The sequence below is a fragment of the Cinclus cinclus genome, chromosome 17, assembly GCF_963662255.1.
Source record: "Cinclus cinclus chromosome 17, bCinCin1.1, whole genome shotgun sequence".
NCBI lineage: Eukaryota > Metazoa > Chordata > Aves > Passeriformes > Cinclidae > Cinclus > Cinclus cinclus.
The window spans coordinates 5443103-5494731 of NC_085062.1; the positions used below are offsets into that span (position 1 = coordinate 5443103).

Below are 51629 nucleotides of genomic sequence, written 5' to 3' on the forward strand. Positions count from 1 at the left end.
TTCTGACCAGTGAAGAATGCTGGAGACCTCTCCCTCAAGCAGATGCTCAAAGTGCTTAGAAAGGGTATTACCTTTGTAGGTAATGAACTTTTCCTTCCATAGGAAGTTTTTCAGGCACCTGTAGCCCCTGTTACAGCTGTAAGGAATGCTGGCATGTGCAGGAAAAAATAGCTGGCAGTGTGCTCGCAGCTTTGCTGGTTGATTTTGGAAACAGGGTTTCTTGTTTCTTTACAGGCTGCAAGCATGCTTAAGGGAAGAAGTGCGTGTCACCTTTGGTGTGTATGGGAAAGTGAGGGACTTGGTTTAATCATTGCTTTCTTCTTTGCTGTGGTTGATGTAGCTTCCATAGATTGATCTGTTTTAGAGGTTTCTTGGGCCCAGCTGGTTGTGCTTCATTTTTGTCTTGTGTACAGAGTTGCTCTCTGTACCCCATTAGCCTGGGCACATACTTTTGTTCTTGTTCTTGTCCTACTGGGGATGTTTGTTATCATGAGATACTTTATGTCGTCACTTCTGATAGCAATTGTTTCCTGTGGAAACAGCAGCTTCTGAGTAAGAGGCTACCATAGCATGGGTTAAATTGCCTGTCATGCTGCATGTGCCTGAGGACACAGTGTCATCCTGTGGTGTATTCACAGCAGGAATTCTTTGAAAGGGAAACGAAGTATTTAATGCCCACAGTGCCAGTCTTCTGAAAAGATTTGTCATAAGTTCAGTACACTTTGGAGATACTTCAAAGACATGAAATAGATGTACACTTCATATTCTGCCAAAACAATGTCCTTGACAGCACCGGGCTGGTGGAGACCCAGCAAAGCTAACTTGTATTCTCTGTAGTCCCAAGTGAACTATTTTAAAAGAAAGAAACATCTAAGAAATAACAAATTTATTCACCTATTTCCTTTTGCTTTCATACTCAGTAAGTTAGGAAAAAAGTTCCATCTAAAGGAATCGTATTACATCTTTTCAATCAACAAGCACCAAAATTCAGCTGTTCAGGGAATTATTACAAGGCAGTATCTGGGTATAAGATTAAAAGAAAAAATTCAATAAACACATTTTCTGTGTATAAAGCTTATTAAAAACTTATTCATTCTCTGAATGACTGAAGTAAATGGTATGTGTTGGGAGAACAAACTTCAAAGGTTTATGATTTTTGGATTTTTTTTTTTTTTTTAATTTTTAAGTCTTACCCTCTCCTTCCTCCATTGAAAAAGAAATGCATTGTAGAAGCTATGGTACTAGCTTGGTTATTCTGCTTGGTGTTCTGTGAGGCACTGTAAAGGCCACCTAAGATACATTGTACTTTGTAACTAAAACAGTGTATTATGGAAAATGTGGTTCTTCAAAAGATTTGAATGTTCTGGCTCTTGGTGATCCCAGATGTACTTGTTCCACACATTGTGGAAATCTCTGCTGGTACAAGTCTCTGCAGGCCATGCCACAGACACCCTACACCTGCCTTCTGTGCTGGCTCTGGCATTTAATATAAAACTCTATGTTCAGTGCAGACTTACAGGCTAGCTGGCCATGATAGATGGTTTTTATAACAAAATGCCTTTCTACTACTTACATGAACAGTTGTCATTGTGTTTGGCTCATGAGGCACTATTTAAAATGTTTTTAATTAAAATTGTCTTATAGCACTTAAAATTGTTTTGTATAAAATTTGCTGTAAAGATTTGTAATATGGTCAAAGGGCTCTTTCTCCTTCATTACCATTTTTAAAAATGTTTTAAAAGCTAGAAAGCATCTTGTATATATTCTGTATATGTATAGCAGCACATTTCATGTATGGAAATATGTTCTCAGAATATTTATTTACTAATATATTTATCTTAAGCCATGTCTTATGTTGAGAGTGTGTGACATTATTGTAATAATCATTGAAAATCACTAACACGAGGCCCTGTAAATACATGGTAATTGCACACAAAGATTTTACAGTACTTGCCGACCAAAAATGATTTAAGAGAAGTGTAGTTACTTGCAGTTTTGTAAGAAAGTGTACAAATGTCTGTATTAAAAGAAAAAAAAAAGGCAAAACCACACAAAAAAATACAGTTTTATTGCATATACATGTCGGAGTTGTCCTTCTTGTTTTGGGGAAAAGGACATAGCTGTTCTCAAAGTTCAGTCCTAGATCTACTGAGATGAGCTCTAATAAACAACATTTTTTCCCTTTTTAAAAAATATAAGAGGTGGATATGTATATACCTTTACACAGCACACCAGTTATTGGGGGGCAGTGTGGGGTAGGTGTCACACCAGCCCCTGAAACCCCAGGCACATGAGAAGTACCACACCTGCTAAAAGAAATCCTCCTTTATGTTTGGAACCTGCCTGTTCCTTGTTGCAGGGGAACTTAACTCTGTAGTAATTTTAGGTAAAAGTGATTCATTGTCCTGAAATAAGATTGTTTTGAGGCAGCATGATACAGGTGGACACAGCTGGTTAAATCATAGCTTGACTAGTCAAGATAGATCCAGGTCCTTGCCCTGGATCATGGAATTGCTGCTTAAGTGAAAATCAATACTGTGGTACTGGTTTTGTCAGCAGAGAGCACAATTTCATCAGAGATGTTTATGCAGACACCAGAAGAGGGGAGCCTGAGGTGTGTGGCTCTGTGTATGTACATGTGTCTTTATGTATGTTATTGTGTAAACAGTTCACCTTCATGTATTACTCACTTCCCATCCAGTGCTACGCTCACAGAGCCTTTTCCAGGATCCTCCAGCTTCTTCGTGCTCCCAGAGATTTTTAACTGGTAATCCCCTGCACTTTCCCCATCTCACATCCATGTTCAAATGCACTGTAATTCAATCACCTCAGGATTCAACCAAGAAATGCCTTACTTCTCTCCAGCCCTCCTTGTTTCATATGTGGTAACTCCATTTGGGATGACAGACTGTTCAAGAGTTTTATTTTGTAGGGGACCCTTCACAGCATGAGGAGCAGTTCCTATCCTGATCTCAGGTACAATGGAAAAGTCTGGTCTGTGTGGGAAGGCAGGCACAATAATGGAAGAGCAACAGGAGCCAAGTGCTTCCCAGTTAAAGTATGTGTCCCTTTTTCACTCAGTGAACAGAATCTTGGCAATTGCCAGTGATTACAGATTTGCCTTTTATATGCAAATGAGTTCATGAAACACGGGTTTTTGCAAATAGCATAAAACCCCTGTATGGGGGTGGCTGGTAACTCAGATGTTGACGGGTCACATCTGAATCTCCATTCTCTTCCTTCCCTCTACCCCCCCTGTTTGCTGTTGCTGCTGGTATTCTGTTTTCTTGTTCCCTGTTCTGAAGAAAACTATCAGGTGATTGTGCTTTTAAGAACAGGACATAGCACCACCCTCAGTGACCCCAGAATAAACAGTGAGCCCATGTTCTGTCTCAATGAAAGGTAGCAGTGGGCTGCTGGCTGAACTTGTGCGTGGTGCTTAGTTCTGTGGGATATTCTGTCTAGTCTTTGTGGTGTTTTTTTAAAAATTACTACATGTAAATATTTTCTGTCCCAAATGAACATTTTGATACTTGGCAAGGGGTGGGGGGAAGGTTCTTTTTACTTTTCAGGTTTGATGTCTAAGGAACAAATTTGTGATAAAAATGAGAGTCCTATGGGGTACCACAAACCTCCACAGAACCTCGATATAGTAGAAAAAGACAAACAGGAGCAGATTATTCTTAATGGATTGTACATTGTGGTAACGCTTGGTGTTTCTGTAACACTATCTGCAGTATCATGTGCATCTGTCAAATCCTGCAACAGCTGTTAGGTAACGTTTGTTGTTACTTGGGTAGCGTGAAGAGAAAAATGCCCTTAAAGGATGGCCATGTTCATACCCTGTGGAGCCAGCTTGGCCTAGTTCTCTGTCTAGAGAGACAATAGCATACCTGAAATCAGATATTTTATCTTGCAGTGAAAGCACTTGGTTCCTGTGACTTAAATGTTTCATAGAAAAGTGTCTCTTTCTGAATAAAGAACATGTTTCCCTTGTGGGGAATGAAAACTGCTGCTTAGGAAACAGCCAAGAAAAAAGAAAGGAACAGTTCTTACAAAGAATCAAAGTGCCAGAGTCTCATAACCAGAATGGCAAGAAAGGAGAGCAGAGTAACCTCCCCTGTGGAAGGGGAGTCCAGTCCCCTGTGAAAATTGTGTTTCTAAAAGAAAAATGAGTCTTCATGAAAAGCTTTTAGTTATTTGTCACTGGTTTTCTGGTGTTTGCATAAAAGGTTGCTGAAGGTTTCTTAAACTGTAGCATTATTTTGGCCAGGAGGAATTAATTAGAGGAAAGATGAATCTTGCAAGAAAGTGGAAACAGCATTACACTTTGCTGCAATTGGCAAAACAAACACTGACCGAATTGTTACAGTTCTTTTGAAAAGTTTGAAAACACATAAACTAAAACTTTCAATATGCTGTTACCTCAGAAATTGTCTTAGAGTGGTATCATACGTTGTATATCAAGTAGTCATTCTCAGCTCTAATACTCTGCAGCAGCAGCAGTTCCTGCCTCCTTTATTTCACGTTTGTATGCACTTTATTCATCCTAATTGAACTCCTCCTGCACAAATGCACTATATTTATTTTTCATAATTATTATTTACAACCATTTGCTGAATGCAGGGTGAACAGTTATAAACACAGCACATACTTCAGCAGCGAGTCATCTCCAGTTTGATTTTATCTGGTTTCTTGACAGCCTTATGTGGTTCATGTGATAGCTTTTGGATTTGTAGCAAAATGTCTTGAGACTGAAGTTCACAATGCCAAATTTCATCCCAAAGCACAGATGCTCAGTAAATTTGAGAAAGTCTGAGTGGTGTGAAATGTGTGTGTCGTGGGGATGTGTTCTTGCAAAAAAACTGGTATGGTCTGAAGGCAATTGTATTTTTCACTCTCAAGGCAGCAGAACTGTTCATAAATGTCCAGAACAATATTCAGGTGAAACTGTCAGTGAACTGTATTTCAGTGGAAGATTGTGACATACTGCTGTAAGGCAGTAAGAACTCGTTGGACAAGTTTTTGTCAAGAGTTGTTTTTGTAGTTCACCCTTCCTTTAGGCAAAGTGGTGCACTAGAAAAATCTGTTCCTTCCCACTGCCTGAGAAGGCTTATTAAGCAGAGGATGAAAGTGGAACAGCTACTTACGCTCACTCAATGGCAGCCATGTGTCTGCTGATGTGTTTGGCCTGTAGTCATCCAGGCTCCAGATTCAGTGCAGTTTCCAGGACTATCCATAGAAATCTCCTGTTTATGCTATTGCCAGGGGGATTGGAATACATAGAATTTAATTCTGTCGTCCCACTGGATTGTCTGTATGAGCAATGTGATAAACTTCTCAGCATTGTCCTGGCTATGGAAAATCTGGCAGAAACAGGTCCTAAAGAAGATTATGTTAATGCTTGATTGAAAAAGCTGATTACATGTTTGATACGGTAAAAATCATCCAGAGTATGTGCACGTGAATTTGCAGAATCTGATGAACAGTCTAATACAATTACAGGCTAGAAATGAGATTCAAAGGAGAAAAGTGTTTCTTACAGCAATTGTTTTATCAGCATCTATTCTGTCACAAAACTGAGGCTGAGTTCCCCTATTCTCAATGTCTTTCTATCATATATACCAAAGAAGTATATTTGATTTTTTTCCCTATGGTTACAGTGTACAGAAAGTTTATTTTTCCCAGAGTGTTAAGTAACATCTTTTCTTCCTATAAAATGTTAGCAAGATACAAGCATAATACGCTGTATTAAATAACGCATTTCCTATACATATACAAATATATATATTACTATAACACATCACACATTTTTACATAACAAAGTCTCTATTTTCCCACAACATAACAATATTAAGATAAAAATACATATAAAATCATGTAGTCAACAAACTAAACTAGTTTTAAATGTAGATTTAGAATGAGGGAAGGCACTTGTCCAGCTGGCCCCTTTCCACCTGAGGTCCACACACAGTGTAGGCTGCTGGAACTGGGGTGCTGTGTGAAGGCTGCAGGCTCACAAATCCCTGCTGTGGCAGTTCCAGCAGAAGTTGCCCCAGCTCCTGGGGCAGACATCTGTCCTTGTCCTATGGCTTCTTGGCTGCTTAGCTGTGGACTCAGGGAGCTCTTAGCTTATCTCCCTGTGCAACCACACCGTGAGCAAGGTCAGAGAGCTCAGCTCTGTAAAAACTCAGGGAAGAAAAAGCCATGGCAATTTTTGACCTGGTCAGTTTATTGCACCACTATACAGCTGGTCACACCAACACAAGAATGAGCAGGGGGCCAGAGCAGGAGCTGAAATCCATGTGAATGAGGAGGCAGCTCCTCATGATGATTTGGTTGTCAAAACAGTTGCTTTTGATATTTTAGCCAGTGTCACATTTGCAGCCTGTCCAGCCTCTTGAGGGGATTGTAGGCAGGAGCTCAGAAGGCTGTTCAGATACAATTCCAAACAAATTCTTCTGGAGTTATTTTCAATTTGTTGAAGAAAATGGTGTAAACACCAACATCCTGAGGTGTCCCTGCTCTCCAGCTTCCATTTCTCAGCTGGCTGTGTAGTAGGGACATTTCTTTTGTGGGATTACAACAGTTGTGCATGGTCACACTTCTTGCTTCTTTCTCCCCCAAACCCTTACAGCAAAGATCAATACATGCTACATTAACAGATAGAACATGTCTTGGCCATAAATGACCTGAAGTGTCTGCACTAGGAGTGTGAGTGACCCCATCACATTTTGAAAAAGCCCACACTGGGGATCTACCAGCTCTTCATGGTCTGAACCCTGTAAAGTAATAAGTGCTATTTAAGGAATCCTGTAGATGAATTTCCATCCATTGCTGTGTTTGCTAGCACTAGAATTATCTAGAATCGGCCACTCTGAAAACTTGGGTGGAGGGAACATAATTTCTTCTATGCTTTTATCAGTGTATTACATGTGCACTGTCTAATACAGTCGTGTTTATTGTTGCCATGAACAGTTAATCTGCTGTAAGTGCTGGTTTTATGGGACTTTTGTACATTAATGTTCCCCATGAAAGTCCCATGAAATACAATTTTATATAAAAAATATTTGAGGTGCTAAGGGAGCAATGCAAAAATCTTACTTCCTGAATACCCTGGATTTTGCATTAGCATCAGTCTTTGTTGCTGTTTGTAATGATATTTAATATTATAGTGAAATTAAATTCTTCACTAAGAAAGAGAAGTGTAACATTCTGTATTTTTTCTTTTTGCAGTAGGTGTAAGTCAGCCACTGGATATTCCTGATGTTTTTTCAGTTTATCACCATTAGGTAACTGCTTTATGAATGTCTCTCTGACAAAATGTTTAACTTGCATTTGATAAGGCAGGCAAAGTTTCATCACTTTGTGATAAGCACTATGTGCTCATAACAGCTCCTGAGGATCTGGCACCACACTTGATTCTCTCTGCCTGCTTTCCTATTAGTGCACCAAAGTAAAGATGCTTAGAAACCAACCTACTTTGTTTTGCTGTGAATCTCTGAGGTGAACTCTTTCTCCACACAGCATGATGCAAAACCTTACTTTTAAAAACGGCAGTTTCAGAACTTTTGTTGGACCTGAAACAGACAATGGTTTTTGGTCCAACATAATGACACATAAGAGAGAACCAGCATATTTTTTACAATTTGTCCTGTCTTCATTTTAGCTAATACTGTAGTTATATTTTCCTGTATTCTTTCCAGCAGCTCATGCAAGAAAGTACTAGATGTTCCCATGCTATTCCATTTTTTATATAAACAGTTCCATAATTGCTGGCTTAGTCTGGTTTCTTTTAAGCCTGCATTGTGATATTGTTCAGCTGTCTCTAGCACTCATCTGTGGTACATAAATTGAGTTGGACTGAATTCAGTTCAGGTAAAAGACCAGATCTGCAGTGGTAAGGCACAACATTCCACTGCTTAATTCTTGGATGCCCTGTTTTTTCAATGAATTCTGTAGTTCTCACAAAAAGGAGGGAGTTATATGTTAAAAAATGTAAGGGCAGATAGAATGAATTTAAACTCTGTGCCAATTTTCTTACTTTTCTTAACTACCTTTTGCAGATGCAGTTAATAGATGTTCTTTGACTGCATGTCTGGTATATGCAGACCATTGGTGTATGTTCAGACTTCACCAGAATCATTGTAGTTTACTGGTTCTCAGTGAACCTCCTCCAGCTGAGTTTGAGAAGCTGCCCACTGTAAACTTGGCCAGTCAATTTATCTGACATTTGCATTGGTATTTTTTCCTAAATATCTTGCTGGTCTGAACTTGCTGAGGCTGAGACTCACCGCTGATCCTTTGGAATCACTTGTTTCCCACTTGTGGTGGTGGGATGAGAAATCTGAGTATTGTGGATGGACAGTCAGTCTACCAAAGAGAAGTAGTTAATGCTGTCTGTTGCAATCAAAGAGAAAATATAGTTCACAGATCAGAACCCCACTGATGTTTTAGTTCTTTGATAATTAAAGTAATTATCTTAAAAATTCAGTTCAGTTTTAGTGTTGCAGGCAAGGAGACACTTCTCACAGCTGTTCCATGCATGTTCAGCTGCACAGCCTGGCCCAGGTGAGTTGGTGATAGCAGCCTACAACTTTGTAAATAGTTTGGGCTGCTGAGATTAATATATGTGACTTCTTCAGAGTAAAAATTTGTTTGTCAGCCTCACTGATAAAAATTTAGTGGATTATGGTATCTTTGGACAATCCTTTAAGAAGCTTTAAAGTTACACCCAGGATAAATGCTGGCTGTCAGGCTGGAGTAAAATATTTTTTAAAGGATCACTGTGAATATGAACAAAAGTACCATAAACATCAGTGAATGATGGGTCAGACAGAGTCATTTAAAAGGCTTCAGTGCTCATGCGGGTTTTGACCTGGTGAGCACTAGTCAAGCAAAATGCATATTTGTAGCTGAATCTTGTTTTAGAGGCATCCTGAATGTGATTTTTGATGTTTGCATCTCTGCTTGTAGACACAAGAAACAGAAAATGCAGAAAGAGCACAGCACTGAGCAACCAAGCTGATAATTTTTCCAGTCTTTGATTCACATTGTGCTGTATAGTACCACTTATTTGTGGAGACAAATAAGCTCTGTTTGCTGTGGTGGTTGAACATCTTATCAGTACCCACCTCTGTCTTCAGCCTTGAGAATAAAAGGACTAAAGTAGCCTGATATAATACAGTGGGACACAAGAAATCCTCAGCCTGTAGATACCCCTCCAGTTACCTTTGGCAGGGGTACAGGACATTTTGAATTTTATGAGTTTTTATATCTATTTTAAGTGCAATGGTTTAAAGGCAGTAATTAACAGCACTACAGACTTGAGGAGCACCAGGTATTTCAAAATTATTGCTGCAATTCAATCCGTTGTCACTGGTACAGCCAAGAGAACAGCAGATAGGCAAAGTCACTCAAAGGCCTTTGGAAATGGATTTTAGAAAACAGGTATGAGATTGGGACGAAAAAAAAAAGGAACGTTAATCTCAAGTCACCTGGATTTTAAGAAGATCCATTCTTGCAAAATAAAAGACACTTCAGTTTCCCACCAGCGGGTTGCAATCGTCTTGTTGATTTCGAAGCTTTTTCTTGAAGATGGATATTGATGTGGATGGTTGGTAAAATATACTCCAGATCTCACCAGCAGTAGTGACATCACTGCAATCTTCTGTTTCAACTGCAGCTGGAATCTGGTGGGACCTAGGAGACAAGAGTTAATTCACTCTTGTGTTAATGTGCTTGGGTAGCCATGGGTATTAATATGTCTGCAGTACTTCTACACTGGGAATGCTCACAGCTTCCACTACATCTATGACACTTCTTTCACCTGCTGTGCAAAATGTAGGTTTTTGGAGTGTTTCTTGGTTGGCTTGATCAAATGAAAAGTTAGGTATCCTTTTGCCACTCTAATGACAGCAGAGACATTAAGCTAAGAGGGTTCTACAGACTTGTTATTATAGTTGCTATTAATATAAATTAATTTCCTTGTATATTTAAGCATGTTTGTACTATATAGATGCAATATTCAGTATTTTGATTTGCTGATGACTCACCCATCATTTCATTCAGTGCGTGTCCATCTAGAGGACACAAAATTTACTTGGTATGAGTGCAGAGGTTTTAATTTTTTCCCTGTGAAGTTATTATCATAATTTGACCTCTTCTCACCAAATTTGGATGTCTGATAACATTTTCCTTCTTCCTCCTAAATCTTGCCAAATCAAGAGCAGAAGAGATAGTCTAGAAGCAGATGTTATCATACCAGTTAAACTTAACAAATGTGCTTATTTAGGGTCTTCTATGAGGATACAAATGTGTAATAACTAACTTGGTTTGGAATTTGGCCAATCTGATAATCAGAGAGCAGAGAAGAGCCCCAGGTTTGGTTCAGAGCTGAGATCTTGGTTCTCTGGTTGGTTTTGCTCCACACTTACCTCATGGTAATGTGCAGAAGTATCTTTGCTATTATGGCTGTAACACTTAAGATGAGCAGTGCTGTGAGACTGTATATTGTCCATTCTACAAAAGAGAGGAGGGGAGCTCTCAGTACAGTCATTTATTTATAGTTTTACAGTAAGAATACTGCATGAAAGAAACAAGCAGCCTTGTGATGCTTTATTCAAATCTGTAATTTGAGAATGCCTTAAACCTACAAGTGTTTTCTGCAGACTGGCACAAACTGTAGAACTTTCAGTCAGAACTGGTTTTTTCCCTTGCAGAACTCGTCCCAGTAAAATCAAAAGCTGGCAAAATTCAAAGCACATACTAGTAAAATCATCTAGGAAAGCAAGCAGAAGTTCCCTTCTACCCACTGCCCCTTCCTCAAAGCATTGCCTGTACATGATGATTTGAACACTATTTCTGGAACTGCAAAAAATCCAAGGGTGCAGTTTCTGTTGGTGTTCCTGAGGCAGTTTAACCCTAGGAAGTTTAGGTTTAACTGTGGTAAGTCAGGCATTAGGCTGGGCCTAGTCTCTAATAGTCTAGACTATTCCTAGGCACGTTCTGCACCTTGGGCTGGTCTGGGTGTGTGCAGTTCTGTTTCAGGTTTGGGATGCAGACAGCTTCAGGACTGTGGGAGTGTCCACAGTGGGACTGAGGCCCAGCTTCAGTGATACATAAAAGCAGATGCCCAGGGTGGATTAAAAACAGGAGAGAATAATAGTGATATTCACCAGGGGTGAACTTCTAGCCTTCAATTATTTACAACTCAGCAATTTCCTGATGTCCTGAAGGTGAGTTCTAAACACAGTGACACCTCCCCTACACCCACTAACTTGTCTAGTCCTCTTTGTGTTACTGATGAGGCTTTTGTTAATTGGGGTAACAGGGATGCAACCAGCATTCAAGCTATTCTAGACTTCACAAAAGTTTGCTCTTTTTGCAGCAACTCGTGCCCTTCTGTGGCGTGCAGTGGTCCCTAAAGCTGATTTCAGAAAGGAAGCTGCTCCAACTCACATATTTTGATGTGCTTCCATTCTTAAGAACCCACCATCTTCACATTATTTCTGACTTAGGCTGACAAATGTTTTGAAATTGAATGAGATAATTCCAGTTAGTGCTAATTAGACTGAATGAAAATTCATCTGTTAGTAAGATGCACAGTGGATCTGCTAACATCGAGGAGGCAGCAAAGGAAATAGTGACTCTGGATTTTGCTTTGGCCAAATGTATTTTCCCGTTTCCACATTTTATTGTAGCATTACCAGGCATGGAGCTAGTTGGATGGCTTGGGCTGGTTGTGATGACATAGAGTATCTTTGATGACCGGGCTGCATTGATGCTGAGATTTGTTTGTTCATTTATCCTCTCTGAAAGGGTGTGATTCACTGGGATCTTGTTTTGATGCACATTGTCCTTCACAGCTGAAAACACAAGAGTATGATGACAATAACAATTTATTAACAGGTGTAATTGGACTTTATTTTGTGCTTATAAACAGACATGCTGCTCTCTAGTTTGCTTAAGAGAACTGAAATAAACAAATTACATCTTAATCCTATAAAACCCTGTACTTCACCAGGTTGGGGTTCTCGGAATTTTTCTGGAAGCTGATTGTTCACAACAGTAGGTACAACTTGAAGACCACAACATTTTCTCCTGGTGACTTTGAGCTGGAGAAGAAGAGACTGTTGGAAGGAGCCAAGATGAGCCAATGTGCAGATAGATTAGTATTTTCTTTTGTATTGCTTCCCCTTGTCATTTTCCAATCTGTTTTAAAAGGAAGGTATAGAACTGATTTTTTGAAAACTGTATTTATGATGTAGCTGACTGGAATGTTCTAACCTGAGAGAAATTTTGGCAAAGTTTTCACCCACTGAGCAGTGGCAACAAGAGAGATGAAACACCTGTTAGAGCTAAAATGTTTGTTCTTTAATTGCCACTTCAGAAATCTCCTCTGTGAATTAAATGATTCACTGAAAGTAGAAACGGCAAAGGCAGCCTCTTACCTCTATACCTGATAGCAAATCCCTGGGCTTGATTGATGTCATCTGAGAAAAAGTACAAAATGACAAAATCCAAAGAGATGTTAAAGGTGTGGGGAGGCCGGTTCTTGCCATTGAAACGAGCTAGAACGTGATAGGTATAACCATCCAGCAATTCCACCATATCTGTAGCATCTTTGATTTCAAAAAGGACAAAGCTGAAGTGGATTTGAGATGCTCCTGGAACTTGTATGGTCCAATAACAGACTTTGCCTGTGCCATATGTGTCAGGAAAATCCGGTGAATAGATCACAGCTGTAGCAGAAGTGTAATTCCCTCCACAGGCACCAATAAGGGCTATGAAAACAAGAGGAAAGGGGATAACATGGGGAGAAAGAAAGAAAAAAAAAGGTAATACATTAATTTTGCAACGTTTTGTCACCCTGAAGATTCTAATACTTAAGTGTGACTTGGAGGTACAGACTTGCTAGGCCAGCAGGATGCACTCTCTGCACCTCTTTCCCTCCCACAGCACTGGGAGCACAGCCTTTGTTGCCTCTGCTTGGAACACTCTCCTTTTGCCTCATTACTCTGACCTGTGCATCAGTCTTGAATACTGCAACTATCCCTTGTCCTTGGGTGTAACCATGTACCCTTTGCTCCATCCCTGCTGAAATGGGGTAAAAGATAAATCACTGATTCAGGGGCTTCTGGTCCATCCCAATCGGGCAGGCAGGAAAGTGGATTAGTGACTATTAACTCTCACTGCTTAACAACTGACATTCCTTCAGCTGTATGAAATTGAAAACTTAAACACTCGTGATTTCAGAGAGCAACTCCGATGCCACCAGCTGACAGTGTATATCCATTCATGCACATGCAATTTTTTACTCTCTAGTAAGATCAGTTAGGGAATTTCTGATAACTGACTTAGTACCACTTGTGAGGAAAGTGAGAGAACCTCTGGAGCATGAGCAAGCATCATTTCTTTACATCACATTACTGAGGGATGAGAATTCTAGTCAAAAATGGAAAGCAGGTTTCTTTTATACCGAATGGAGGTGTTTTGCTGTTTGGTGTGCAACAGTTCTCATTGATTTTGAGCCTTTTGCCTAATTTGCTGAACATGTTGGGAAAAACTGAGCCTGCTTCAATACTTACTGTCAAATAGAATGACTCTGCCATCCCCACCACAGGGCTGAGTGTGGTCTCCAAAGCAAACACTGTTGCATTCCGTACTGGCTGCCTCCCCGTATCTCCAGTAGTCAGGATTGTTTCCACAGAAACAAGCATAACCTGATTCCATGCCTGCAAACTTTGACAACAAAGATGCATGAGGAAGGGAGGAATAGTATTTGAAGGAGTGACAGGAAGAGGTTGTTTGAGCAAGAAGGCTGACAGCAGAATATGTGTGTTTTGAAGAAGTAGGATTAGTCAGAGGAACACCACAGGCTGTTTTTGTTTGGGATGCTACTTAAGACTAGGGGGAAAGATGGCCTGGAGGGCACCCTGACACTCACAACTGCAGTAAGCAACCATATTTTCTCCTGACATTATTCATTAGTCATTTGTCCAGATTCCTCTGGATGCAGAGAGAGGGCCTGATCTCTGGGGTGGAAGTGCAACCTTAGACCTCCCAAAGCTTAAAAAAAATGGGGAAGAGGAGACATATGACAGAGAGCTGTAGGCACGTTGCCATTTTTGTCTTTGAAAACGTTTTGTAAATGTATGTCAAAGAAATCACCTTAAACTGTTGACTTCGGCAGGAGCTGATGCACGTTTGGATTGTGAGTTTATTGGAAGTCTCGCTGGTGCCAGTCAAAGGTGGTGGCTCTCCATGGTCCTTGTAACAGCCCAGATTTCCTGGCACTGGCAGGAGTAACACACAACAGTCATCCTAAAGGTGTGCCTGTCAACATCCCAGACCACTTCATGCACTGCCTGGTTACTGAGCAGCTCTCTCTAAGTTCTGGGCTTGATTTTGCACTGTGGGAAACATTACTCTTTGTTACTCATACTCTCTATGATCCTTGTCATATTTTCCAAACACGCCCAGGGATGAGTGATGGGACAAAAGAGTACTGTAGCTTCTCAGCAACATACCTGTAAGACTCTCTAGCTGGTTTCAGTAAGCTGCAGGAAAATAGACAAGATAAACACCTTGCTCATTTCTCCTGAAAGAGGCAACTACAAAATAAACCCAAGGCATTAAGTGGGTTCAGGTGTTTGTTTTTGTGTTTTTTTTTTTACTACTGGCATGCATATTCTGAAAATGTAAATTGAACTGTGTGATGTCTGATCTTCCAAACAATGACATTCTGGAGGTTTTCAAAACAGGATTATTTGAGGAAGGGAAACAGAACCGGTTTAGAATGGAGTTGGGAAGTTTTATGACAGGAACTGTATACTTATATAGGGGGATTTCCTAATATTTAAAACTTGAACTCTGATATTAATCCACCATACAAAGAGATTAAAAATAAGCAATATTACTTTCAAAACACAACCCAACCCATCTTTTTACTTTAATAGGATGTTTCAAGGCTCCTTGGTCACTATGGGAGATCAGAGTTTTCCCCCTTCACTGCTGGATTTTTTGGTTTTGCACTTTTCATCAAAGCACTGGAATTTAGCCATGACCACCTCCTGGAGAGGATGTGGAGTACAGTACAGTGCTGTGCTAATGGCACAAAATTATCCCTCACCCACTTGTCATATCTAGTCACATACTTGAAATTAAATCTGTTACTAGCTCTATGTTAAGTTTTATTCCTGTGCCAGATTGACATGGATTCTTTTTGTCCACCTAACTGCCACAGCTCTGTAGGACATGAAGTGCTCAGAGACATGCATGAGTGTTTTATTTATGTAGTCATTGGTAATTACAGTGCCCAGTAAACTTATTATAAATAATGACATAACGTTGCTTCAAATATTGTTCATAAATTAATTCTGTTCTCTAAGAATACAATTTCAATTATAAATACTTGCATGGAGTTATGGCTTTGATATGCCCTGCAGCAACATTCATATAAGTACTGAGACTTCAAGTTACAGCCTGATTTAACATACCTTTGGAAATCCCCACTTGCAGCCCCACCCCAGCTGAGTACAGCTGGGCAGATAACTCTGAGAGAGCTTTCTTTTTAGTATTGTGCATGATTTTACAGCCCTGAAAAATCTTCCTTGTTATCCAACCTAGCTCATGTTCCTAAGAGAACCTGGGATTTGTAATATTTTTTTTTTCTTTTTTAAAATTGCTTTATTAGTGAGACCTTTCAACCTTGGCTCCAGAGGATTAGTACTTCAGTATGTTCCATGCTAAGAAACTGAGTAAACTGAAAACTTCTTAAGTTTTTTAGCTAAATCAAGCATACATCCTAATACTAATTATCTCTGTGGTGTCCTAGCAATATTTTAACCTTCTTTGCTCTTAATATTTAGCCTGCTAAAGAAACATAGCAAAAAATGATGTAGTCAGTATTCTGCAATTACTGTTCATGCTCACCAGTGATGTTTCACTTTTACACTGCCTTCACCCATTTGTATCTATTTCTCCTCTTCTTAAAAGGTCACCTCTTTTGCACAAGCATATTATTTTTCTTTTAAGCAGCAGTTGACATAATTAGATCCTGGAAAACACCACAGCTTCTGCATTCTACATGTTAAGGCAGGTATTCAATGTATTAAAATATGGAATTAATCATTTTGAGCTCAAAACCACATTCCAGCTATGCTCATCCAGCTGTCTTTGAAGAGCCTCCTAGCTTTTTGCAATGGTAGCATGCACAAATTGTTTGAGCTGTCCTTGTTCCTCTGTTCCATAAAGCTCTGTGCAACTTACCTGACCCTGCCATTTAACACCTCCTTGATATTTCAGTCAAATTTCTTACATTACATACATGCACACTGGAAATATGATTCCAGTAATGAAATCCTGTTTGTAGGGAGAGAGTCATGTGAGTCATAAACATGAAGATGTAATTAAGTGGCAAGCCTTTCTTTCTTTTCTTTCTATCTTTCTTATTCTGTGAGTGTGAGTTGTTATTTCCTTTGAACTTAAACCTAACCTCATTAACAAGGAGACCAAAAAAGTCAGGAATAGCTGCAACACTGCAAACAAGCCATTCAGTTGTGAATCCTCCATGTGAGATGCACATGTTCCTTCAGCATTTGGAGCTGCAGTCTTGCCTTTTGTTTTGTTATTGTGTCCATTCCAGTCTGCTTAGCAGAGATGAAGAAGGGAAGAAAAGGGAAGACTAAGCTCCTCCTGGAATAAATACCACTGTCTTCTGTGGTTATGCTCATCCATCTTCATCTAACACTGCTAAATTCTGTACATTACATACACAGAATGTCAGAACACATTTCTGACTGAAGCATGTAGTGTTATGTATAAATATTAGGGAATGAGACATATCATATAATCATATGAATTCATCACCATAATGAAAAATTCTTAACAGTAGATTCTTAATTATTGTTCAGATGAATCATTGCATGCAAATCTCTCTAGGCAATCAAGATGCTTCATGTTGTTGGCAGTGCCATGGTATTATGTGGGCACAGTTAATAGGTAACTTATTCTCCAGATAATATTCTAGGAGTAAATATCATTAAGGAAAAGAAGCTTATGTAACAAATTTTTCTCTAAAAGTTTTCAAATAGGAATTTTTTTACACAATTCCTTTCTTGCTCCATCACAAAAATCAGGTTTTGTATTGTGCACTTCACAAGATAGTTCTGATGGTTCTATGACTTAGCATCATACTTACTGAAAACAGAAAGTGTGGTGAAGAATAAAAGATTCTTTACTTACACAGCTTCATAAACCATGAGGTTTGTATTAAGATTTGGATGGGCTTGCAATGTACAGTTTGCTCTAAATTGCTGCAATTCCTTTTTCTAGTATCGAGTTTCAGTGCAATGCTTGAAGCAGCTGCTACTGGTCAAAAGGACATTTTGTAAATGTAAGTCTGGATTATCTGTGCAAGTAAGTGTCCAAGTTTAAATCCTCTTCTCCCCACCACAGAGAAAATGAGCGAGGCTGGTTTTAAAAGCAACCTTTGTGTAGAACAAATGGAGTGGAGACAATTTCCCTTTCAGCTTTTTTCCTGGTGCCATATCCAGATAATTTGTTAACATCTGTGGTCTTTAAAGAAAATGAAAATTCTTTCATTTTAGACCAAGTTAAATTTCTTAATTAGGAGGGTCAGGTTTCTTAAATCATGCCTGGTATATTAGAAAAATAACAGTAAGATATCCTCTGAACAATGAGTATCAGAGTGTTGAATGATTTTGTGTTATCTAAATTAGACCCCTTAATCTGTATTTAAGTCTAAGTAAAAGGCATCTGTCTTGAGGTCACATATATGTATTTCTTTGCCTAGCATGAAGATGTGAATTCTTCACATTCATAAAAAAAACCCAAAACAACAAAACTGCGAACAAAATTTTAAAAAAATCACTTCAGATCAATTTTTCTTGTCTGCTTTTGTTTTCTTTACTTCAAGTAAGAAATATACTTCTTCCAATCAAATGTGTGCCTACATATGGACACCTGCTCTGGTGCTTAGCAGTGAAGACCTAAGTTATGCCTTAGAAACAGAGGGTACTTGCACAGAAGAAGTTAGGGAAGCAAGAGAAGACATTAATGATTAGACTTACTAAAATATGCAGCTATGGTTGCTCATTAACATGCAAAACTAGAATATCTTTTTAATATTTTGGTGTGATTTGGGGAAGAAAATTTTGGAACACACTGACACAAATCTTGACATTGTGGACACAGTAAAAAATACTAAATTCTGGAAAGAAGTTTCATGTGAATAGCTTGTAAATTATCTGATTTAAAAAGCATCAAACGAAGTCCAGATTGTGGTTTCACAGCAATGCTAAGAATCTGCACCTGCCAGAGACAGAATTCTAGCCCAGAGTTCCCATAAAGCACAGACACCTTTTCACTGTGTCCTCTCATATTGTTTTTTGTTTCCTCCAAGCAATTCTGTGTATGATGCTCTATACACATTAAACTAATGTAATTCATTTTACAAGCTAATTACAATGGATGGACATGTATATACCTTGTAAAAACTTTCCTTTTCTTCGTCCTCTAGATTTTAATAAATTAATGACCTATGGATTCAAAGAACTAGCAGTACTTCACAAGTATTGTGTTATTCCCTGTCATACAGCATTATTTGTAAATAATATGGTCCAGTCATTCTGAGATGAGATTAAAAGGATAGCAGTGGAGGAACAATTCAGTAAGCTTGTCATTAACTCTAATAAACTTGTTTAAAACACAACTTTAGTCTGCAACTCAAAATAGGCTGTTTTGCCTTATGCTAGTTTGTGTCTGGAAATCACTACCCACTATTGGATAACTGCCAATCTCTGCTCAGCTGAGATGCAGGCCTAAAAAACTGCACAGTGCTCTTACTTCGGCAGGATGGAATCTCACAGTATTTCCAGTATATTCCATCTTCATGTTCTGCAATATAGCACCAGGGGCTGACATCCCCATCGGGGTTTCTGAAAGAGAAAAACAGTCAGCAAAATTAATCCTTTTTTTTTTTTTTTCCAAAAAACCACACCAAAAAATCAATCTAATTAAGCTCCAATGGTGTTACTATTTTTGCTCTAATATCTACTGTTAAACTTATACACCAAGGAAAATGCAAAGTTTTGCATTATCAGGAAGTTCAGATAGCTTTGGTTATTACAGTATTCATCAAGCATAAGATGCTAGTAATGTCTAAAATATAGCTTTGTTTTACACTAAGGTTAAAAGGTGCAGAGCTATTTCTGGTCAGTACTGACAGAGAGGAAGATTTTCTATCCCACATCCTGTGTACAGGTTCCATAGACTCATAAACTTGATTTTCTGCCTTGGTACAAAATAGTCCAGACTCCAACTTTCTGTGTGTATTGTGATAAAAACACTTAGCTGATAAATCCTTCTGGGAAAGACTGAATTATTTTTCTCTCCTTCAGTAAAACAGACTAAATCCATTCCAGCGACATCTTTATATTGCTGGTTAATTCCTTATGTGTCCATGATGATGATGATCACTATATTTATGATTATTTGCTGTTGTGTAGCACCACTTACAAATGCAGTTAATTAGTCATTAGGTTATTTAAAGTTTTTTCTATGTACACTGTGAAAAGCTATTCACATTGTAAAGAGAATAAATTGTTATTTTGGACAGTCTTTTAACTAGGGCCAGTTGCAATCTTTTTATCATGTCTTTGGCATGAATTCTATTAATGACACAGCCCCACTGAAGTGTCAGTTCAGCTGCATGTTGTCATTTACGCCTATTAACAACTCTTCTGTGGGAGATCCAATTTTAGAAATTCTGTGGATGTTTTTTGGTCAAATAGCAGACTGCTGAAAACAACTGGTGAGTTGAGTGCAGTTTAGATTACTAAAATGTTGCTAGTTAGGCTTTCAAACAGATTAGCAGAGGTAGGAGACAAGAAAAGTCTAAGACTAGCTATGCTAAGAATGTAGGTGTAAGGAAAGAGCCTCCAGTAGCTAAAAAAAGTAGAAGACTAAAACCAAGTGAAGTTTGTACTTGAACTAACCCATTTTCCCCTGTTTCCAGAGTTACAGGAATTTCTGAGTTTACATCTTCATGACAGAAACCGTATGTCTGGAATTCAATCACAAAAATTGCACTCTACATATAAATGCCTTAAAAAATGTGAGGAAATTGTAGAAAAATATGAACGTCTTTAGAAATCTTCGTCTTGAACCTCAGAAGTGGATGCAGTTAGAAAACAACTCTCTCTTTCAAAATCTCCAAAAATTTCAGCCCTCATAATTTTGATATGGTTGAAATGAGTGGAACGCTGTGAGGCATTTCCATCTTAACAGGGTGTCCTGCACTAAACAAAGTATTCCAAGTAAGGACCACCCATGGAGAGGTAACATGCTTCTGATTAATACTTCAAGTGTAAAATTTGATTATTCAAATGTTGTCCCTAAAATCAAATCTCACAGTGATGTACTGTGCCTTACAAAAGCCTTGTGAGGTATGTGCTGCCTGAGAAAAGGGAAGATCAACTTGTCCATTGTCATCAAGCAGATGAATGTCAGAGGAAGAGCTAAAACAGCTGTATCACAGGCCTCCACAACATTTGCTTGCTAAAGATATACTCTGGCTCTCTTAGTGACTTTCCAAGTTTCTTTCAAGAGAATGTGAAGTTAAAAGTCATCTGTTAGTTAGGACTGTCATTCCGTGCACCTGTGAGAATTTTCCTAGGCCAAGTGACACAGCATAAGGAAGAAAATGCCAAACTGCACCTCAATTAAGATAATCTAATACCTATCACACTCAGGTAAAAAAGCTTTATATTGTAATTAAGTAATTTCTCAGGTTTACATATCAGATTATAGGCTTCTTGCTCCTGGTAACACTTACCAAGTTCCCATTTGCTACGTAAAGCAAGACTTAAATAAGTGTTTTTTGAGTATCTGGATAAACATTCAGTTTCTCATGCATGTTTTTGCATATCTTGTACATGTTTTGCTTTGTACTAATCAAAATATTAGCCAGAGATGACTGCCAAAGTAAGATCCTGTAGATACAGCCTGTCTAGGATATTGCCACACAGCAACAATCAAAACTATATTCTTGATTCTGCTATTTGTATCAGAGAGAATTCAATGGCCACTAAATTTTTCACAGCTCTGTATCAGTGTGCCTACTGAGACACAGAGCTGAAAAAAAGCCTGCAGAGCCTAAACATCTCTGAATTTAATTTTTGATTTGGGCTCCTAAATTCTGAAGTTCTTATTTAAGTTTTGTTCTAAGTTCTATCCACAGTTATGGAGGACTTTCTCTAGAAGGCAAGGAAACAGAAGTGTATCTGTCATGGTTTAATCTGGTATTGTAACCCTGACAGATGAGCTTCTGAATTCAAAAAACAACTCTAAATCACTGATGCTCACCTAGAATTTTTAGTGACTATGTAACTTTCATTAGCACAAAACTTGGAGAGTGTAACAGAACCAGGTTTGTGTATGAGGATAAAAACCATCCAGAGACTCCTCCAGATACACTGCTGTACTTTTAATTTGGATAATTTATTTTAATCTCCACCTTTTCATTTAAGTAAACCATAGTCTTTCTTTGCTGTGCCACCTTATAAATTTGACACACGAGAGGAACTGTGCTAAAAAGAAAAAAATGTGGGAGCTGGGTTGAAAAAGTTATTCTACTAATGGTGCTCACAGATTCAGGGTAAACCAAGAAGTGTTAGATACCCATGGTTCTGACAGTCTTCACTGCATGACAGGATGTTTCCTAATTTTCTGTCAACTCCTTAAGGTAACACTGGGTTTATAGGCAATGTTAAAGCAATGTAATATTTCTTACCTGCAGTAGTTATGCTCTCCAAGCCCTCCCTCCCCATTGGGATATTTCACAGTATTATAAGGATGCTCAAAGGTCTCATTCCAAAAAAGACAAGGTTTCCCTGCATATTGGGAGGTCTGGTTCTGAGTGCCACGATAGTCAGCCCCATTTGCTGTATAGCATTCTGGGAAGAAAGAGAAATGGAAAAAGAAAGAATGTATGCAGGTTTAGTGTTTGTTCTTCCGTCACCCTCCACCCCATATCCAACAGACCATGCTTCCTGCACTGTATGCTGGCTAGGATTTAAGTTTTCTCTCAGTCAAACCTCTATTCAAGAGATTATGATGTCATTACTTTAATAAACAATGTATAAGACAGGTCTGAAGAGAGGTTTACACAATTAACATGCATTTTCTGAATAAGCATAAAACTTTTTTACTATTTCCCTGTGTTCTACTCATCAGGATGACTCTGTAACTTGTTAATTTTCCAAAACTGAAATTATATGACATTATCAGTCTGCTACTTATCAGCATATTAACCAAAATCTCATGCCACTTCAGCTAAAGTTGTGACTATCTGTACTTTACAAAGTGAAAGACTTTGTAAGCATGGATCTTACCAACATTTACATTTTGATTTAAGAAAATTCTTAGGGATTGAATTGCCTGAGAAAGGTACCTCCTTCAGCAGAGTATAATCACAATACTCTGATTTGTTACTAAAGCATTTATGCTTCCAGATTAAAGGTATGGGTCATTATTCTCCTGCCTCATTCATATTTTCTCCCATTTATGCTTGTTTTCCTAGCCTCCTAATATTCAGCAAGTTAGAAACCAAAGTAGAGAATTATTTCTTTGAATACATTAGCCCCTTCTCAGCTGAATTACAGAGTTCATGCTGCCTGGCTTTGCTGGGCCTTGTTAATCACAGAATCACAGAACAGTTTGGGTTGAAAGGGACCTTAAAGATCATCCAGTCCCAACCCCCCCACCACAGGTATGGACACATTCACTGGACAACTGAAGAAATAAATATACAAATGCATGAACAATTTTACTATTGCTGAAATTGTAAAACATTTTTGATTAAACTATGCAATGTGAGTGTGGCAGAACATGGGAACAGGTTGCCCAGCGAGGCTGTAGAATCTCCATCCCTGGAGATATTCAGGTCACCTGGACATGGTCCTGGAAAACCTGCTTTAGGTGACTGTGCTTGAGCACAGCAGTTGGACAACATGACCTCCACAGGTCACTTTCATCTCAACCATTCTGTGATTATCTTCCAGAAAGAATCATTATAATTAGTTGACCATAAATAAGTCCATCCTGTTTATAATTAATACTTGCTAACATTTATCATCCTTGCATTTATTTAAGAATAGGATTAAAATATAACAGTCTGTGACAGAATTAAATCTGCTTCATTATACAGCTGCAAACATTTCTTTGTACTGGACAGCATTATTGGGAAAATTCACAAATGCTTTCTGCTAACTACAGGCTGTGAAACCTCCTGTTTCATCTGATAATGTTTTCTGTAGAAACCATATTGCAGCTGCAGAGATGTTCTACTGCCTGAGGGAGTGGGAGAGTGCTCTGAAGTATGTGCTGATCTCAGGTGTCCCTCATGAGATCTAACTTAAAAAACAAGTCTAGAAAGACCTGTGCGGCTGCAGTTGGAAGAGGAAAAAAAAAAAAACCCACCCACATTTTAATCCTGATATTAACAGTACATCGTTTTTGTATTTAGAACTACTGTAGAAGAAGGAAAAATGTATCATTAAAACCATGCCTCTGAAATTAGTTTAGTCTGGGCTCACAAATATCAGAATGGTACAATTATAATAATTATTTCAGAGTTCTATTACACAGAAGATGAAAGACAGTGGTTTTCTGCTTTCACTGTGCATTTTCGTGCCTAGGCAAGTTTGGGTTTCTATTAAATGAAATTTTGTTGCTGAAGGCACACAGAAGAGGTGTCTGCACAGCATGAATGTATTCTGCTATCATCTGTGGACAGAAAGCTGTATAATTTAACAAAAAACAAGCTTCAGGTCAATACTCCTCCTTACTGTAATTTACCTGCCTTAGCAATACAGGTGGGCTGCATACATTTGCTTAAAAATGCAAATCTGAGTATCCAGTATTTAGGCTACCACAGGTATTTGTGTAAACATGACAAAAAAACCACTTAAAGGTCATGACTGTGTTACAACTTTATTCAATACGTCTTTTGCTTTGCAGCTAATATAAAAGCTTTTGTAGGTTACAGCTGAAAAATACAAACTGATGAATTCAGCAGAAAAGAGAGAAAAATGTAATCAAAATAAAAATCGATAAAATAGATAAAATTATATGCACCAAAAAGAACTTAAGAAAAGTGATAAGCACATCCAGAAAAATACATCTACATCAGCTTCGTGCTTTTATATATTTTTTTTTTTGCTTCTCACTTCTAAATGAAAAGCAGTATATATTTCCATCTACTCAGAAATGTAAGGAATGCTACAATACTTGAATTTAGTCTGGCACACAAACTAAACTGAAGTTAAATTCAATCCATTTTAGAATGTGCTAAGACTGGCCCATGCTTTAACTTGCAGTAGTGACTGACTTACATTTTCATGTCAGCCTTTTTTAACTGCTTTTCTTCAAACTTCACTGCACTTAAAAAAAAAGGAAGAGTCAGATCTCTCTTTATTCCTCTTAAGTGCAGCTTTTTGTTCCCAAGACAATAGGTAGCTGTATCAGTGCCTCCTGTGTTCCTTTGTGCTATCAAGAGATCTGGTGCAAATGTGCCAGCTGAGTTGTAACAAAGCTCCCCTGGCTTAGATGTGGATGTGGAAAGGGGAGGCATCGAGATACCACACAAAATCATTGATTATCCCTGAAACACTGAAGTGAAAACTTTAAGTCATGGAATTTAGCAGCTGTTATCAAATGAAATACAAAACCTCTTGTGCTACAGGGAATTTGGATTTTGTTAAGGATTAATAACAATTTTGCCATACCATGGGAGTGCAATATTTCCAAATAAATATTGGCATTTAAAAAAATCAGGTCAGTTGTCCTTGCTATACTCTCTCCTGGCTTCTTGTGCACCTGCTCATTGGCTAAGCATGGGAAACTGAGAAGTCCTTGATTTAAAGTAAGCACTACTTGGCAACAACTGAAAAATCAGTGTGTTATCAACATTATTCTCACACTAAGTACAAAACAGCACCATACCAACTGAAACCAGGGCACAAACCTACATTCTTTTACCTTGAACAGTCAGCTTTGAGATCTGCTGAGATATCTTTTGTACAGTTTTCTGTAGAATTCCTGTAGCATAGTTACAGATGCCAGCATATTCCCTACCTCGGCAATAAGCAACTAAATTCTTCTGTTTATCACATGCAGTGATTTCATCACATTTTGCTGCATGACAGCCAAGACACTACCTTAGTGATTTCACCATGAAATTAATACTCCCAATGTGCTGAAGGTGCATGTTTTGTCTGCAGAAAGGCCACTGTCCTCTCTATTTCAAATCCAAGTCCTAAAAGATTCTGGAGAACGGGACTTTAGAACCTCCACCCTACTTTTCATCTTGTACCACTGGTGCAATAATTCTGTGAAAAGATGAACTTAAAAAAAGGTCATTTAGATTTTTCTGCACAAAATTCAGATGAGGTTATCCAAATGAAACAGTCAGAAAAGACTGGTCTGAACACTGTTGGTGAAACTGTTCGGCTTACTCAAATCACCCGATTTCTCTTTTGTAGGTTATGCAAAAGGGAGGGGGAAAAGAGTAAATCAACCAGCAACAACCACCTCTCTGTGTTGTGGCACCCACTGGATCCATCTGCCTTAGGCTGAGTGATAATTCCATGACACCTCAGGGTATGAAGCCCCTCATTTGGAATGTAACATCTTAAATGTGACTCAAGAAAATTAATACTGGTTCTATGAATTTCAGCAAGCCTTATTCCTTAAAGTTTTGTAAGATTGTGGTAAACTAAGACAGAACTTGCACTGTATCCAAGTCCTCTCCCAGTGGCAAAGACAGGAAGGGAAGCACAGACACCTTGTTGGCACCACAGCTGACAGCCCTGAGAAGGCATCACGGTGCCACTGTGCTTCATAGATTTGCCATATGGATTTTGTTCATGCATGCAAGGCTCAAACTATTCTGTCAGCTATAAACCTCTACTAAAACACTAGGGTTTCAGACAGGATGTGAAGAAAGCTGTGACCACTCAAATCTAGAAGTGTGTGACCTCATACTTGTAAGATCTTAGTCAGCTGGGTTTCAGACATAGTCTGAAGTACAGGCTTATGTCGAATCTGTGCTTAGAATCAGTGTCCATGATGATTTCACTCAATTAACTGCCTAATGACCCTGCTGCTTCTATTGTGTCATGAGGATGTCTGTAAAGAGAATTAATCAGAGGTTAATCAGAGATAATTAACCAGAGAACCTTTGCAGTGGTTCTAGTCATGAAAGGTTCCAACAGGTGCTGTTCAGGCTAATGTTCACGAGCCTCAGTGAGAAAACACAGACAGCACTTTGTTGTCAGGGCTGTTTTGTTTTCAACACATCAGGTGCCATGGTTGACAGCAAGTAACTTTTTAAAATGAATGCTGAGACTAGGTAAGTATGTTTTGAGTGACAACTGCTAGAACAAAAAAGCAGAAAACAAGACTAGGGATGTTGTCCACTCTAAGTGAGTATTCAGTGTGTGATACAGGTTCACAATTAGTTTTATTAGAGCCAGATCAACATTTGGAAGATCAAACAGCAGCTGTTGTAGAAATTCTTTCCATCTGTGTCAGTTTCTTCTTCAATGTAGGGACCTTACAATGATCATTTTCCTTTGTTACTTTAGGACTGCATGGCTGCCTGGACTCCACATGGACGCCACTTCAGGATCATTTGAAAAATTAAGGTAGTGCAGACTATAATAGTCTGACTTTTTTACTGATGATAAATCACTGACATTTCAAAGTCTGCGTTGGCTTCCAATGATTTTCTCAAAGGCATCTATCTGAAGACACTACAAATTGCAGACTGAAGGGATGGAGGTTTCAGGGTGGTTTCAATGACTTCTTAGAGTACTTTCCAAGTCTGAGGCCTGTACATAGCTTTTGAGACTGAAAATTCAGAATGACAAACTTCTTCCTATTCCACTGCAAAGAAAAAAAAAGAAAAAAAACAAACAAACCACTTTGTTTGCTTAATGTTTTAGAAGCTACTTGGAGCACTGAGTAGTGTCCAGAGAGACTGATAATAATTATCAACCTGAAACTAGCCTACCCAAGCCAGAAATTATCCTACCACTACTGCACAACAAAAAGTGAGGTTTTCTTTTAAAGATCTGCAGATTAATGAAAAGATAAATGAAAGTGGCTGCTATTTAGGTCTTGGGTTTCATTACAGCGGTGTAATGAAATGTTCTGTAAGGTTGGACCAAAAATTAAAGGTTCCTTGAATTTACATGGTATAACTGCCTGCTCAGTTTTCACTTGTTTTTCCTACAGCCTTTTAGAAAAGTCAGAAAAATACTTAAGCAGAATATAAGGGTATGAAACCAAGGGTGCCAGGTCAGATAATGACTCAGTGTGGGTTGCCCGATGCTTATGCTTGCAGAGTATTCCAAGAATAGCTTTAAGTCATTTCCATTCTATCTAAACTGTTCTAGCTCTTGCTGGAGATTGCAATTTAAGCACTCCTCCTTAAATGAAAGCACTGTATCTAGGTGCAGATGGCAACAGTTACAGGCACTAACCAGATGCTGCAGTCTCTAATTTGATTGAAAGGGTATAATTAGACAGCAGAAACACTTCAATGAGAAAGTAATGCACAGAGGAAAGGACAGAAACCACTTAACTGATGCCAAGATACCCCGGCAGTGACAGAGGCAGGGGCCCACGGGTGGAAGGGGCAGAACACCACATCACCTTCTTCAAATGAGAACATTTTTGTTTCCCTAGAGATGTGAATAGGGATTCTATTATCATAGGTTGCCACAGTTCTTCATGTGGGAACACTGATTAAAACCAGAAGAAGCTTCAGGAGATGAAAGACACAAATATGGCTTCTGTGGTCATTATTAAAAATATTTTTAGCATTGCAATGGTTTTCTTTGAAGATGCAGTTTTATCGACTGAACCAAAAGTTAATTTGCATACTATCATATGAGTGGTCAGGAAAAAACAAATCTCATTCCATATTATGTTATGACGCAAAATAAATGCTTTTGGGAAGTATAAGGCTGATTTAGATCTACCCGAGTAAAAAAAAAAATAGTGTAGTATATTTACATTTCAATACTTCTGTATTCCAATTCATACTAACATAATACAACCACTCATCAAAACCATCAGGCTTCTGTGACTCTGCTGTAACAGTAAACCCCCCCCAAACCAGAACAGTTGATACAAGCTAAAGAAAAAAATATCACAAAAGAATTATCTTTTTTAAAAATTGCAATTTTCAAAATTCCTAGAAACCAACTCCCCATTTCTTAAATCAGACAGTTAAACTTTGATGTGATGCTATGAGGGCACTTGATTAGCTGATCATTTTTTTCTTTTACAATGTGGGTGTACTCCACATGTAGTTTAAAAATTGTATCCTGCTCATTCTACATATCCATGCAAACACACACAGACACATACAATTTTTGAAAGCCCTCAAATGCAATTGTTTTTGCTAGTCAGAATTAGAGACCTAATTAGCATTGGTCTAAGACAGAGAGTAGTCAGAGTGAATACCTGATTATACTTGGATTATGCCACCTGAGATTTGATCAAACCTTGACTGAAGCATCTGTCTTGTAAAAATGAACATTCCTGGAAATGTACAGACATGCAGAGCTGATACTTGTGTTCCCTGGCAGTGTGTGAGCTGTCATATATGTGAACTTGCTACCCTTGTGAAATGTTGACTCTAATTGTCAAGATAATCACTTTTCATCACTTTTTTTGTTAAAAAAATCTGCCAGACCTTTTCTGGAATATGTTGGAAGCAGGCAAGTTAGGTTATGAGCACAAGAGACAGTTCCCATTATTTCTAAATGTGTTCTGTCCCTCTTTTCTTTCTATTTGTACAACACAAACATGCTATATTAGCCAGAGCCTTGCAGCTGCTGGCTGGTCCTCAGCCACAAGATGCAAACACACTTGCTTGCCTTGTGATTCTTTATCACTGGAAGTAAGAATGTATGATGTGACCCCATAAGAATTTCTGTTCCTTAATACACCCATTTGTTTTCTTTCTTTGTGAAGTTTTAAAACTGTTGTTCCCTTGTCAAGTGTGGCAGGCTGAATCCCTTTGGCAATTTTATCAGGATGGGCCATAGCCACTGTGTGGATGAAGGGAGTGGTCAATTGCACAACTATTATGGTGTGATATGACAAAAATGAAAATTTTGCAGCTGGCAGCATGTAATCCCTGCCTCCCTCCTACTTCTTTGGCTCCATCTTGCTTAAATCCATTTGCATAACTCTGGATTTTGAGTTATGCTCTATGCATGCACAAGCATGATATGCTGAAATGCCTATTTCATCCCCTATCTGCCTAGTTAGAAAGAAAACAAAAAAAGATTTTTAAAGTATTTTCATTAGGCTTGCTTATGGCATATGAAGTAGAACTGCTTTTCTGAATTACCAAGGCATAGACAGAGTAAGATGACAAGATACCAGGTCTGTAAGAGAAGGCTGGAATAACAGCTCAAAGGGAAGACTGAGCTGGGAAAAAAACCAAGGACGTCGTGACTCAGTATTGCTAAATGGAAAGAAAACAGAAAGGAAAAAGAGATTGATAACCACATATATTTCTGATGGGGAAACTAAATGAATACTATAAATACAGAAACTAGAAATTATAACTTATTGCACTGAGTATATAAAATAGCATGTGCTCACCAAAACTAACATTTGATGAAGGTATTTCCATTTCTTCGGCCTTGTAACACAAAACTCACCGAATTCAAACAGTCCTTTAGTGGTAGGTAATCTATTAACATACTTCTTATTTCTGATCCACTTGAGAAATTATGTATGGCTGATGTTTGAATGCAAAAATGCTACAAGGTTTGAATGCAGAAATGTCAGTGTTTGAATATAAACTGTTAGACATCACACGGCGAAGCAGAAACATTCTGTGAAAAGTAGCATAGTACTATGTGCAAAAATGGTTGTTAATTCACTTTCATTTTTGACAACAGGAGTAATTTTTCATACAGTAATTCCAGAAGTTTTTCTCCTATCTTAGCAAAGGGTGGTGACACAGTCTTTATTTTGACTGCACTTTATAATGAGTTTATAAGGACATGCATTAAAAAAGAATAGGCGTTAAAAACATATCATATGACAAACTGCCTTCCAAAAGCAATACTAAAGTTTGTCATTTCAGAATTCTGCTAGTTTCAAGTGCAACCTGACACAGCTGATCCCATTTCAACTCTGTGGGATTAAGGGTCAAGACAAAGATCCTGATGAGTACCTTGTGCACATTAGGCACTCTGCTGATGCTGTACATGACATATAAATTACAAATTGCTGTATTTGCACTGTTTCCAGGTTCTTTAGCAGAAGACACATAGGTGGTAGTACTTTCTAGATCCATCCTCCTTTGCTACACCTTCATTTGGAGGCATTATACATTCTTCCCTCTTTCCCCTGCCCCAGCTGCTTGTGCTCAGGCATTTCTGTCCCCTTTAACAGCTAAACATTCACACTGGGCCATATCCTCCACTTGCTGTCACACAGCCCTCTGTGATAGACACGGTTACACATGGACTGTTCTGTTCAGAAACCTTACAAGCAAAGGAAGGAACATCCACTGTGTGCACCAAGCACATCCTAATGGCACTGAGAACACACCCTTAGACATGGTCCCTGCCTAGGCAGCTCTCTAAATGCTTATCTGAAAATACTCCCATGTTTTACTTCTGAGAAGAAGTAAAGTCTACCAGAAATTTTTCTTGTAAAAGGGTTTTTAGTCCCTGAAAATGGCTATGCAAGTATTTTCCCTATCTAATTAGGTACATCTACAAAAACTCGATGAGCAAGTATGTGTTCAAAAAGAAGTAGAGCAAACTCTACTTTGTAAAAAGAAACAGCAATTAAGAATACACAAAATGTATCCAGAAGGACCACACATCTGATGGCTGCGAGGCTGAGACCATCTGGAACTGCCGCTTCTGATCTTGCAAAGCACGGCCAATGTTTACCAGAGGAGAACCGCAGTACTTGAAATCATTAGTAACACCGAAAGCGAGGACAAAAGGGTGCAGAGAAATTTTAAGTGAAAAATCACCTTAGGAAGTGAAGCTTCAGTCTTCCCCGGCTGTTTGGCTGAAGGAGAGCCTGAATGGTCAGAGGAGCCCAGGCTCGGCAGGGAGCTGGGGCAGCACGCTGCGGACAGGCGGTGTTGATGCTCACCCTTCAAGCTCTGGCTCTGCTGCCACAGGTTTTTTCCCCAGTGACACCAACGATCGCACGCCCCTCTCCCTTTAAATACCTCCATCCCACAGACCTAGCTACCGAACTTTTATAGAGAAACGTGCTGCTCTTCTTTCTCTTACATCACGCTTTCTTGCGAGTTTCCGAGCTCACAGTCCAGCAAGCACGGGGAGAGCCTCAACTACCCACGAACTCCACGCAAAAACACCCGCGGCGTGCCTGCACGGGCAGCTCCGAGCCCGGCACGGCTCTGGCGAGCAGGAAGGGACGTCGTCTCGACCTCGAAGAGGCGCTGCCGGGCGGCAGAACCCTTCCGCGGGGGGCCGCGGAGCTCGGGGAGAGGCTGCCCGGCTCCCCCGCCGCTCAGCCCCTCCAGGAGAGCGGGGAGAAGCCCCGAACGCCCCCCGCCTCCCGGCTCCCCGCGGAGCGGCACTCACCGGACAGAACGGGCTCGCGGCAGCAGCTCAGCGCCAGCCCGGAGAAGGCCAGGACGGCGGCGAGGGCGGGAGGCTCCATAGGCAGCGGCCGCCGCGCCGCGCTCGCAGGCGGCAGCCCCGGCTCTCCGGGGGTGGCAGGCGGCCGGGAAGAGCGCAAAGTGCGGGAAGCGGAGGCCCTACAGCATGTGTCCTGTAAGTGCGCCCCGGCGAGGTGCCGAGTGGCAGATGAGGGATCCTATTACCAGCCATGTGACAGGAAAGGATAGAGACCGACATCCCAACCTGCTGCAGCGCGGGACCGCAGAGCTTCCACTTCTGACACTGGCAGGTCCGGGCTGGAGACGTTCGCCCTGGGGCAGCGCTTTGGCCTCGCGGAGCCCTCCTCGCTGGCCGGGACGCCACACACACATAAACACACACATAAACACACACACACACATAAACACACGCACACACGAACTCATCGGTCCCAGCAGCGACCCAAGGCTCGCTGTCGTCACTCCCCTCGTAGCCAGTGTCCCGCGGAAGAGGTCGGCCAGGAGCCCGTCAGCCCCGCGGCCTGGCGCGGCCGGTCCCTGCCCCGCGCACGCCCTCCGCCCGCGGGGCTGCCCCTGGGGGTGTCGGAGCCGACGGCACAGCGCAGGTGCAGCCCGGCTCTCCTCTCCTGGAGCCCCGAGGCACGGACGGACACGGTGCAGGGACAGAACGCCGCAGACTTTCTGAGGGACCGCTGGCACGAGCGGCTCCGCGGGCGGCGAGGGGCCAGCGCCGCACGCTGCGATTTAGGGCGTCGTTCTCCAAGTGAAGAGGCACCACCCGCCCCACAGAAGTGAGCGGGCAGCGGAGCCGCGCCGAGGGAGCGCGGGCAGAAAGCAGCGCGGCTGAAGAACCCCCCGTGTGCTCCTAGGCCGCGTCCTGAGGCGGGCGGAGCTGAGGCCGGGCGGGGGCCGCTGTCCCGGCGCCGGGTGGCAGGGACAGGGACACAGGGACAGGGACACAAAGAGGAACACAGACAGGAGCACAGCCAGCCACACGAGCTCAGGGACCGGGGACGTTGGCGAGCGGGCACGTGAGGGGACACCCACGCCTCTAGAGCGCGACCCACACAAACACAGCAGGCAAGAGAAAGAGAAGGAGCAGCGTTAAAAAACCGTGCCTTTCTAAAAAGGCACATGCAGAAATACAGGGTTTGGGTTTGTGGTTTGTTTGGGGATTTGTTTTGACCCTTTGTTTTGTTTTGATCTACCTGAAGATACCAAAGGACGAAGTGTCAAGGTGGTAATGTCAAGCATTTGTCTAAACTTCTACGAAGTCTTTACCTGGCCTGTGAGACATTTTAATAATGGTAGAAAAGTTTTGCTAAGAAGCAGCCAACAGGAACCCCCCCCCCCCAGCAGTTTAAAAATAAAATAAAAGCTTCTTTGGCAGGAACAGAAATAAGGCAAACATCCTTGTACTCCATTTATACCACTGCTGTGTAATCAAATAGCAACCCATACAGGGAGAGAACAATTTGCTATTCTGAAAGGGGAAGAATCAAAACAGAGTTTGTAGGCCTTAACTATTGTATCAATACACAGTGTGGATGCATCTTACTTCTGGTGTACAGAAACCTCCTGCCATATAAAGCTGTAAGGTTGATTTTGAGGGAGGAAATATGCTTACATTTCTTTTGGCCTTTGTGAAACACATAGCAAAAACGGGTCTCCATATAGTAGTGTGGCTTCACACATAAAGTTTAATATCATAGCATAATATGCCACATTCTTGTTTCTTTGACCTGAATTCCTAGTGAATGTACCATTTTTAAGCTGATGAAATACTGAAAAAAAATAGCAGTGTTCTATTAGCTTGGCACTGTGCTTTATTTTTTTTCTTTTTTTTTTGGTGGTAAGTTCAGAAATATTTAGTTCTTCCTCACACATACAGTCTTCTTTCCAAGCACTGTAACCCCATTTTGTTTCCATTCAAATTCAATTTCAACTCAATTTCAACTCCATTTTATCTGGCCTTCTATTTCTTGTGGACCCTGGAACAGAGAAGGCTTAAAAATGTAACAGTGGCTAACAAAGTTCAGAAAATCAATCATATCTCCATTTCAATCTGCCAGTATTCCTAGGCAAAACCATTTTAATTCACTATGCTGCCCTCTTTCTCCAGCAGTCAGTTGCACATACAGTTGGTAAGTGTATGCATCAGTTGCACTCTTTTTTTACCTGTAGCACACGGGCAATTTGTTGCCAGTGGTCATTATTAAATTATTATTTTAAAAGTCATAACAGTTGTCATTTTTTAGGAGGTTCATTTGTGGTTTTGGTTCAGTGAAGGCTTACCTCTGCTTTCTGCATAAATAACCCAGACGTACCAGGACTACAAAACCGACTATTCCAAATACACTGCCAATAACAATTACTTGTTTGATAGCTGAAAAACAGAGATCAACCACAAAAAAAAAAAAAACATGAAGACTTTGATATACATTTCTTCATAACCATTTGAATGCAATCATGACAATTTTTGAGATTGTACGTATGGTGTTAATTTTTCTGTTCTCTTTATTTGTGGAACTGCCTCCCTTGGCAGGGGGATTGGACTAAATGATGTCCAGAGGTCACTTCCAAGCCTTTACCCTTTCAGATTTTCTGATACTGGTAAAGATTAGGAACTCACAGAATTCCTACATTTGATTGTTAGGGCATGTGGCTGCAAAAGCTTTTTAACTCAAAGGGTGGCTAGTGGTTAATATGTAGTCAACTTTGTGAATGTGCAATATTGATGTAGAACTGTCAATCCCAACAGCTGAAATGTTTTTCAATCCTTATTCCACACTGTTTGATTACTTTAAATATTACCCCTATTTTGGCATTAAATTTTGAAACCAGCTTTGCTGCTTAATAATCTGCATAAAAGAGAAGTGACTGCTGATGTGGGTACACTGAACTGCATCAGAGGTTGAACTCACTAAGACAGGAAAAGTGTCAACTTGATTCTGTGACTGCCTAACAAGGACATCTGAAAGAGAGAAAAAAACAGATATGAAACAAATATTGAATAAAAATTATAATTTTGTTATTTATATATATATATATATTATTTATAATTTTCTTATTCTACTAAGGAGATTACCATGACGCATAAGAATATTTGTAAAAGCTAGGAGATGCAGCATGTGGAGTGAACTGTCTGGGAGAAACAATGATTCCTGCATTTTGTATCTGAGACTTAGTACATTGTGGCTGCATTTTTATCAGCCCTGCCTTCCATCACTTTGTCACACCTGCCCAAACCACAGCCTAGCACTCACAGTGATGGCAGAGTGACATAACAGACACTTCTGTGATCTTATAACAGAATATTCAGCTGCTAATTTGGTTTAGAGTGAAGTTTAAGGAAAGAAATGGGATACATAAGCTGTTTTACAAGCGTTGAACAACAACTTCTGAAGAAGGCTCAAAAGCTAATGTTTGGCTTACACATCCTTCACAGGGAGGCACCCAGTCTCTGCAGAGTGATGAGAACCCACCACTGGCTAAAGTAGTTAGTCCAGTAGTGATTTGCCTCTGTTGTGAAATCTTGGTGTTTGGAAAAAGCACAGAAGACTAATGAGATTTCTGACAGCTTTTCAAAATGAGCAGTATTTACACAGACCCTGAGCCTGGAAAAGGAAATTTAAAAGTGAATGGAGGAGGGGGAAAGAAGAGAAAATAGCCCAAAAGACAAACAAAACTAGATTGCCCTTAATATCACTGAATTATTGTCTGTCTCAAAAAGACTGTATGTACATATATTGCCACTATCTTATGATTTTTAGCTGGATATTGCATCTAAATGTATTAGAATCTCCTTTTTGGCTTTTTCTGGATGGTTTCTTTGTTTTTCCTCTTTGTGATATTCTGTGAAGAGAGTTTGCTGTGGTACTGGCAAGACTTGCTGTGGGATTGTAATTAGAAGCATAGCAAAATAATTATTAGCAGAGGATTTCCATGGAAACTTTAGTCCAAGGAAGCAAAACTCAAAAACAACAATACGCAGGCCCAACAACTTACTTTGTATTTGAAGTTTCAAAATTTTGAAATGGATTTTGTAAAATAACTGGCACTACATTTTCTTGTTTCCACCTCTTTTCCTATCCAATTTTCCTAGTCCCCATGCCTTTATTTCAGCTATTCTCTTTGGAAAATGGAAGCATAGAGCAGCTAAAAAACCTTGGTGATTTGCAAGACAGAGCTTGAATCTGATGTGCCACAAAACCGCAGCAAGTGTAAGCAAACACAGCACTGTAAAAAAATACACCTGTAAGTTTAGAATAACAGAGGGCTGGGCCCTGTGCTCCTGACCAGCATGAAAGAAATCAATTGAGAGAAATAATTTTTGAGAAAGTGTGTGTTTCATAGTTCACTCTCAAAGTAAAACTGTGACTGCTGATCACAGTGGCTAGGTCAGTGTCACCCATCTGGGCGCCCAGAAATTGAGAAGGGCTGTCCATAATTTTCCTGGTGTCAAGAAGGTTTTAGTCACAGGACTTGATAAAATGGATGTTGGTGAAACAGCAGCATTCTGCTGTGTAAAGAGAAAAACAATAAAGAAAACTGACCTCAGGAACAACAGATTTTGACAACAGGAGGATCTTTTTTGTACTGGAGGAGAGGCTCGGGGGCTGGACAATAGAGAAAATAGCCAAATAGAGATATAACAGAAAACTGGCACTAGATTTCAACTGTATCTTAAACCAGAGGCAGAAATGGGTTAGTGGAAAGCAAGAACTAGCTGTCCGTGGTATAAAAATATGAGAAATTTAGATATAAGTGAAAGGAACTTTGAACTGCATTGCCTCTTCTCTGTAGAGACTTGGGCCTATCAATAAAACAGCCTTCTCAGAAAACACTGACATCTAGCAGAGCAGCTTGTGGAAAAAGGAGAAACAAGGCTAGATACAAATGCCATTATTAGGGCATAGCAGCAAGAAAAAAAAGAGTGGAGAAATTTGTATTTTATATTGTGTTGATCAGTTGTTGGTATTGTCAGTATCCTGCTGCTGTGGACAGTACTTCCATACTCCAACTTCCTGAGGCTAATAAAAACGGTCAGTTTTGGTCCACATTGCAAGTTAACTGGAACACCAAATATCAAACAGTAAGGAAGATCTCTGTTGCAATCAGATCAATAAAATTCTTTCACACCTCGTTTTTCTTTGTCATCTTTCAGGAAAGCATTGGCAAACACTGTGGGTTTTGTTTGCTCATCCAAAAAGCTGCATCATATCTCCATCATTCTGAATGCAATCAATCACTGCATATCTTCCAGCTCCTTTCCTCTCATCTCACAGGGCTGCCTTTCTGTCCCCCTTTTCTTTAGCTAGTGTAAATGTCAGCATCTGTTTTGCTTATTGAGACTGACTGGCTCTTATCCAGTATGTATGTGGTTGATGGCAGCAGTGGAAAAATATTCTTAGCTTTCAGCTTGGCAGAATGTTTTGCCACTGCCTTTTTAAGATCCGGCCTTTGCAAATTTTTCTGCTGCCCAAACTCACTGCAGTTCATCTTAAAAATATTACTAATTTCAGAACTACACTGGAAATGTATAAGAAATTGGTACAGGCCTGCAGAAGCTGATGAAATGTGCCAGCATGACAGGAATTCGTTGCTGATGTGAAATGCACTTTCCACATTTCTTTGGAAGGGTCTTAGAATGGAGAATCTGTTAGTATGAATTATTTGATGAGTGCTTTTGGGAACTATTAACTCAGCATTAAAAGTGCTTCAACATGCCATCTGGCCTTGCATCACCCTGGTGCTTTGAAATATTGCCATCTTGAGGACATTTGGAGTGTATGTGGTGAGTGAATAAAAAGAAAATTTTGGGCCATTTTCTGTAAATCATAGAGACACACTGTGCTACTAAACCCAACAGTCCCAGGCTAATTGATAATCTATTAGTAGTAACACAAGAGGGGTAATAAATCTATGTTATTTCTACTTAATACTATTGCATCATTCACAATATTTTTACTGCTATACAATAATATAATTATATTTTGAGATAACATAATCTTTTAGGAAAAGAGCGAAAGTTTTCAACAAGTGTGGGCTGTGTCTGCTCTCGAACCACAGGATCACAGAATGGTTGAGGTGGGATGGGACCTCTGGAGGTCATTTTGTCCAACTCCCCTGTTCAAGCAGGACTACCCAGAATGAGTCACCCAGGACCATGACCTGACAATTTTTTAATATCTCCAGGGAGGGAGACTCTGTAACTTCTCGGGGAAAGCCGTGCCAGTGCTCAATCATAATCACAGTAAAAAAGGGGTTTCTGATGTTCAGAGGGAAGCTTCTCTGTTTCAGAGCATGCCTGTGCCCTCAGGTCTTGTCCCTGGGCACCACTGAAAAAAGCCTGGCTCCATCCTCTCTTCATCCACCCTTCAGGTACCTGTACCCATTGATAAAACAAAAACTTTCAAACCTCCACCAAAATGCACAAAAACACCATAAATCACCTGTTATTTAGATTTGAATAATAGTTTTTCTGGAAATTCAGACATCTCATGTCCAGTGTTTAACCAAGTAAGAAAAGTTGCTTTTGTCAAGGGCCATCAGGGTATACTGAGATTGTCTTGTCCTTGACAATGATATTTTAGTGACAACAAGTGATATCTAAAAGACAACAGACCTGTTACTGGGCTGCACTGGGGTGTCTCTCCTGACCAGGTCCCTGAGATTTGGCAAGTTCTTTCCTGTGACCCCTTGAGTTCATAGCCCTCATTGCAGGTGAAATTGATGGTTGAGCCCTGCAGGTACTTAGTATCATTCTTTCTTCCATTGGTTGGATGATCCAGCCAGCCACAAGAGACCACTAATAAAAGAGACATATCTGGTTAGAGTATTTAGGATTTGGACCAGCAAATCTCCATTACAATGATTCAAATTCCATTTTAGTGGAAAAAACAAAGATTTTTAGGCTATCTGAAAGATGATACTTCCCTCTACTTTTAAAAATTATTTCAAAGTCCAAGAAAGACAGCTTAATGCATATAAAATGAAGATAAACTTTCTATGCTGTGGTGTTATAGTGGAAGAAATGGAAAGAAATTTGTTTTGAGTTTACCTAAGTATTCTATCAGTACAGAGTTTTCCTGGTACAAGGATGATTCCCCACGATCAGATTATTTATAGGTGCATGAACCTACAGTTAAGCAAAGCCTCCTCAAACAGTGTTAACTCTTTCAATGCCCTGTAGAAATAACTGTAGTGATGCTCCCTATGGGCTGTTCACTTAAGGTTTGGACTTGATGATCTCAGTGGGTCCCTTCCAACTCAGAATATCCTGTTTTTCTGTAATGATGTTTTGTGGAATGTTGTATCACCTGGCTCTAGATGTTCCACCATCTGCTTGTGATTCTGATGGGAAAGTCTTGTGGAACTTCCCACTTGAAGGTTTCTTGTTGTCAGGACATCGAATCTGCAGAATGGGTCAGAGCCACAGCGTGAGACCATCTCTTCTACCAGGGGGTCAGCAGGGTCTTCATAAGGGGAGAACACAGGCAGAAAGGAAGCATTGTGCTTCTCCCCATAAAAGAAACTGTTCAGCAAGAACTCCGTGTCATAAGTAAAGAGAGAACTTCCATTTTCAACAGCCCCTTGGGAGACAGAGAAAGAAAGAGAGATTCATATGTAACATTGCCAGCATAGACCACATTCTGCTACTAATCCAAGTGTTTATGTACAGAAATGTAGCTAGAGCTGGAAGAGATATAGGAAGCCCTACAGCATCCTTCCAGCTCAAGATTATTTTCCTTTTCATATGCAACATCGTAACTTAGCACCAAAGTTGGTGTTTATTTAACCTGCTGTTCGACCATTTTCTTAAAATTGGATCCAAATAATTGTGTAGCTATGATTTTCCATTAAGATGGTTTTATGTGCCTCCTAGCAAAATGGTGACAAAAGAGCTACCTAAAGCAACCATTATAAGCAACACAGATCTTGGGACTCTGTGTCCCTAAATTCAGAAGTCTGCCATGGTCCTGCTCTTTTTTTTTTTTTTTCATTCTGTTGTATCAGAAACTTCCTGAGGCTGATGCAGTGAGACTTTTCAGTATCATCTGAACCCTGGAGCATGGTTACACTGTGCTCAATACAGAGATCAACTGGTAGCCAGAGGGTATTTTGCATTATGTTTCTGGCCCATCTCCTAACCTGATGTCAGAAGGAGTGCTGACCAATCTAATGCTGCAGATTAAATAGAGCAGCTTAATCACTCATTAAATGATAGGACCCATTCTTTTATACGCCCTCTACTTTAAAGAGACAATTACTAAATTGTGATTTAATAAATGATTTTTTTAAATTGTCAGAGTGGCACATGATGAAAACATTGCTAACATTCTGGGAAAAGATAGCTGGCCCTGGCTTTTGCTGTACTCTGTAACACTGTAGTCTGCTGATGCTGTGTTGAGCTGACCATAGTAGATGGTATTCTGAAAGTGTAACCTGTGAAATACGAGGTCTGACTTTTGGTGGGACAAAGTGCTGAACACTCCATCATAGCTCTGTTTTCACTCCCCATGTGGGTAGAGAAGGGCATACTTCTCTTACTCCCTTCTCTTCCCCCAGTACTGGTTGCTTGGCACAGACTTAACTTCCTAGTCCTTAAATCATGAGCTGTTTTGAATTTGTAAAAAAAAATGTAGTAATAGACCAGAGAAATTACTTACAGCTAGCTCCAAACCCAAACACCTGCTGGGGACTTGCATGAACTGACAAGGTGGTTTTGTTCTTGAAGGTGTAGTCATCCTCTGGATTGTCATTCATTACCCCAAAGAGACCCCATGTGTGATTCATAAACTTCTCTGGGAGCAGAACTGTCAGGGTCAGAAGTCCTCCGCTTCCCCTTATTTCCACTCCAGACCCAGAAGAGAACATCACTGTGATGTTCTGATCAGGCGTAGAATAGAGAAAGAGACCTAAAAAAATGAGAAGAAGAGGACAAAATAGCTAATTATCCACAGTGAAAAAACTGTTGTGTTTTAGCATCAGTTAAAATCATAATTTTTAACCATTTTTCATACAGGTTTTCCTCCCTTCCACTCTAAGCTGCACTCTAAGAAGCATTTAAAGGGAAGCCACACCTTCACACTACAGTTGTGATAAGAAGGCCACTAGAGAGTGGTAGCAAAGAAAGGCCCAGTGTTGATACAAGATGCCTCCTGCCAGTGTCCCAGACCAGAAGCTTAAAGACATGAGATGTCTACATCAGAGAGGCTGTGAGCTGGAATCAGCTCTCAGTGGTCACACTTTTCCTCTCCTCCCTTTTCTTGTCAACATCTCCCTAATATGGCTTTTTTTCCAGGCCCCCTCAATGTCCCTTCCAATTTTTTCCCTCCCTGTATCTCTGCTTCTGCAGCTCCTTGTCAGTGTAGCTCTCCCTCAACTCTTCAGCCATGTGAAGAATACTAATTGCTAGCCACAGAAATTTTCTTCTGCTGAATAGGGGGTTTACTGGTAAAATTGAAGTGATGTATGATGAGTATTTGTCAAATGATCATAAGGACTAATCAAACGATCACAGCCCCGTTGGACAAAAAGTCAACTTTTTATAGTCTTTTTGGCAGGAGAATAGAGGAATAATATCTGACCTATTGACAGAACTCCCAATAGGTAAATTTGGAATTCAGTTATATTTACATATATATTTTAGTTATATTTCACTAGATTTCATTTTATTTGGTAGGCCTCGTTGCATTAGATGCAGTAAGCTCAAAGCAGAATGTAGAGGACAGAGTTTTTAATTCCATTCACTGTCCACAGGATGAGAAGGAAAACCATTGCTCTGCAAACAAAAGAGCACATAGAAAACATGGACATTGAAGTCACCTGTTAAGACATTTCAAAAAAGGATGCTGAAAAGGGAGTTGAAATGTATGTACCTGGAGATATTTTTAGCTGTCCGTGGGTTGCATCAGAATAGAACTGCTTACAACAAGGCTGATAAGTGTAACTAACCTTTCAAGTCCAGCCAAGTTTGTTCAGAGAAGCTGAGAACCCTCTGGTTCAAGAGGACCTCCAGATTCAAATCCTCAGAGTAGCGCACTTCAATCACATCAGAGTTGTTCTCCTGCATGGCCACTGCAGACAAGCTTGTCCCCTGAGCCTCAGTTCCTTCCAAATAAAAAACCCCACAAAAAAACCAAATCAACAATGCTATCCAACTGCATCAGCTGGCAGCTGTGCCTATTGCTGGCCTTATGCCTCTGCATTGAGAATGGACATGGAGAGAAGATTATTTTTTTTTTTGAGCTCTTGAACACAGTAGAAAACCTTACACTTTCATTTCTCACACCCAATAAAACTAGCAATTAAACTTTGATTGGGAAGTTTTTCCTGAAGATGTTATCTGCATTCTGATTATCTTCAGAATGCTGACCATTCACAAATGGCCAAAAAAGAAGACTGGAGATGACAGGAGGATTGCTGCAAAGTGCAAATCAAGCAAGCTCAGAAGCTCTGATTCCTCTCTTACCAACTTACCATTGGGAAAGCGTGCCTGCTGTGTCCTCCCTTGCACTGTCAGGGATGTGAGATCAGACTCTACCAGTGTGTATTCTCCTAGGCCATTGAAGGTGAAGTTCAGACCATCAAATGTAAAGAAATGAGGATCGCCAAAAGCAGATGCTATTTTAAAAGCAAAAAGATAATTAAGAGCAAGCAAAAATCACAATCTATTACCCCTCAAGTTCATGAGAAAGGAAAGAGGCTAGAAGTCTGTGTCACATGCAGTATAGGAGATTTGGACATGAATACAGGGCTGTTGCCTTATCTTCACATCCATATCCTTTTCACCCTTATTCCCTTTTGCCTTTCCAACTTCCACGCAAATTGTTCCAAATTGCTTCTAATTTATCTTCTTTTGTATGCTTTAATCTCTATAGTAACTAATACAATGCACCTTGCCATCAAGTTGTGTTTTCACAAATTCATATTCATTTTCAAATTCATATAAAACCCTGCTTCTGCCAATATTTTTGATGGGGTTTCTTTATTCATTCATGACCCCTAACCACCTCATGCAATGCCCTCTACAGTTTTTTTCTTTTCTCCTGATTAAAACTGCTGCCTCTTTGCACTTCTTTATGGGAGTCCAAGTCCTTCTGGACACCTCAGTATCTCAGCAGTATAGAAGGCAAAACATGTGGCAGCAATAGAGGTATGGCAAGGCTTGAAGAGTGAGTTAAAAGCAAGCAGGAGAAAAAAAAGACACATTGTAAATTGTAAAACTTTCTTTTTTGATATGAATATTTCTCACCATGATAGTTTTTCTAGCTAATTTCTAGCTGTCATTAACCACCTCTAACCACCTTTTTTCTGAAGAAGTCCACACTGATGATACAAAGTGGTGGACGTTGACTATTATGCTTTGACTACTTAGGTTCTAGGGGTGAGTGAGATGTTCAACAGCAGAAAATCTTGCAGCACAATTAAAAAACACATACAGGTTTTGTAAATGATAGATCAATAGAAACTTTCCATGGAATTTTTCCACAGGACATTATACCCTCACCACTGTCAAGTCATATATGCACACATACAAATATTCTAAAAGCCAACACTGCACCAAAAATGTCCATAATTTTGAAATTTTGGAGCCCTTACCAGCTCGGGGCGGGCGGTACGTCCTGCAGTCACTAGAGGGCCTCCTTTTCATGTAGAAGTCACAGTTATCAGACCACAGGCAGCAGTAATAGAAGCTGATAACATCATAAAGCCAATGGGAAAAGCCAGGTATCCGGGGAGGCTTCAGGAAAGGTGGTGAGCCCCAGTCATGCCCTCGATCAGGTGTGCTGCCTCCAGTGGAGTCGTGTGTGAGGATTTGGGTTCCCGTGGAGTCATAGCAGCACTGCTGTCCAGCCCCATACTGGGGACTGATAAGAAAAGCAGCAAGAAAATAGTAATTTAACTCTGTGGGGTCCATTTCTATTTAGGGGTTACTTATTGCCTTTTTGTGGATACAGCTAAATATTTTGGTTGCCAGGCTTTATCTGATATCCAGTTAGACTTCACCCCTTACTTCTGTGATGCTGCTGTCGCTGAGATGAAAAGATTAATCCAAAAAATGCAGTTTAAAAGTTTTACTTTACCTGGCTTGGATGGCTCTTACACAATGCACAGCACCAGGATGGTAAGTACACACACTTCCCTTTTCAATGTCACAGCCGTAATCTGTCTGAAAAAGATCAACATTCACCCTTAATGGGGTTCTTTCCTCATTGTCCTTTCTGTTCTTACATTCTGTTCCCACCCTTTGTATCTGATGTATGTGTAAAGTTGACATGAACTGGTTGTGTGTTGAGTAGCATGGAATGATAGGAAAATGATGAATTTAATACTGGTCTGGAGCAACATCTCTGACCTGAATATTTTGCAGTCTTTTACAACAGACCTTGAAGAATAAATACAGCCAGATGTGGATTCAACTGTAAGTGTACAACAAACACAGACACAACAAAGTAAATGTTTATCCTATGTTCTTAGACAGTGGTAGTAGATCTATTTTTTGTCTTTACAAGATTTGAACTGTACACATCATGTTTTGAGCTTCATAACCAGAATAGTAACAAGGTTTACCCAACTTTTTTTTTTTTAATGCATAAACACGTGCCACCATTTGATATCATAAATATAAGAGGAAGTCACTCTCATCTGGTCCTCAGATCAGCAGTGTAAGTGAAAGTGTAGACTGAATGGCAATTGATTTCTTAGCTTTTGTCAGCTCCTTGATAACAGTAAAGGTGAGAAGGAGGAAGGAAGCAGGATAAAAGAAATAATGGATTCACAGCTCTGGGCTCAAGCTCTGAAGTGCAAGGCAGAAGGATTTGCAGCACAGCATGATAAACAAGGCAGAAATAGTTTGCTACAGCATGGGATATCACCTTCAAACACAGACTACTGTCTTGTAGGATCTCGAGGAACTCACCCCTGCTCCCAGCTCCACAGAGTGTTTTCAGTCTAACATTGGAACTACTGCTTTAATTCCCTGTTTGAATGTAACTGCCATCTCCTATCCTGTCGGCACTTTTATTCATACTACCTGGATAAGCTGTATTTACCTCTGTAACTTGATATGCCACTTGGGCAAATCTAAGTATAACTTAATTTTCTTGTAATGGTGTTAAGAGAGGGAACAGGGGTGTGTGTGGAGTTTGGCACTACTTAAGCTTCTACCTGGAATTTTAATAAGCCAGAGGGATCAATTAATAACTTACATGAAACCTGCCAGTGTCAGCTCTTGCCTGTGCCAAGGTGCAAGGGCAGTCTATAATTTCTTTCAAGAAGTTTGGAAGCAACTCTTCCTTTCTGTCCCATTCGATACATTTTGCAGTTGCCCATGCATTTGGGTCATTTCTGAAGTCCTTCTCAAGGTGCCAAGCCAATGCATGTTCTGAGCTCCAGATCGATGGAATGTTGCTGGAAAAATAAAAAAGAAAAAGAAAAGAAACAAAAAATACATCTGATACAAGCACTATTTTGACAGTAGCACTGTGGCTCAATTGCTAATTATAATTACAAAGTGTCTTTTGACTTTCAAGTTATTTCATTGCAAAGCCCACTGCTTTCTTTTTCCTTCAAAAAGTTACAGGAAATCAAATTTTCCAAATTCAGGAGGTGACAGGACAGCATGCAGCAAGTATGCAATAATCATTCTGACTTACATGGATCCTTTTAGAGGCAGGTTTTCTATTCATGCCTTTTGACACTGTAATTTCATTTAGGCCAGAATGGAGAATATCTGGATTCTTTAACAAAAAATAACAACTGCACCTCAGTAATATCAGGACTAGTGGCTACAGAAACTGTTCAGAATCCTTGAAATGTTCCACTCTGCTTTTCCCCCATGAAAAATTATCATATGCAAAGTGTAATTAAAAACCCTCTAGAAGGATAAAAGGTTATTCTTCTCTGGCTAGCAACTCCTAAATGTTAAAAAAGGTTCAGATGTATTGGCAATATGTTGTAACACTGAAGAGGTGGCATTTATATACACACAGAATCTACACCATCTACATAAAATCTGCAGATGAGAAGAACTGTGGAGGAATATCCATGGAACACTTACATAGGTAGTTCACTAAAAATCATAGGGAAATATGCAATGAAACAAAAGGAAATGGGCATAAAATTTGAAGGAATGCAAAGTGCTGATAACACACCAGTGTTTTAGCTCCTGCTGAGCAGTGCTGGCACAATGTCAAGGTCTTCTCTGCTTCTCATGCAGCCCCCAGGTAGAAAGCCAGGAGGGAACACAGCCATGACAGCCAACCCAGGCTGACCAAAGGGATATTCTATGTCCTAGACCATCATGTCCATCAATAAAACTGCAGGAGTGTTTTACCAAAGCAGCCCTTACTGGGTGACCAAGAGTGCATCAGTCTGCTTGTGGCAGACTTCATGATTCTTCCTCCATGCTCCTCTTTACTTTGTAAACTGTCTTTATGTTGACTCATTAATTTTTATTACTTTTGACCTTCCAGTTTTTTCCTCATTTTTTTCACATGAAATGGAGCCTGAATCTCAGTTTTGAATGCCAAAGGAAACAACTTATAAGGTAGCCATTATTATTATTATTATTATTATTATTATTATTATTATTATTACTAAATGTTGCGATGCACTTGCCTCTGCCCGTCAAAATAGTTGCTGGGTATAATTCTCAAAATTCCAAAGTGCCATGTACTGTAATTTCCCTCTGCAGGTACAGGAATGAAAGAATATTTCCCTGTATTGGGAATTTCTCTTGCCAAAGTATAAAGGTATTTCCATTCAGCCATCCAGTTTTGTGAATAACTGTCACCTGTCAGATAGAGGAAGAAAATGGTTTTGGATGATGAAAAAGAACAATTGCCACAAAACTGAAATTAGATGTGTCCACCCATAGGTAAATGAAGAGGAAAAGCTGACATTATTGTCATCAGCTATTTATACTTACAGGTCTCTTCTTGAGGCCTCAGTGAAAGAGATCACAAGCTGTGCAGAGCTCTGCACATAAGTTATGTGTGTGGTAAATGCTTGTGTACAGGTGGGGAAAAGGTCACTTTACCTGTTTCCTGGTATCCCCAGACTTCTATGTTGACGTGGGTTGCTGCTGCAAGTGTCTGGTGTGTCCAGTTAAGAGTTAAGTTCCCACCAGTGTTGGGGGTGCCATAGTATTGCCATTTTGTCTCATTTACCAATGTGCATTTTTCTTCATCTGAAACTTTGCTGTGATGTACTGCATTGCAGAGCAGAAAAAGAGGGCTAATGACATTTTGGCTTTGCATAGTCCTGAAAAAGTGCTACTATATTATATAAGATTTAGCAGTATTTCCCCTGGGTTTGTTTTATACAGCACAGGATGCATGACATGAAAAGAATAAGCTGAAGCTGAGAGAATGCAACCCTTACTGATACTTGCAGTCCTTAGATTGCAACATCACAATGCAATTATTTGAAGAGGGGACAAAAAGGGATAGAAGTAAAGATGAAGTGGGAACTGTTTTGGTCAACTTCATTTTTAAGCAGGATTTTTATCAGTTAATGCTGCTGCTACTACTCAATTGCTGGGAAAGATCATCTCTCAAAAGATGAATTAACATGAGGCCAGCAAGGCTTTCTTTTCTGAGGCCTCTTAAGGAAGAATGAAACTGATCAAAAGTAAAGACTTATATACTCTTGCATGTATGGAGGAGGAATATAGGAAAAAGAGGGATGCTGTAGATTTAAGTAACCTGATAACCAAGTTCCAGAATAGGGAAAAGTTGACCCATCATCTGTAGAAACTTCAAGAGGGATGAAACCGGTCTCATAAAGCAATGGGGAGATGCAGTGGGCTTTTCCATCCTTGTCAACATAGCCACTGGTTATGATATGCTGCTTGAACCTGTAGATGTTGAAGACAATTTTCAGTGTCACCATAGATAGAAGGAAAAATCTTCATGTGTTTCAACAAGCAGCCTTATACCATGTGTGTATCATTTCAAGTCTGGGGCTGTTTTGCTTGTAGCAGGGGAATATAAACTGGAAAAATCTGCTGATTACATCAATGTGAATTCTGCTGTGAACTGCACAAATATACAGCAATCCACAAACCTTCAATTTGATGTTTAATTACTAGGGGGGAGACATGGTAAATCAGCAACAAAGGGGCAATGGGAAGAGTAAGATAATGTTATAACATTAGTAGGATTACAGGGTGGCTAACAATGAGCATGATGCAGAGTTATTGCAAATTTCTGATTTGTTTGGGTTTTTTTCTCCTAGTAAGTCCTGTGAAGGCAACAAAAGTAATTTCATGCTGTTCTAGAATTTCTGTTGCAAAGATTAACTCAGGATGCATTTCTTGTTATTTAACCATTTGATTCCAGTTAGAGCTCTTGCCCAGTGTCCTAGGGTATAACCCCACCTTTGACTCTTCAAGACTGATATATGAGGACTGCATATCTACTTCAAGTATCAGAGGGATCTGGGGCCTGCCAGGAAATAGTACCTTTGCTTGTCTGAAATTTGCCTTGGCTATGATTATGTAACCCTGCAGGTACTTCAAGGTACACATTTGTGTTCTACAGAATGAATGTCTTGGTCAAAGGTTTTCCAAATAAAGAATTGAAAACCTTTTCAGGTACTGCTACCCAGATGGGAAGGACTCCAAAATCTCACTCAGAACCTTCTGTGGAAATAATAGCACAACATTGGGGTCATCAAAATTCAGTGTACTGTATGTATTGCACGTGCCACGTGCACCTAAGTGTGATACAGGCTGACACATTTAGGATTCACAGCTTTCTCTTACAGGAACAACATCAGGCATCTTACCTACATTTCTATTTTGCTGTTTTCTCACTCAGATTAAGAAATAAGTACTTCTTTCCCACAAAGGGAAATGCTAAAGAAATATTGACAATCAAGTGCCCTGAAAGGAAACTCTTTTCAAAAAGTCACTGTTTAATATGTTAAGGGAAGAATGAGCAGAATGATGATTGTACCACACAATAACTCAACCCAAAAGAAAAAATTCTGTGTAGAAATACAGTTAGCAGGTATCCTTGAAGGTGAGGGTGAGCAGAACTTTTGTACATTTCAGGATTCCAACAACTTTATAAAGTTGTCAGTCCTGTGTAGACTGGTTTTGTTTTGTGGTAATTGTCTATTGTTGGAGAGTGAGGTTTTGAAGTTTTGCCTCCCTTTGGCAGACGAATATAAAATCATGGCTCACCTGCATTGTAGCACAGAAGAGGCCGTAAGAGTTGTGTTGCTAATCAAAAAGTCTTTGCCTCCCATAAGAGATCCTGAGTATGGAGAAATTTGAAGACAAAATTCTGTGTAATCAGGACAGCATATCCCCAAGGACTGGCATGTCACCTGGCAAGAACAGGTACCAAGCAACTCCCCACATCGGTGTGCACAAGAGTCTTGAGCTCCTTGTTAAAGGAAGAAAAAAAAGGACTCAGGAATGTTATTAAACTCTTCTAGATGTTCTCTGAAGCATGAGTACATCATCCAAAGGACTGCTGTAAGTAAATAAAACAGGCTGGTTACATTAGTCAAGGACTGTATTTAGGTGAAGGCTGTAAGCACCTGCATATTAAGGTTGCTCCATTTTGAACAGCAAAATACACTTATTTACCTCCCAGCCACTACATCATTTCATTAATTCCATGGGTATTTTTACATATAATAGACAGATAAATCTTCAGAGTAGCCCCTCAGTGAATGTCACTAATTACATTTATTTTTGAGATTAAGTCTTAAATATACCAGAACAGCACCCCCCCCCCCACCATCAGCCTCACATGGGAATCAGTAAGAATGAAAGGCCAGTGCTCTTTGAAAGTTAACATCATCAACAAAATGGGCTCCAACACAAGTTTATTAAGAGCTACTGAAATGTCTTTGTTTTGTGCATTTCATTTGAGTCTGGCCTTAAAAAGGCAGGTGTTATGAGCCCTGGGTACACAGACAGGTGAGTAGGTTCTTGGCTTACAGACTATGAGTAATTACTGGACATCACCTGGAAAGCTACAAAACAAATAGAACAGTGAGAAGACGACAGACATTACAGTAACACTGTCAAGAATAGCTGGATTTCACCCCCAGTTAAGGGGGAGTGAAGTGAGATGGACAAGCTGCACAGACAGCTGGGAGCACTGAGGACCTTTAGGGAAGTGGAATCTTACAAGGATAACACTGCTCGGGAACTATATCAAGAATACCATGCAATGCTGAGATGATGTAGGTAAGTACCAGAAATCCTAAATTTGGACATGGATCTTGTAAAATTGGAACCAATTATGAAAAAGCAACTAAGGGACCATTGATTATTTGGGAGGACACGAGGAAAAAGAAAGGCAGGGATCAAGGTAGGTGGTGAAGAACAAGCACAGGAAAATACAAAGAAGGTAAGTAAAAACACTTGTTCAACATGGGAAACTATAAAGTTTTTCCTGTCTTTAAATACATTTACTGCATTCTCCAGATTGCCTGTTTACTTACAGAAGAGATCCACTGACCTGCTGGAAATTATAGAGGAAGAAAATTACACCAGGCAGGTAAAAGTTGGCCTGTGTACCTTTGCTTTAGCTTGTAAAGGTGGTATCAGCAATTTCTTACCAAGCTGTGTATTCTGAAGTAGAGAAGTCAAAAAAGTTTGCAGTTAAAAGCAGCAAAATACTGAAAATCACTCACCTGCATTCCAAAGAGCGGTGAGGGAGGAGAGAATGAAGAAAGAAACATCTAAGCCAATGAATTTCATATTTTGTCCAGATGATTCAGGATGGCTGATTGTGGTAGTCTTCGTGCTAGTCTGGAAAAGCCTTTAACAGAAACAGGTGTCCAGAAATAAACAAGATTCTCGCTGTTCAAAGGTTTGTTTTAAATTACTGAAGCAAAACAAATTGAATGAAATGCTCCATTTCAGAGGTCATCTCCAATCAAGGGAAAGATAGAAGGGGAAAGAGTCACTGCAACTCCTTCACATTAATAGTCATGCTTTTCTGAAGGTAGATGTTTATTGTTTTACAAGCACTTCTGCTTCAAAGTTCAGGGCCATGGGGTCACTGGCATAAGTTCTATACTTTAATTTTGCTGGAGGAACTAAAACCTGTTATCACTTAGAAGAATGATAAGGAATACATGCTGACAGTACAGTTTTGTTCAGAAGAAAATCAGATATTGAGGAAGCATGTTTACTGCACTATGTGTGACAGCATGAGGGTTGATTTAAATGAAGGTAGGACCCATCCTTTTCCCTAATTTTAAGGGGTTAAGTTGAAGGAAACTCACCCTTTTTCATCATTTTAAGGGCTTAAATCAGGGGGTTCATTTCAGGGCACTTCTATCTGTTCCCCAGCAGCACGTCTCTTGTGTGGGAGCAATCCCTGGATTGATGCAATTTTGGAGGTGGAATCGAAATTCCTGCAATGGGATCCAGAAGGAGAACGCCAGCTCTTTTCCATAGGAAGGAAAACACGTAGCCCCAGTGTTCCAGGTGCAGGTACAGGCTGTCCTGGGGACGCAAAGGCTCCCAAGTCCTCTCTGTCCTGGCAGCTTTTGTCTGGGAGCAATCTTCGGACGTGTTGGATTTTGTGGGTGGGATCTGAGCGACATGAGCAGTGCCTTAAACGACTCGCTGGTGTCACCTGGTGACATAGAGCGCTACTGCAAAGCAGAAATGAGCCCATGGGCGGCGTTTGCAAGAGAAATTCGTGCTCAGGAACTGCAAACCATCACACTTGTATAGGAACAAGAAACTGCAGGCTGGAGCCGGGCTCTGAAAGCAAGGGAGCTGAAACTGTTTCCTTGGGTAAAGCCGTATGTAGAAAATCCATTTTTGTCTCGTCAGTCTGGGTCTGTACGACTGAGTCTTTGCAATCAAGAGAGTTGTTAGTAATGCTAGTAACTTAAATCTCTCAAATGT

The 51629-nt window shown here is 39.9% G+C and overlaps 2 protein-coding genes across 2 annotated transcripts; both read right to left on the bottom strand.

Moving 5' to 3' along the window:
• Window positions 1–9539: 9539 nt before the first annotated feature.
• KREMEN1 (kringle containing transmembrane protein 1) lies at window positions 9540–31770 on the bottom strand. The gene is made up of 9 exons (XM_062504503.1): window positions 31692–31770; window positions 21818–21980; window positions 18871–18962; window positions 14173–14297; window positions 13590–13743; window positions 12453–12785; window positions 11709–11867; window positions 10437–10521; window positions 9540–9702 (listed from the first exon to the last, which is right to left on the bottom strand). Exons 1-9 carry the CDS (start codon window positions 31768–31770, stop codon window positions 9540–9542), a joined length of 1353 nt encoding a protein of 450 aa, XP_062360487.1.
• A 417-nt stretch (window positions 31771–32187) lies between these two features.
• Window positions 32188–50465, bottom strand: SUSD2 (sushi domain containing 2). The gene is made up of 15 exons (XM_062504670.1): window positions 50399–50465; window positions 48930–49134; window positions 47446–47597; window positions 46779–46949; window positions 46358–46532; window positions 44947–45148; window positions 43822–43907; window positions 43337–43605; window positions 42215–42358; window positions 41690–41845; window positions 40402–40650; window positions 39052–39324; window positions 38358–38540; window positions 34025–34115; window positions 32188–32851 (listed from the first exon to the last, which is right to left on the bottom strand). The coding sequence occupies exons 1-15, from the start codon at window positions 50463–50465 to the stop codon at window positions 32188–32190; spliced, it is 3087 nt and encodes a 1028-aa protein (XP_062360654.1).
• Between the last annotated feature and the right edge of the window lie 1164 nt (window positions 50466–51629).

What these genes read in the sequence shown, in the direction of transcription:
- SUSD2 (XM_062504670.1), bottom strand. Translation starts at nt 50,465, where the DNA reads ATGAAATTCATTGGCTTAGATGTTTCTTTCTTCATTCTCTCCTCCCTC. An exon ending in CACCGCTCTTTGGAATGCAG is followed by an intron (nt 49,135 to 50,398) that starts GTGAGTGATTTT and finishes TCCTTTAACAAG; the next exon opens with GAGCTCAAGACTCTTGTGCA. An exon ending in CCAGTGCAGCCCAGTAACAG is followed by an intron (nt 34,116 to 38,357) that starts GTCTGTTGTCTT and finishes TCTGTTTTTCAG; the next exon opens with CTATCAAACAAGTAATTGTT.
- KREMEN1 (XM_062504503.1), bottom strand. Translation starts at nt 31,770, where the DNA reads ATGGAGCCTCCCGCCCTCGCCGCCGTCCTGGCCTTCTCCGGGCTGGCG. An exon ending in ATTTGCTATCAGGTATAGAG is followed by an intron (nt 11,868 to 12,452) that starts GTAAGAGGCTGC and finishes TTGTGTTTTCAG; the next exon opens with CTGTGAAGGACAATGTGCAT. An exon ending in TCCAACTAGCTCCATGCCTG is followed by an intron (nt 10,522 to 11,708) that starts GTAATGCTACAA and finishes TCTCTTTTGTAG; the next exon opens with AATGGACAATATACAGTCTC.